Below are 72089 nucleotides of genomic sequence, written 5' to 3'. Positions count from 1 at the left end.
CCAGGACTCCCTAGGGCTGCATCCAACTTCTTCAGCCACTGATATTCAAATGCCGAACAATCCGACTTGAGCGTGCTGGAGTTACACTCATCTCTCTAGTGCTGATTTCACATGACAAAACTGCCCCATATTCCAGTGGAGAAAATCCTTCCAAGATAAATTGCATCTATAAGAGAGGATCTTCCTTATACAGTTCCATCCATATAGCTTTACAATGTGGAGCTGTAGGGACTTCTGTCTTCATATAAGCCCCAAGTGTACTGGTTTTATCACATAATATTTTATCATTGAAATTTAGATGTTCAGAGTTATTTCCCATGAGTATAAGGATATGTTCACACAACTGTGAAATGATGGACGAGTTTTGGGCAGACGTAATTTAACAGCAAAAGATGCATTTTTTTTTCTGTCATTATCAAAAGATGTCTGTCCAGAAAAACGGATGTCATTTTGATATTGTGTGAATTTAACCTTAAAATGTAACTGTCATTTCAGGGTCATTTTTCTGAAAACATTAAATATCAACAGTACAAGCGATTTTAAGAAACTCTGTAATAGGTTTTATAAACCAAAAGAGTTTCCTTCTGTACTGAAAAAGCAATCTCCCAGCCTCCCCCCTCACTTCAGAAGCAGCAGGATTTCTGTCTCCATTATGTGGCTATGGAGAGGGGAGGGGCTGTTAGGAGTGACTGAGCACGGAGCAGTCTTGCACAGCACAACACCCTGCAATCTTCTCTCAGTAAGTTCATAGATAAGCACTGACCTTTCTGACACCTGAATTTAGCGTTTTAGCAGCCCAGAGAGTCTACAAACAGCTGACCTTCATGTCACCTCTTCCTGCTCCCTCATCTCCCTCAGCCCCTCCCCCCCTTCATAGGCTTACAATGGAGAGAGCAGAGCCCATCTTCACTGGCTTCTCTGTAATGAAGACGTGTTTGCCTGATAATACACAGATAAGAAGTCAGGGGGGGAGGCTGGGAGATTGCTTCTTGAGTACAGAAGGAGGCTTTTTTGGCTGATGAAACCTATTACAGAGTTTCTTAAAATCGCTTATACTACTGATTTCTGCAATAAAAAAAAACATGACAGTTACGCTTTAAGCCATGTTCCCACACTATCTTTTTTTTAAGGCTGTTTGACGGATGACTTTTTGGACAGCCATCATTGAGGCCATTAATGGCCAAACTAAAAGATGGTCTAAGGGACACTGGCATCCTTTTCAATAACCAATTACAGATACCAGAAGAAGGTTGGGTAAGCTACATGATAAAGTCAGTTATTTAAGGACTGGAGTCTGGACCCTTGGAGTTTGGGCCGCTTGCATGATGCCAGGATGCCCCATTTGATCATGCAGACAGACCAGTACATATGGCCTACAGACCAGGAGCAGCATGGAGGTGTGGATAAGAGTGGAGCTTACTTATGGAGCGCTCACTTATGCACATATAGGACTCTATATAGCACTGTTTATCTGGACTCTATGTACATTATTCATCTGGACTCTGTAAACATTGCCTATCTGGCCACTATATGATGTGATATGTATCTGGACACTGTATACACTACTTATTTTTTCACTAGTTTTACAGATAATATGGCCAGCTACATAGTTCCTCATCCAATTCCAAAGGTCATCATGATCCTATTAACAAACAGTGTCTGTACACAGGGTCACTTCACACTGTCTGTCTTGCACAGGCCAGGAGTTCCCCATGCATAACTCTGACCTAAGCCAGACATTGTACAAACATATACTATCCAGTGTATAGACATACAGTTGCTTCTGTCACCCATAGACAAGAGTGTACATACTATAGTCTCTACCAGAGCATGCAACTGCCATGAGCCCCTTGGAGAGAAATGCCCTGTGGTTAATATTTTTCTCTATGCTTTTTTATTTTACTCAAATCCTTTGTATGCAATAGTGCAGCAGACTGAATAAATAATGAAATAAGATATCAGCTTAATACCCTCAACACACCACACGAAAGCTGAAGCTTAGGCTATGTTCACATCAGCGTTTGACCATCCGGCACCATTCCGTCTACCTTTTCCGTTTTGGACTAAGCAAAACGGAAACTGGCGGACCCGTTAAAATCCCCATAGATTCCCATGATATTTTAGTGTGCTCCATTTGCCTTAATTGTGCTCCGTTTGCATGCCATTCGTTCAAGATTCATTTTTTTGAACAGAAAAAAAAACAGTGTTTGCAGTATTTTTCTTTCCGTTTAAAAAAACGGATCACGAACGGAAAGTGCACTTTCGTTTTTTTTTGTTTTTTTTTACATTGTAGTCAATGAGGACGGATCTAACGGGAAGGTATTTCTGTTCACATCCGTTTGTTTTCATCCGTTTTTGCACTGAGTATGCGCAGAAGCAGCAAGAAACCAAAGAAGAAAAATAAACTGATAGAAAAACAGATGCTGACTGATGCAAACGGATGCAAACTGATGTACAAAAGTCAGGTTTTTTAAGCCAAAATACAAACGGACTCTTAAAAACATTGAACATTTTGCAATCAGTTTGCATCAATCTGCTCATCAGTTTATGCTCATCCGTTAAATTAATATGGACGGATCCGTTAGAAAAAAAGAAAAACGCTAGTGTGGCCGAACCCTTGAAGTAGTGGAACATATTGCACTGCGTCCTATAAAAATATTTCCTAATGCAAGTCGTTGTCTGGCCTTTCTTGTCATTTTTTGAATAATCATACTGTCCTGTCTGTTGTGTGTATTAAACGTGTTTCCCCTCTTTGTAAAAGTGAAAAAATATAACTTGCGTGTATGTTCAGACACAGTAAAACAAAAGCTAACTACGACCATAAGTTTTACTAAAAATAAAACAGTCGTATTTTGCAAAAGCAGCAGGCCATTAATAATGAGAATGTTATATGGACTGTGATAATCAGTCATATCCGTTATTCTGTAACGTGTGCACTTCTGCTCAATTTCCCATTGACTTCAATAGAGCACAATAAAATATTGAAAATACAACCGTCTATTTACCTCAAAATTATGGATGTATTTTGCCTTTATTTTATGGTGTGTGAACATAGCCTGAAACTACATGATATTGGAAACATTTTATTTTATCATTTTTACAATCTAATTTTAACACCTTCTATGAAACATCTGTTGGCGTCAAAAGCTCACTACTCCCCTATATACATTTCCTATATAGTTTCCAGAACGAGGTGGGATTTGTTATGGTTTGGCACTTCAACTCTTTTTCAATCCCAATATGTTGCATGAAAAGCACCTTAAAGGGTATATGCAGCGCTACAAAAACATGGCCACTTTCTTCCAGAAACAGCACCACTATTGCCTACAGTTTAGGTGTGGTTTGCAATTAAGCTCCATTCACTTTAATGGAACTGAGTTACCAACCCCACCCAATCTGGAGACAAGAGTGTTGCTGTCTCTGGAAGAAACTGGCCATGTATTTATAGCGCTGGATCACCCTTTTAATACAAGAAGGCCTCAAAATCCACAGGGTGGTTCTTTATTTCTGAGGCCTGTGTACACATTAAGCAGCACACCAGGGCCACACATGGGATATTTCTTAAATAAATATAGATTTCTGATTTTTTTCTGCTAATACTTGCTGTGTTATAGAAAAAAAAGGATTAAAACTGAAAATTAAATTTCACCTCTACTTCATTCCTGAACCACCTACAAAAGTTACCAAAGTTCGTATATCCTGTTGTGAATTCTTTGAGAGATGCTAGTTGAATAGGGTGCTTTATGGGTTTAGTTTTTTTTCAGCAAAGAAGCCTCCCAAATCCACCTCAGAAATGCTCTTTGACTTCTTGTACATGTATGTACATCCTTTAAGCACAGCTAGATATATGAAAGGTAACACGTCTTCCTGATCTAACAACTATCAAAGAGTGCCCCCAAAGAATAAGAATTGTGGGTTTTTTTTCAATTTCACCGCGCATATAATTTTTTTCTGATTTCCCATCATATTTTATGCAAAAATTCAGCCTGTCATTGCAAAGTACAATTAGTGACGCAAAAAATAAGGGCTCATGTGGGTCTCTAGGTGTAAAAATGCAAGTGCTATGGCCTTTTAAGCACAAGGAGGAAAAAACAAAAACGCAAAAACGAAAATTAGCCTGGTCCTGAAGGGGTTAAGCAATCAGTATATTGTCCTTTAAGTGTATAAAAATAAATGTGTTTTCATTAATAAAAACCTTACCATAATAAAAGTTTAAATCACCCCATTTTTTCTATTTTATAAATAATCTAAATGTTAATAAATACAAATAGCACAAAAAAAAACATATTTGATATCGCCAAATGCGGAAAAATTATTACATTATCAAGTTCCTGATCTTGCACAGTAAACTGTGTAAGGACACAAAAAAAGCAAAACTGCAAAATCATATCTCCTCCCTCCCCAAAAAATTGATTAAAAAGTGATCAAAAAGTCGCATACATGCAAGCAAGATACCGATAAAAAGTAAAGATCATGTTGCAAAAAGTGATTGTTCAAATAGCAACATAGACCAAAAATTACAAGCATTTAAAGATCATAATAGAGCCATTTTTAACACATTTTTTGTTGAAGTTGAAATTCATTAAAAAAGCAGACAAATAAAATAAGTTATATACATTGCCTACCACTGTAATCGACAGATAATATGTCATGTTTGCCACAGAGTAAACACCCCCCAAATGAGAAGCATATTTTATTGAATAATTAAGTGTGTCATTGCAAAGTAAGATTGGCGTCACAAAAAAAGACCCCATTTGGGTTACTAATGATGTCCGTGCAGCCCTTGCTTCATGATCGCCGAGCTGTGTAATAGATTCTGTGAGCGTGCAATCTAGCAAAACAGAACTCGCTTATATTAAATAAGGCGCATACAAATTTATAGAAAACAGACAGCTTCTGTTGGTTCTCTGTGCACTGGGCCACATATTTACACAGGAAGATCTGCTTATCAGATTCTGCACAATAAAGATAAAAACTACTCGATAAATTTGGTAAACTGAGTAAATAGACCTATCAGTCCGCATTCTCAGGTAATGGTAAATACCTGTCTTATCTTATTTTCACGTCTTTCTCAATCATTTCCTTACAAGGTTTGTCTAATCTTCAACTGCCTGTCTTGCCTAATCTTTTTTGTTTATTTGGCAATTAGTTTTTTCTTAAAGGAGACTTACTAGAAAATATGCTCTTTAGTGTTTATTAGAAAGTTACAGGTTCAAGGCCTTATGCCCCTATTCCACGAGTCGTTTGGAGGAGCAAACGAGCGCTATTAGCGCTCGTTTGCTCCTCGTTCCCCGCTCGCTGCCGCCGCTATTCAACGCGACGTCAGCGAGCGGGTGAGTGCGGGAGGGGCGGCGGGGAGCTGCTGGGGGGGCTGCCCGGGGGATCGCTGATCGTCCGGGCAGCCCATAGGATATAGCAGCGCCTGCTGCCGATGCTCCTATTCAATGGAGCGACGGCAGCAGATCGCTGCTATATCAGTCGCTTGTTTTTCAACATGTTGAAAAACAAGCAACTGCAACGATCAGCCGACATGAACGATGTCGGCTGATCGTTGCACTCTATTCCACGGGACGAATATCGTTCGTAGGGGCCGATATCGGCCGAATACGAACGATATTGCTCCTCTAAACGACCCGTGGAATAGGGCCTTTAGGCTGCACTAGTAAGAGATCAGATGTATTATTCTTATAGAAACCTTATAACTGCAAGTATTGGGCCCAAGTCCTCAGAACCTTTTTAAGGGCCATTAAGATACAGAAGCATAGATTGTTTTTTTTCTGTTTGATGTGAAAGAGGCCTTGTTGTCAGATGCACACCCCTGACATACAGTACATGGGGTTCCCAGCATTCCCCCACCTTATTCCTGTTTCCTCTACGTCTTATTCCTGGTCCCCGGCATCTCATACTTAGTCCCCTTCCTTTCTCTTTCCCGTTCCCCATCATGGATTGCCATCTCATTCCTAGACCCCAGCATAGTTCCTTATTTCATTTTACTTTCACTGCATGGCTTTCCATCTCATTTCTGTTCCACAGCATGACTTGCCGTGTCATTGCTGGCCCCTAGCAGAATTTCCATCTTATTTCTGGTTATCTACATTGCTGCTCTCTGGCTCCCAGCCTGGCTCCTGTTTCATTCCTGATCCCCAGTTTGAGTTCTATCTCATTTCTGGTCCTCAGTTTGGCTCCATATCTCATTCCTGATGCTCAGTTTGGCTTCTATCTCTCATTCCTGGTCCCCAGCTTGGCTCCCTGTCTCATTCCTGGCCTCAGCTTGGCTCTCTATCTCATTCCTGGTCCTCAGTTTGGCTCCATATCTCATTCCTGATGCTCAGTTTGGCTTCTATCTCTCATTCCTGGTCCCCAGCTTGGCTCCCTGTCTCATTCCTGGCCTCAGCTTGGCTCTCTATCTCATTCCTGGTCCCCAGTTTGGCTCCCTGTCTCATTCCTGGCCCCAGTTTGGCTCCATATCTCATTCCTGTTCTCCAGCTTGGCTCCCTATCTCATTCCTGGTCCCTAGTTTGGCTCCCTGTCTCATTCCTGGCCCCAGTTTGGCTCCATATCTCATTCCTGTTCTCCAGCTTGGCTTCCTATCTCATTCCTGGTCCCTAGTTTGGCTCCCTGTCTCATTCCTGGCCCCAGTTTGGCTCCATATCTCATTCCTGTTCTCCAGCTTGGCTCCCTATCTCATTCCTGGTCCCCAGTTTGGCTCGCCATCTCATTCCTGGTCCCCAGTTTGGCTCCATATCTCATTCCTAGTCCCCAGTCTGGCTCCCTATCTCATTCCTGGCCCCAGTTTGGCTCCCTGTCTCATTCCTGTTCTCCAGCTTGGCTCCATATCTCATTCCTGGTCCCCAGTTTGGCTCCCTGTCTCATTCCTGGCCCCAGTTTGGCTTGGCTCTTTATCTCTATCCTGGTCCCCAGAATGGCTCCTCTCCCCAGTGCACATGACATGGGCTGCACGCTCTCCTTCTCTGACAACCTTACCTCTTTTGCCTCCTCTTCTCTTACAATCACTGGTGCTGGAAATGTTCCTCCTCCTGTTCTTTAATCTCAAATGATGGTAACAACTATCCCCTGATGTCTCCTTTCCCTGCTTCCATGCAAGTCCAATGTGTGGTTTATTCAACCTCTGATTGGTTTAAGGGATTTGCCTTCTTACAAGGGGGAAGAATCCACAGGAATGAAAATCAGTCAAGAAAACAATTGGTCTTATTAGGAGATTTCACTATATTTATTGTTAGAGGGAGGGAAACGAAGAATGGATAAAATGAACATACAGTAGCTGAAGATAAAACTGTTAAATGGCCACAGAGCAGTAAAAAAAGTCAACCAAGGAGATGTGTTTGTATAGTAAATTATCGTTATTTAAAATTATTCAATATAGTTATGGTCACTGATGGATTTCATTTTTATAAAATAATGAGCCCAATGAGGTTGTACAATAGATGCAAGTGGTTGGGGTCTGTAATGTGGAGTAATCACTACATCATTAAAGAAATTACAACACATCTGACCGTTTTGCACAAGTTTCGCAACTTTTTCTGTGTTGTTAAATAAGAAAAATGTTGCAATATTTTCTAAATGTTGCATTTAGTTGTATATATGTACGTATATATGTATTATTGTGTATTATTGTATATATGTATACGAAACTGCTGATAGGTGCCTGCAGCTACAGAGTTGCTGATTCCCACACCATTCTCTTTATTTTCCTCTGCAGTGCCATTTTTACATTTTTACCAAATTTGCCTATTTGGTGCACTAGTGGTGTTCCTGCCCCCCCTTCCCAAATGTATTACTCATATTACAGCTCATATGTGGCCGCCTACTTATGCATATTAATATATGCATAAATAGCCATGTATCTCTTCTCTCACTAGATCTCGTGCATGCGCAGTAACAGCCCCATGTACAGCAACAGGCGGCTGTGTGAGATCTGCTGAGAGAGCATAGAGATGTGACTACTTACTTATGCATATATAATAAGTAGGAGGCCACATATGAGCCGGGGGGGGGGGGGGGGGGTCCTATGAAGGGCCAAAGGGGCTATATTGCATATTTGCTTATTTTGCATATTTTGCTTTTTAAAGTGAAAAATCTGCAACTCTGCAGGTACAGGTACTTATCAACAGGTGCCTATGTAGGAAACCGTCTGATAGTTTCTGTTTTAACTGTGACATTACAAATGAATATCAGACCTGAAAACAGTCAATTCATCTTAATTATCCTGTTAACAAAAAGAACAATGGCGTCGCAAAACAGTGTTCTATGTGTTGATAATCCTAAAGTCTTGCTAACTGGTGACAAAATGGGTTCTGAAAAAAAATATTCAGCTGGTTTGTGTGAATAGATTTTATAATTTGCACTAATGTTATGTAAGAATGTTATTAAACCTTATTAAACCACATGTAACTCCAGTCTTGACATAAAATATCCCATACATATTCCACACTGACCACCCTACAGAATAGAAAAGAAATTAAAAGCTTTTATTATTAGCTCACCGCATAGGCTATTGTTCCCACAAGATCTTTTTAGGTAAAAAGTGGCCATTTTTTGATAATGACAGCGGTCATTAAGGATCATGAGCATTAATAATTACCGTCATTATCATAATCAATTCATTATCATTATGGATTCTTATCATGTAACCATATCTTTTACCTTTTAAGACTGTGTTCACATAAAATTTTATCATGTGGATTTTGCTGTTGGGGAATCTAGATGATAAATGCTAAAAAAAAAATGATTTTTCACAGATTTTCAATGAGAAAAACACATCACTATTGAAACAATTACATGTGAGTACTAGATGGGATGTGGTGCAAGATACTTACACCACAGTCTATTCTCTTTATATGTCTTACATATGTTTTCCAGTTTTTTCAAGTAACATCCTCCTGTCCTTATTTCACCTTTTTATAAGACAAACTCTTGACTGGTCCACAGAGGCAGGCTGGTCCACTACAGTACTGGAGATCCTCTGTTGGGCCTACACTCTACTACAATAATGGGCTAACACAGCCAGGGGCGGATTAACTTTACCATAGGCCCCGGGCTGTTCACCAAGCCTGGGCCCCCCCCCCACCCCACTGTAACTATGGCAGCACTAGCCTGGCGTTCATAGTACAGGACAGATAATGTCATCATGTCCCGATTTGTGCAAAATTGCCATAAAAAAACAGGGATTTTTTGCAAATCATGGTGGAAGTATAGCCAGGAGACAGTACACCACTGAAAGTATAAGTCTTTTTGGGTGGTCATGGGCCCCCCAGGAGCTCAGGGCCCCGGGCTGCCGCCCGAAACGCCCCTATTATAATCCACTACTGAACACAGCTAGTGGATATGCTGCTATGCAGCCCAGTTAGCTTAGACTCTGCTGTAGAGGATTCCCACTGATTTGGTGAACTGTGGTGAAGAGGACTTTTACAGTTAGATTGCAGCATGGTCCCTTGTGAAGGGCATATGTAGAAATGAAACGTTTGTGACACGTAGCCTCTAAGCACTAACTCTGATTTAAGCTGACAAAAAAGTGCTGCAAGAGAGTCCTGGATAACCGATCTCCTGACTTTGCAAATTTTTCTGTCTGGATTAGAAAGAGGGTACTTGTGGTAGAACATTCTTCTCAGTGTGGACTGTAGGCGAAACCACCTAACTTTATACATTGCTGTAATTCACTGTGTATCGGCCCAGATCTGCCCTTAATCAAAGGTAGCAACTAGAACTGGCAGTGGGGTAACACTGCAGTGTACAACTAAGTAGCTATTTGCTTTAACAGGTTGCAGGGAACTGGAAACTGGCTAGGCTTGAGAGGCCTGTGAGGCCTAGCAGTTAAAGTGACTCTGTACCCACAATCTGTTCCCCCCAAACCACTTGTACCTTCAGATAGCTGCTTTTAATCCAAGATCTGTCCTGGGGTCCGTTCGGCAGGTGATGCAGTTATTGTCCTAAAAAACAACTTTTAAACTTGCAGCCCTGTGCCAAACTGCAGTGGCCTAGAGTGTGTGTGCCCTAACCTTGCACCGTCCCTCCTCCCCACTGTCTTCATCATTAGGAATGACACTGACAGGATTTTTCCTATTCCTCTGCTGTGAAAACTACATAGGTGCCTTAACAATCCAGCCCATGTGCCGTGCTGACACAGGTAATGAATAGTAGAATATCTGCCTGGAGCATTCCTACTGATAAGGAGGGACAGAGAGGTTGTGCCAGCCTAATGCACAGACACTCTAGGCCATGGCAGTTTGGCACAGGGCTGCAAGATTAAAAGTTGTTTTTTAGGACAATAACTGCATCATCTGCCGAACGGACCCCAGGACAGATCTTGGATTAAAAACAGCTATCCGAAGGTACAAGTGGTTTGGAGGGGTCAGATTGTGGGTACAGAGTCACTTTAAGTCTGCTCAGCTCCTTACATTTCTCTGGCCTGAGCAAGAATGACTAGAAAATTCCAGCCCTCTTCGGAATGGAATTGCAGGAATTGGTTGGACCTGGGATTCTGTTTCCTTTAAAAGTATATACATAATACACATAATAAACATTTTAAATCCTTGCACTTTCTATTTACCTCAGAATATGCTAAAAATGCAAAAATACACCACTTCCTGCAGGACATACTGCAGCTGATAAGTACTGGAAGACTTTAGATTGTTTTAATAGAAGTAAATTACAAATGCACTTTCTGGCACCAGTTGATTTGAAAGAATGCTTGTTTGTTTTTTGCTGGAGTACCCCTTTACTCTTTTTATGTGTGTTTGATAGAGTGTGTGCCCAGCTAAGGACAAGGAGCAATGACAATGCAATGTGACAAATGCACAAAATGTCAGAGAGGAGGCTGCTTATTCCAGATTTTCTAGCCTTTCCTGGGGCTAATAAACTAAGGTCTTGAATGGGACGTCCATATATCCTAAAAGAACTGTGCTGCTATGTGTCTTTCTCTTATATCACCTTGCTCACATGTCTGTGCCCAGCAAGTCATGTAAATTATTCTTATAACATTTTTTTTTCTTTTTAATGGTTTACTCTATATATTTGCAATTAGCAAATTTTGGTAAAATACTTGCAAATATTTGAAATTTGTATACATATTCTTTTATTATGAAAACAGTTATTTACAGCAGTGGTTTTTAATTTATGGATAAAATTCCCCAAGCCTTTAACATCAATTTTTTACTGAATAAATCAATGGCGATTATCACAAAAGGGAACCTGTCACCCCCCGTGCCGGGGTGACAGGCTCCCGACCCCCCGCTAGAGCACCTTATACGTACCTGAAGCCTGGTGCGGGCGCTCCTGAGATTAGTCCAAGTCTCATAGAGAATGACGGAGCGTCGGACTCACCAGTCATTCTCTATGAGAGTTGGACTCATCTCAGGAGCGCGCGCGCCGGGCTTTGGGCGCTAAAATCTCAGTCACCGGACCGTCTCAAGGAGCGGGACCTGGCGCGATCAGGTAAGTATAAGGTGCTCTAATAGGGGGTCGGGAGCCTGTCACCTCGGCACGGGGGGTGACAGGTCCTCTTTAAGTAAGCTGAAAATATATGACAGAACAGTGAAAAACTAAAAAAAAAACTCAACCATTAACAACATTCTCAGAGCACAGGGTTCGCGTACAGAATAGATGCAGATTATCATATTGTGAGTCACATATTCATATTCACCCCCCCCCCATGGTGTCATCCGCCTTTCCCCACCATAATGATATTTCCCCCTCCACCCCCTCCAACAGGATGATGAACTAACTTCTTTGTGGTCACCATTAGCTGCAAACATATGTTGTAATAGGAAGATCTCCTTCAGACTTTCAGAGAAAAGTAGAGAATAGGGAGAGGTAATGTGGAGAGAAAGAGAACACATGAGAGGTGGGGGAAATAGATGAAGCAGGAAGAGTTGGAAGGTGGGATTACCATAAGGTGGAAGCAGGTATGATGGGATATGGCTTTGGTCATATACCACAAAGCAGCTCGTAGGCTGGTGAGAATATAACCTGCAAAGATGGAAGTAGCTATAGAGAGAGGAGCATTGACACATATAGTCATTAATGTGTTTCACTTCTTCTTGTGTTTGTTTCCTTTTGTATATTTAGTTATATCTTTCTATATTTACATGTGAGGGTACCCTTATTTATAGACTGATGCTATGCTTACCGCAAAAGAACAATCTGGTGTGTAATAGCAACTATAGAGACCTAGAGACCTAGAGACCCTAAGGGCCAGTTCACACTGAGCAAGATCGTCGGAAATCTCCACCGCGGAATCCCGCCGCGCTCAGTGTGCTGCTTTGAGCGAATGGGAGAGCATGCGCTCGTCGCTCAATGAATGTTAGTTCTTTGAGCGGAGAGGAAGCGGACGAGCGCACGCTCTCCCATTCGCTCAAAGCAGCACACTGAGCGCCGCGGAATTCCGACGATCTTGCTCAGTGTGAACTGGCCCTAAAACTAGAGATGTAAAAGCAGTTAGCCATGTTGGAGTATTAGTCCCAGACTAAAGGCCCTATTACATAAAACAGTTATCGACGGTATTCTGCTGCCGTCGCTCCGTGGCATAGGAACGCCAGCAGCAGACCACTGCTATCTTCTATGGGTCGATCTAGTAATCACCCAGGCAAACAAATCCCCCACCACCGCAGCTCCCCCCTCCGCTCTTACCCGCTCGCGGACAATGCGTGTAATAGCGCCGCCATCGAGCGGGGAACATCGCCCCGTGTAATAGGGGCTTTACACATATACATGTATGTAAATGTCCATAATAGTAAAATATAATCGCATTCTCTGTGCCGGAATATTCCCTGAATCTTTAAGTCTTTGAGTAGAGTGTAAGTTCAGCCATCCCATAGGTCATCCTTTTTTTATTTTTAGCTGCATGCCCCGGATGACTTGGCCAATGCAGCGGCTTCTGGGATTTGCCTGAACACCCCTCTCAAAGCTTCAAGCTCTTGAGTCAGCTGTTGGATACGGTTGCGTAGCTTCTCATTCTCTGCCATGAATTCTAGAGCTCGCTGTTGAGTTTCCAGGTTCCTACGTTTGGCTTTATCGCGGCTTTTACGGACAGCAATGTTATTTCGTTCGCGACGCATGCGATACTCCATGCTGTCCTTACTCAGCGACTTCTTACCCTTGTGGCTTTGTTCTTTTAATGGAGGGGCAGACAGCATTCCAGAGAGAGAACCCTGCAAATGCGGTTAGGATAAGTTAGAAATTTAGGGATGTGGGTTGTTCAGTTTATACAATGAATAACATGGTGTCATCCTGAATATGCCTAGAAGTTAGATTTCTTTGTATATGCTTGTTATTTAGAATTTGTACTATTGGTTACTTTTTATTAGTACAATGCACCAAGCACATTCATTCAGATCACACAAATAGGCAGCCCTGGTTTTAGATAGAATGTTTAAAGGGGGAGCTTTATCAAACATGGTGCAAAGTGAAACTGGATTAGTTGCCCCTAGCAACCAATCAGATTTCACCTTTCATTCCTCACAGACTTTTTGGAAAATGAAAGGTGGAATCTGATTGGTTGCTAGGGGCAACTCAGCCAGTTTCACTTTACACCAGGTTTGATAAATCTCCCCCTTTTGTCTCCGGTATTTTAGGCTCAAAATGACGGCTGTCCAAAAATAGGGCAGAGAAAATAAAGTGGGGGAGATTTATCAAGCTGAAGTAGAATTGAAAGTAGAATTGTCTTAGTTGCCCCTAGCAACCAATCAGATTCTACTTTTATTTCTTCACAGATTCGTTGGAAAATGAAAGGTGGAATCTGATTGGTTGCTAGGGGCAACTAAGACAATTCTACTTTACACCAGTTTGATAAATCTCCCCCATTGTGTCAACATAGCCTATATCTCAAAACTGGAGCAACAGATTGACATAAGAGTGATATATATACTGATTCAGGGTAAGAAGCTCTATTGGATACTTTGCCCCTGACAGGTCCATTTTAATTGAAACATCTTACAGACATGAGATGAAGCTATGGGTTAGCTGGGGTATGGTTCATGCTTTAAACAAACGTGCACAGTCTCTTATATTTGGTTAGTAAAGACCATCAGATGGAGATACCTATATTAGTGCTAGACATCAGTCCAGATGTTTGCATATAGTCATTTCTTTTTAGTATTCATTTCGCTTTAGTATCAGCCATAGGTGTGAGGTACAGCTGCACTTTTCTCTCCATTTCTCATTTCTTTTTAGGCTGCATTCACACGTTCAATGTTTTCCCTGGTCCGTGATTGTGGTCTGCTAGTTACCTCCGTGATCCTTGTAAAACAGACCATTTGGTCATCCGTTTTGCATCCGTGTCCATTTTTTTCACAGATCTGTTTTAAAGCATTTTAAATTACATTGATTACATTACATCCGTGTTTTTCACGGACGAACACGGATGTTACATCCGTGTACATCCGTGAAAAACACGGATCTCATTGATTTCTATGTAGAATCAGATCCGTGCTTCCGTTTCGAGTCATGACATGTCCTATTTTTAAACGGAACGGATTAGAGATCCGTGAAAATACTGAACATGTGAATAGCCCAATACAAAGCAATAGGCTATAAATTTGTCCCTGTGCAAGGATCAACTTTGCGGAACGTGTGAATGCAGCCTTAGTGTTCCCCTAAAATGACTTGCATGAGCTATACACCTGTATTCAGTCATAGAAGACTTTACTTGTCTTCAGCTATATTTTATATTTCAATCATTTAGATTAATTTTGCCTTGTACAGTTTTCTAGTGGATTAAACTCAAACTCCCCTATCTCCTACACTACATTTATCCCCTGTATTTACCGATATACTGTATTCATATTTCTCGCTTTATAAGAAGGATTTTATAGCATGAAAATATCTTGCTAAAAAATGACTGCATTGTATATTCTGCAGACAGGGCGGCCCGACACTGTCAGATCACCCTGACTGCTTCCCTAATGGTCGGGCAGGTTCCGCTCTGTGCCCGACTGCTGAGTGATCTGTGCAGCTACTGATAAGTACACAATCATCTCCCTTCTCCTGCGGGACGACGATCAGTGAGATCAGTGCTGGGCAGGAGAGGAATCTGGAGGTGATGTGAATCACATTCAGATTTGTACAGCCCCATAGAAAGGTGTGTCTGTCTGTGTGTATGTATGCAGAAGAGCTGTTTGTGTCTGGTGATGTAGCAGAGGTGTGTGTCTGTAGCAGAGCTGTTTGTGTCTGGTGATGTAGCAGAGGTGTGTGTCTGTAGCAGAGCTGTTTGTGTCTGGTGATGTAGCAGAGGTGTGTGTCTGTAGCAGAGCTGTTTGTGTCTGGTGATGTAGCGGAGGTGTGTCTGTCTGTGTGTGTATATAGTAGAGCTGTTTGTGTCTGGTGATGTAGCAGAGCTGTGTCTGTCTGTGTGTGTATATAGTAGAGCTGTTTGTGTCTGGTGATGTAGCAGAGGTGTGTGTCTGTAGCAGAGCTGTTTGTGTCTGGTGATGTAGCAGAGGTGTGTCTGTCTGTGTGTATATAGCAGAGCTGTTTGTGTATGGTAATGCAGCAATGAGTTGTGTGTGTGTCTGTACATTGTATGTGTTTGTCTGTGGGTATGTTTATGTAGCCGAGGAGTGTGTGTATTTTGATATAGCAGAGCTGGGTGTGTATGATGCAGCAGAGCTGGGTGTGTATGGTGCATGCTGCAGAGCTGTGTATGTGTGGTCTAAAATGTACTGTCATGGAGAGTATTAAAGTGTCCCTATCATTTAAATAAACTTTAACCCTTTCACTACATTAACCCTTTCACTGCTTTAGACCACCACAGAAGTTTATTAACATATGTTTTTTTTAATGCTCAGCTGTCTAAACCAGGGGTGCATCTTATAAAGCGAAAAATATGGTAAATAGTTATGCTCATATGATATCACTAGAAAACATGTGAAATTGCACATAGTGGACATATTTAACAATTACCATGTGTGTCTTCCTAGATCTGAATATAACCGGTCCTATACATAGCAGTATTACACATAATGTTACAGGAAGTTTGAAAAACATGAATGATACAGTAATTGCACCATTCCTAGAAGTTAAGAGATTTCAAAGCAGCAGGTATATGTGGCAATTATTATCACATTGGTTTGAAAAAGAATTTATTATTTTCTATTCCAGCTATGCTCAGAAGCACCAATAATTCTATGCTAGGAAATCTACTCATCCTTGAGTGATCCTTTAATTTTCTCATATAAAAGGAAATAGCGCCTACAGAAATGCAGATGTCAGTTCACCGTTTTTATTGGATGGCAATCATTTAATGGCCAATAACGGGCCGTTGTTATGAAATAATAGCAGGTAGTAAATCATGAGCATGTTCATTAATTGGACGGTTGTAATTCATTTTGGCCATTATTCTATATGGCGTGTGCACTGCTGTCTAATTTCCCATTGACTTTAATGGAGCACATTAATACATTGAAAATACAGTATTTTAACCACAAAATTAGATCCATATATTTCTTACATGGTCACTGTTGTTTCAAACAGCTTCCCTTCATGTGATAGACTTTGTAAATCCTAACATTTTTGTCAATCACTTACTTTATCAAAGATGACTCTTATGTCAGACAAACAGTCTTGAACACTAGGTGTGACATGTCCCAGCTCTCTGCTGTCCACTACCTGTTGTCAGGGCAAATCCATCTCTAGTAACAGCCTCATCAAGATCAATTACAGAAAACCAGAGGGGGTGGGGGGCTTAGCATGTGCTCTGTACTGTGTGAAAATCCAGAGGATTTGTCCATGCAAGGTAAATCAAGGCTTCCCTCTCTCTCTCTCTCTGCAGAAGTTTGCTTTCCTTGCTTTGTTGTTTCTGTTTATTTCCTTTCTGCCCATAGTATCTTGCATCAGTACTCTCTGTATAAATTATCCCAAAGCAGTGATTGGAATTAAGTGTGTGTACTACTGCCAAACTGCCTTGCCCTACCACTTGAAATGGAGTGAATGAGAAACATCTGTGCACCATGTAGGGGGTTCACCACTCTTAAGGATTAATCTAATAAAACCATGTATGATTTAAATCCACAGCATGTCAATTAATGCACACTACATATTACTTCTTCTTCAAAGTCAAGAAAAGTTGACCATACACAAGAAACATGTTCTTACACATTGTAACATTGTCCAGTTAGGAATAGCACCCCACATTTGTCAATGTATTCATATACATTTCCAGGAAAAATGGCACAATATAAAATTCTAAGTGAAACTACTTCAGAATGGTTAATCTTTAGGAAAAGTATTTAATAAACTAAGGGTATGTGCACACTGAGCAGTCCTCGTGGATTCCGGCATAATAGACAGAATAGGAGCAGAATAGGAGCGGAATTAGAGCAGAATGCAAGCGGAATTCAAGCAGAATTTCTAGCAGAATTTAAACCCCATTGACTTCTATAGGATTCCTTTAGCAGAATCCACCCAAAGCATTGACATGTCAATTCTTTGGGCGGAACGCGGAAATCGAAATTTCCGCCGCGTGCACTAATGCACGGAAATACAATAGAAAACAATGGGAGGCAAGACTGCTCATTTTTTAAGGGTGGAATTCTGAACGGATTCCGTGTGCATCTTCACGCGGAATCCGCTTGAAATTCTCAGGAATTCCTCGGTGTGCACATACCCTTAAATGACAGATTTTCTTCAGGCTATGTTCACACAACATCTTTTTTGGTCATTTTCTAGCCGTTTTTTTTTTTTTTTTTTTAAAGGCTTTAATTTTAGTGTTAAAAAAGTGCAAAAAAAGACATGAACATAGCCTAGATGAATAAAAACTGAAATTAGGTTACATATAGCATCCTTAGTAGGATTGTGATTTCTTACCTTCAGCACGCGGAGTGCAGGGTGTACTCCCTCCATCTGAGGAGGGAGATGCATTGCTGTCTGTGCACATTGTGCAGCCTGGTACTGTAGAGTGTTGCACACAGTCCGGTGCGATCCTCGTGTCTCTTCCTTCACAATAACTCCTCCAGACTCATATCCTCCCATTCTGCGCTCTGGCATCATGCCATGTGGGTATGCATACAAAGCAGATAGGCCTTCCGAGGGCAGATATTGATAGGATTTAAGTCGTTCCTGCTTCATAGGAAACAGATCCGACAAAAGTTCCTCTCCTGACTCAATATATGTTGCTAGATCCACAGAGGTCTCAGGGTCACAGAGATTGCCACCTACAATCTCGGCTTGAGATGTTCCCATTCGGGAAGGGTAGCCTGAACCTTGACCTCGTTTTTCACACTCATAGTAGCTGTTGTGAGACATTCTCTGCACAGGAGTCCTCTTCTATCCACACTCTTTATAATGCTTCTTCTGTTGAAAATGTCTTCTCTACAGCCTAACCCAGCTACGGAGACAAAAGAATTTGGACAGTGATCTCATTAATAGATACATTCTACTATATTCTAACCATACATGCAGGGCCGGATTAAAGGGAGGGCACCAGGGGCACATGCCCAGGGGCCTCCACCACTAGGGGGCCTCCACCAGCCTCAACCCGGAAGTGTGGTGTCTGGAAGCCAGTCCCACGTGCAAAAAGCATGTGGAAACCCGACCTGGACACAGCACTGGCCACACTGCATGCTGTCCAGGGAGGAAGGGAGGTGTAGGATTAATCCTGTGTAAGCATCTCCTTTGAATGGATTCTTCCTGACAAGCTTCCGGGTGCTGGGACCTCAGCAAGGAAACCTGATCTCTCCAGTAGGGATGTGACATCATGGAGCCTGCTGGAGGATCTGTCAAAGTGGCTGACAGGCCGAAGGAAGAGAGAAGAGCCAGAAAAGTACAGTGCTTTTCCTTAAAAAATAAGGACATTTCAATGTGACCCCAAACTTTTGAACGGTAGTGTATATATATATATATATATATATATATATATATATATGCAAAGAATTGGGTTTATGGAGCCTCAGTTACGAGTCTCAAAACACAGGAATAGCCAGATATCCCTCTCTCCACATATATATATGAGACAGACTTTTAGAGCACAGTGGTGGTTTGTAACCTAGACAATGAGCTGTCACCAATGGATGGGAGAGAGCAGCATGTCAGGAGAAGATAAGAAAGCAAGTTTGGTGAATTATGATGTAAGTACCCCTTTAAGTGGGTGGCACTTAAAGGGGTTTCCAAGATTAAGGAAAGGGGATCTGCATTTTTCTACCAAAAATAGTGCCAATCTTGCCAATGAACTCTTTCTTGTGTTGCAGTTAAACTGATTTACTTTAGAAGCTGCAATACCAGACACAGCCAACAAACAGGACTGGCAGTATTGCAGGACCAAAAAAGAATCACAAATGTTCTAATCATGGAATATCTCTTTAATATGGAAGAAGAATTTGTCTCCTGTCTTCTTTAACGACAGCTGCTCGTGTGACATCACTCTCTACTGTTCCCATTACTGCTCTCTTTACCTAGGCTGCCAGTCATTTATGAATGTGTGCCTGTTGGCATGCAGGGTAAGCACAGGCAGTGGGTGTGCGGTAACTGCAGAGCTACTGTATGTCTGCAGAATATTCAGAGCTCAGGGAAGCTGTCACTAGAAGTAATATATGTCACACACATTTGCTTGCTGGCTGTGATGTATAATGCTATAGCCCAGTGGTGTGGCAATGCCTGTGCCCCATAAGGAACAGTCTACACTATTGCTTCACAATTAATAATACAAAAATTAAATACACTGTAATATGTAAGTGTTACTGAACTAAACCTATATCTGAGAATGGAGTAAAAAAAACAATGCAACATAATAAGTGACATAAAGATGGAATAATACTATAAATAACAGCAAGATAGTGTCTTAAACCAATGAACCACATCGATATTCACAAAAGACCACAATCATAATGTGGAGATTAAAAATAGAGATATGTTATCTTTAAATTCTGTTCTTATGCTCATTCTTGGAAGGCTCAAACCTTAAAGAGGATGTGTCAGAAAGAAAAATTGTCTAAATTAAAGGGGTAGTTCACAAAAAAATTTCTTTCAAATCAAGAAATTAAATTAACTTCTTTTAAAATGTTTCAAGTCTTCCAGTAACTATCAGCTGCTGTATGTCCTGCAGGAAGTGGTATTCTTTCAAGTCTGGAGAGCAGAAGCGATTTTTCGGTGGGGATTTGCTGCTGCGCTGGACAGTTCCTTACATGAACAGAGGTGGCAGCAGAAAGCACTGTGTCTGGAAAGATTACACCACTTCCTGCACGACATACAGCAGCTGATAAGTACTGGAGGACTTGAGATTTTTTAATAGAAGTAAATCACAAATCTCTGACACTTGCTGGGACCAGTTGGTTTGAAAGGTTTTTTTTTGTGAACTACCTCTTTAGGTTTGTATATTAAACAAAATGTTTAAGATCTTTTAAAAATGTTTCTTCAATGTGATTGAGTATATAGAAAAAAGACACATATAGGCATATCATTCTTTTCTTTTTCTTGCTGTTTAGTTACGTTTCAGCAGATATATATATAATAGTATTCCAGCAGTCAGCAAAACCAATAATATACTTCAATCACAAGCAACGTTTCAAGGGTCAACGTCCTCCTTTTTCAAGTCTATAACTGTTTTGCTGACAACTGAAATACTATTATGTATATCTGCTGAAAAGTTACTAAGAAGCAACAAAAAAAGAAAAGAAATGATATGCATATATGTGTCTTTTTTCTATATACTGGATGTTGGGTATTGAGCTGCCCAAGAGTTTGACACATTATACGCCCAGTCATAAAGTTGTGTCTATACTTTGCGTTTGTGTTGAAGTTGTGTCATCAGTGTGATTGTCCATATTATACCATAGGTATAAGTGAAATAAATAAGCGAGCTTACAGTAAGGGCCCAATTACATGGAGCGATAATCAGCCAAATCAGGCTGTTTTCGCTCTGTGTGATAAAGACAATGGTCAGTCGATCATTGTCTGATCATTGTCTTTTGGCAAGTTTAAGGCTATGTTCACACATGGTATTTCTGTCAGTCTATTCTCAACCAAAACCAGGAGTGGGTTGAAAGCACAAAAACTGCAAATCTTTTCATTATAATTTTGCCGTCAGCTCCACTCCTGATTTTGGTTGAAAAAAGACTGACCGAAAGACTGATGAAAATACTATGTGTGAACATAGCCTAAAGGAAGCCACGCCTCCTTCTCACCTTGCCACACCCCCATCCCCCTCCTGCCCGCCCATCACTTGATCTGGGGATACGATTGGCATACGCCAGGGAAAAGGGGCGAATATGCACCTTTTCCATGGCGTACCCCAGTGGCGCAGCCTGCATAAATATCCCTTTTTGTCTAATACCCTTAAAAAGTTCATGGCATAGTTGTCCCCTGACAGGAGTACAAGGAGCTCAGCTATCTAAAGACAAGAAAATCTTAAAAGAAAATAAAAATTAAGGGGCACATTTATCAAAATCTGCACCTAGGGCAAACTTGAGAAAAAAGTGCACATTTTTGCCCAAGGATCGATACTTTATACGAACCCCAAAATAATATAAAAGAAAACTACAGGTCATCCTGCAAAAAATAGGCCCTTATGGCTCCTGGAATGCATCAAAGCACAAGTTAGTATTAGCCCCTTATGGACTGCACCAGTTTTTGTTTATACGTCTTGCAAGAGGCATTATTTACTTATCAAGAGATCAAGATTATGAGGATAAATAACATTACTATGCAGGATAAGGCCATGTTCCCACATCACGGAACGGCCGGTGTCAGAGAAGATCATCCCGGCTGGTACTGCAGTACTGGCCAGATGATCATCACTGACGCTGAATCCGGATGTGGGCGCATCCGCGCACACATGCATTCGAATTCCCCACTGCACACAGTGGAGCGTGCAGCTGGAGCCGCACGCTCCATTGTGTGCACTGACAGTTTTTTGTAGCCTGTATTCTATGTCAGTTTCTTGCGGCGCCGCTAGGGGTCCTGGCCGGATTGTATACTATGTGTATACGCTCCAGCTGGGATTCCTTAGAAGGCAGCACTACGTAAGTTCCGTAGTAACAACGGCCATGATTATTTTGAAACGTGCGTAATGTGAACATATCCTAAATAACATTATATTATTAATACTTTGGACATTGCTACATGACATGATATTTACATGTATAAAATTTTTATATTTAAAAAATAGAAAAGGGGAGGTAATTAGAGTTTTTATAAGGAATTTTTTCACATTTTAAAAAACATTTGATTTTTCTTTTAAATTGCACTTTTACACACCTTTAGGGAATTTCAGCATGTAATCACTTGATCAGTTTACTGCAGTACGTGTAATATACATGAAATGCTCTGGCGGCCACAGACCCCTTTAGAAGGCCCTTGGTATCCATAAATTGTGCCACACAACTGGGGGGGGGGGCATTGAACCCCAGAAGTGCCAGGTATGTTGGCTAATGTTACAGAAGCTCCTGCCTCCATCTAATGCTGGTTACTGAGTTACTGACCAAGGCTGCAGAAAGCTACCAGCATATAGGCAGCCGTAGCCATATAGAGAGGATTCAGCTCTTAAAGAGGACCTGTCACCCCCTGTGCCGGGGTGACAGGCTCCCGACCCCCAGTTAGATCCCCTTATACGTACCTCACCCCGACGAGTCCTGCTGTGGGAGCCGGTCCCGGGACGGAGATATCCCGGTTAGAAGCTCCATTCATTCTCTATGGGCGCCGGACCTCTCCCCACAGCGCGCAGCCTTCTGACTGGGATATCTCCGTCCCTGGACCGGCTCCGGCAGGGGGACTCAGCGGGATGAGGTGCGTATAAGGGGATCTAGCTGGGGATCGGGAGCCTGTCACCCCGGCACAGGGGGTGACAGGTCTCCTTTAAACTCTCAAGTTAAAATAAAAACTTCACAATTTTTAACATTAAAGTCCATCAGTCATGTTCTTGCCATTGCTGACAGCAGATTTCAGTCTTTCTGTAATATTTACAATCAAGATGAGTTTTAAGTATCCTACACGGTTTTGTATCTCATCTAAAAAGTCATTTCTAGAAGATTAAACAGTTGGGCACGGATAGCATTTACATAATTTTCCATCTCTTAACACCTTTTTAGCTGTGTGCATACTAGAGATGAGAGAACTTTGAGTACAGCCATAGGCTATGTTCACACAACGTATATTTTCGTAAAAAGTATGGCCGTTGTTGCCGAAGATATATGTTGCTTTGCCTTCTATGGAATCTCTCCCTGAGCGTATACACATAGTATACGCTCCGGCCAGGATCTCTCGCAGCGCCATAAAAAACTGACATGTCAATTCAGTGAATAGCGGCCGCAGAAAACCCTGTCAGTACACGTTATAGAGCGAACAGCTCTGGTTGCTCGCTCTACTGTGTGCAGTGGGGAATTCTGATGCGGGCGCGCTCGGATGCACCAGATGCATCAGAACTCTGCAAACTGCCCACAGCAACCAATCACAGCTCAGCTTCCAACTCTGGTGAAAGAAAAGCTAAGCTGTGATTGGTTTCTGTGGGCAGTTTGCACCAGTCTAAATTTTACACCCTTTGATAAATCTCCCCCTATAACTTTTATTTCCAAGCGTCAACATTGCAGTTTGTTTGTAATTTCATTAAGATGTATATTTCCTAGTGTTATTGTTTTGTGAATATATTTATCATAAACTGAAGCATTCAGTCTTTGTAGGAACATTCAATCATTTATTTGTTTTACTTAATTTACTTACTTCAATTTGCATTGTTATTATTTAGTGCAACATTAATAGGCGATCTATTCATTTTCCTTTCTATTAAAATAAATAATATATATATATATATATATATATATATATATATATATATATATATATATATATATATATAGTTTCAGTAAATGAGTGGCACTACAGGTCTCAAAGAGGCGGGTGCCAGCAGACTTAGTTCCTACCACGAGTAAATGATGATCTGCAGCACACCGGTAGAGTGAAGAAACATAATGATTTATTTCCAAACTTCAAAACAATCAAAACATGCAACACAGCAAAGCACAAAGCACACATGTGCTTTGCTGTGTTGCATATTTTGAATGTTTTGAAGCTTAAAAATAAATCATCACGTTTCTTTACTCTACCGGTGTGCTGCAGATCATCGTTTACTCTCTCTCTCTGTCTCTCTCTCTCTCTATATGTATATATATCTATATATATGTGTGTGTGTGTGTGTGTGTGAATATATATACATTTTATGAAAGCAACCTGTAGAAAATGATTCTTTATGGCTACTTTATGTATACATAGCCTTATGTGTTGCAGTATTATTTTTACATAGATGATCAGGAAACCTTAGGCTATGTTCACACACCGTTTTCTCAGCTCCGTTTAAATCGATGTCTGTTATTTTCAGACTAAAATGACGGATGTGCAATAACAGCTGCTGGTACATTATTCTAGTTTGGGTGGACTAGTTGCCTTTTGGTTGTTTCTTAATTGAAAAGTCTATTGAATTTAATAGTACAAACGGTGAAAGGACGTTGAAAAGAGAAAAACTGTGTGTGAACAACTAAAAAATAACATCCGCTGTTTGCAAGAGACGTCAGAAAATAATTGTCACGATCGTTATTTTGATGTCCGCGCAGACAACGACCGTTATTTGATTCATTAAGTGCATTGGACGTCCTTATCCCATTGACTTCAATGCATCGCATTGAAAACGGTTAAATCGCGGCAAAAACGGACGTCTTTTTAAAAAGGAAAAGTGGGGATGCATTTTCTCTTTTTTTGATGTTGTGTGAACATAGCCTTAGATACATTTATAGATAAACAGACGTTCCCTAACACTGAGGTATTTGTTGGTTGTAAGAGCCTGAAGCCTTGGTATATTTCTGTGCAATGTTATTAGCATTTCTATAGGGAAACAACTACACACATACACAAATGTCAATGTAGACACTTATGATTGAATATTTTTCTTGATAAAATCCTCTAATATGTCACTGTACAGACATCATCTTGATTCCCTCCATCTACTGCATATCTATCTAAAGTTTATAAATTAACCACAAATATTACTGACCACATTTTTACCACCTTAGTTAATAAATAATGTAGTAGTTAAAACATTATCTGAAATGAGTATATAAATAGTTTGAACAAGTCAGATTTACATTCAGGTTTGTGAATATTTGATAAATGGGAATTTAAGTAGTTGGCAAAGGTTCTGATTCCAGGGGGTAGAATACAGCGCAACAATCTTTTCAAATTTCTGTTTATAGAAGCACCATAGAGGAGAAGGGGTATTCTCTTTTTGGAAAGGTATCCTCTATCCAAAGGTTAAGGGATAACTAGCTGACTGATGGGGGTCTGACTCCAAGGTCCCCCACCCATCACAACAATGCCCAAAAAATTGTGATCTTAAATGAACGGAGAGCAACACACGTGTGTAGCTATAGTCATTCTTTGTGGGTCTTCCGAACATTGCTGTGGGCAGTCAATTCATAAAATCCACAGAGAAAGGAGCTCTGACCACCCCTTTCCTTTTGAAGTGTTTTGTCGTTCATTCTCAGGATCGGCAGGGGTCCCAGCAGTCAGACCCCCAACAATTTACTAGTTATCTCCTATGCTGTACATAGGGAAAAACATTTCCATAATAAAAATAACTCTTTAAGGCTATGTTCACACACTATAAAATTAAGGTAAAATACAGTCGTGCTATTTTAGAGGTTCAAATACAGTTGTATTTTCAATGCAGTAATGTACTCTATTGAAGTCAACAGGAAATTGTCCGGCAGTGGACACACCATATAGAATAATAGCCGTAATTGACTACGACCATCCGAATAATGAACATTCTCATTATTTCCAACATGCTTTTGCAAAATACAGCTGTTTTTTCACCTGTTTTCACCTTGTTTTATTTTCACTCAAAATTACCGTCGAATTTTGTACATTACTGTTTATGAAGGTAGCCTAAGGCTTTTACAAGTGTAACTTCAAGTCACATTGAGTTACATTCCATTGCAACATTAATGTAGTCAGTCTGTTCTCCCTGGATGGTATCTGATTGCTCCACTTTGTAACAGACATATCTTGATGCTATTTGTCATTATTAAAAGATCTTTCAATGTACTAGAAATTATTTTGATAAAAGAAAAAACTATGAAATTAATTAAATCTCTAACATTGTCATAAGCACATAATAATCCCTTATAATCATCATCATCATCATAATGGTAATAATTGTCCTTTCGTAATAGACCTTATAAAAACATAAAACACCATAAAATGAATGTGCGGGTGTACTTACTTAGCTAACCCCGCACTGGCAACATATACTAATGATAGTGTAATCTTATCAATTATCTCCTATCTATCTATCTATCTATCTATCTATCTATCTATCTATCTATCTATCCGTCTCTATCTATTTATATAATGCTGCATACAAAGCAGATAGGATGTGATTGCTAGTCGCTTTTACCTGTGTCCAAATCAATCTTTCCTTTTGGTACACCTCTCTCTGATACCTTTGGAATAAAGGTTTTCTGTCTCAGTCCCTGGGGACGTCTATTACACCTGATGCTGAGAGCACATCAGATGCGAAGAAGATCAGTATGGTGGGGTGGGGGGGGGTCATTATCTATATTACTATCTGTCCCCTCCCTGTGGCTGACTGATTCCGCCCCCCATGATCTACTCATCAGGAAGACAACTGATTTCCCAATGGGGCTGGTGCAATCCAGACACTGCTCTGAGTTTATCAGTTCTCACCACATGGCCCCACAGCACCCAGTAACGGCTACCTTACATTGCATCTTACCATGGATGGTATATTAACCCATTGCCAACTAATCTTATGTAAAAAGACACTGACAAGGAAGTGTATTTGTTCTTGTCATTATTGAAATCATGGGCTGGTTTGTACATCTATACAGATATTGTATTTATATTGCTGCATTTAACAACTTTTTGTTCCAAAGACATTACTAAGGACCCTTTTACATGGGGTGATGGGGTGGGCCAAACAAGCCCATATGAGCTGATAAACTAGCCAACAGCCAACAAATGAGAAGCTTAGGGCCGCACAAATAATACAGGGATTGTTCGTGCGGTTTTGCCTGAACAAATGTCCAGACTTGTAATAGGATCTGTAAACAAACACTCATCCAGCAGACTATGGCTGATTTACTGCTCATGTTGGGCCATCTAACAGGACTCCCAACAGTACTGTATATTAAAGCAAGACCATTACAGGATCTGTCTCACAAAGACAACCTCTTTGCAGGTCACAGCCACTCTGGGTCCTCTTTGCAAGTGTGTCTCCACCCTGACTCCTAAAGTGGGGCTCCAAGCCCCAATATGACATACTGAAATGCATGACAACCCCTTTGATCATCCTCTCTGGTGATCCTATGCTTGTATATAAGGGAACTAAATTATGAGCAATTATTCAAAAACATACATTAGTCACCAGATATCTTCTGCTTACAAGGAAAAGTGATTTGGGGACAGATGTCACAATGTCTCAGGATACCTTTTTACAGCCCTTCTACTCCTCACACTCATAGGACATTCTTAGCTTTTTTATAGGTCCAAAAAGAAGAAGAAAATCATCAGCTCACCGTATTCCAGTTGACTTGAAGTCTCCACATGAAGGTTATAGGTGCGAGGAAACTGGATCAGGCCCCAGCTAGGTAGTCAAAAGAACCCAAACAGTTTTTGGGTCTTTAGGTCCACAATTCTAGTGGTTTTACTATGTGTCCAAGCTGCAGCCTAACCCCAAGCAATGAACTTAAAAGCATTAGCAGTTTAGAGTCAATTTATACAGAAAGGGCAAAGCTTATGTTTATTTCAATATTTCCATAGAATTTGGTTTGAGGAACTGCCTGTGTGAAGGTTGCAGCCCTCCCCTGAAAAGAAGATGGTTGTGACCTGAGAAACATTGCTTACTTTGTAATGTTGCATTACTATTAGGGCCAGTTCACACAGAGTAAAACTGGTGGAATCTCACGCGCCTCCTCTTTTCGTGCCTCTCCGTTCGGAAGAATTGACATGTCGTGGAGAGAGGCGCACAAGCCCTCCTATAGACTGCCTCTATGACATGGAGGCTGGCGAGATTCCGCCAGTATTATTCTGTGTGGCCCTTATTGTGGTACCTGCAATTGTAAATATATATATATATATATATATATATGACCAACTCAGACCCAATACTATTTAATTCACATAAATAGTTAAATAGGTTTAATTTATTAAATTATTTTAAATGTTTCTGTTGTCCATACCACCTCATATTGCATTTGTATATAGTCCAAATGCATACAATACATCGATTTAATGGTGAACATTTCCTTCATAATCGAGTCTCCAAAGATTAAAAACATACAGCAACCCTAGTGCCCATTGTGTATACCAATGGCAATCATAGACTTTCCACATTACTGGATGAAGAAGGAGATATAAGAATACTTCTATTCTACAAACATATGTGGACACTTTCCTAATGTCCTGGAACATAACCTACGGTTTACAGTTCACTCATCCTTCTAGAGGAACCAAAAGGTTTCTTATGTACTCATTATTAGTCTTTTTTTTCCAAAACATGTCACTTCTCAGTTCTCTTTTTCCTATGAATACTGAGAAAGCTGTAAAATAACGATCATTCTTTCAGTTTTGGTTTGTATAGAACATTTCAAAAGGTTAAAATAAAACTGTGATCATTCTATAAAAGTTGTACATTGTTTTGTAGACTTTTTTGTTGGCTTACGTCATATTCCAGTGTGTGGTATTATGCTGGTAAAGCAGTGCAAAATGCAAGAGGCAGATGTGTCGTCATGCAAAAACTAAGGTCTTCAAGGGGTTTCAAAGGTCTTACAAAACAGGTAACCAGGGACAGGATTTTGGCAGGCAATGAACAGAACTAGTGTCACCTATAGGCTACGTTTGCCATTTTGCTGTTTGTCCGCCAATCAGTGCAATGACGGCTGATGGTACATTATTCTAGTTTAGGTGGACTAATAGGCCTTTGGGTGTGTCTTTAATTGAAAAGTCCAATAAATTTAGTAGTTAAGATGCTGAAAAAAGAAAAACCGTGTACGAACTACTAAAAAACAACGTCCACTGTTTGCAAAAGATGTCTGAAAAATAATTGTCATGATCATTATTTTGACGTCCGCGGAGACAACGTCCGTCATTTTATACACTGTGTGCATATGTTGTCCGTCATCCCATTGACTTAGAGGGAAAATCTGCTAACCGCTTCTGAGTCTCGCCTTCTGCCTGCTAAGTCCCCAGATTTGGGCCCAATCTGCGAATAGATTAGCTCATATCTAACTGCTACTGGGGGCAGTGGCGTAGCGACCGCGGTCACAGCGGTCGCTACTGCGACCGGGCCGCTACCAAGGGGGGGGGCGCAAAGGCCCCCCATTGCCACTGCACTGCCCGCCTCCCACTCCCTCTTGTGGCCGCAAGCAATGTTTTGCTTGCGATCACAAGAGGCAGGCTGGGATGGCCCCCCGGCTGTCTTGCGGCTCCCCAGGGAGCTCTGTGTGCGTGGGGGAGAAGTACTTCCGGCACAGGGAGCATCGTTTAAAAAAAAACCAGGTCCCGCGAAGCTCCGCCCCCTCTGCACCAGCGCGTGTGACTAGGGGACTAGAGAATTCAGGTGAGTATAGATTTTTTTTTTTAAAGGGGATGATGAGGGGTGTAGTGGTATGATGATGGAATAAGAGGATGATGGGGGGTGTAGTGGTATGATGATGGAACAAGAGGATGATGAGGGGTGTAGTGGTATGATGATGGAACAAGAGGATGATGGGGGTGTAGTGGTATGATGATGGAACAAGAGGATGATGGGGGTGTAGTGGTATGATGATGGAACGAGAGGATGATGGGGGGTGTAGTGGTATGATGATGAAGGAATAAGAGGATGATGGGGGGTGTAGTGGTATGATGATGAAGGAACAAGAGGATGATGAAGGGTGTAATGATATGATGAAGAAACAAGAGGAGGATGAGGGGTGTAGTGTTATGATGATGAAGGAACAAGAGGATGATGAGGGGTGTAGTGGTATGATGATGAAGGAACAAGAGGATGATGAGGGGTGTAGTGGTATGATGATGAAAGGGCAGGAGGATGAAAGGGTAGTAGTATTATGATGGAGGTGGTTGCAGTATGATGATGGAGGGGCAGGAGGATGAAAGAGGTAGTAGTATGATGATGGAGGGGCAGGAGGATGAAAGGGGTAGCAGTATGATGATGGAGGGGCAGGAGGAGGGGACAACATGGGGGGCATCTGTAAGGGGGATAAAATGGGGGGGGCCATCTATATGGGGGATAACATGGGGGGCATCTATAATAGGGACAACACAGGGGGCCATCTATAAGGGGGAAACATTGGGGGGCCATCTATAAGGTGGACTACACGGGGGGTGTATACAATAGGGGATATGTACTATAAGGGTGATCACATAGTGTCAGGGCTACCTACTAAATGAGGGTGTAAAGGGGTCAATACAGATGTGCAGTTTGTAGAAAGATGAGGATGGTGCCAGAGTGAGAAGCCTAATATGTTTGTCTGGCAGATTCTGTGGATTCGTGGTTCGGAGAAGTTCTCATAATGGCCCAGGGATGATGGAGAAGATGAAAAGGGAAGAACTCCGATCAGACAAGACGTCCCCTGTGAGTCACTTGATATAACTACACTGTAATGTATATGGTGTATAGAGCCTGTGTACAGTGCGTCCACCTCTATATGACTGTATGAAGTGATATTGGTCTATGTACAGAGGATTTTATTCAGTAGCAGCGGTGGTGTTAGTCAATATGTGGTAGTGTTAATCAGTAGCAGCGGTGGTGTTAGTCAGTATGTGGTGTTATTAGTCAGTATGTGGTAAGGGGGGGCCCAAGTTGACATTAGCTAGGCCCTTTGCACCAGGGCCCAAGAGACATTAGCTACGCCCCTGACTGGGGGCCTATATACTTCTAACGGGAAACTACCTACTGGGGCACTTGTATACTTCGGAAACTACATACATGAGGGGCCTGTCTACTGGAGCAACCTACCTACATTAGGGATGCATTATAATAGCATGGAGGGGACATTAAAGAGCCTAAAATGTTTGCCCAGTAGATGCTGCAGGGAAAAGTCATGGACAAAAGAAAAAGGAAAGTGAGCGAGAAGATGCTCCTTATGAGTCACTGGATGTAATTGTACAATAATCACAGTATTGTCACTGCATTGAGGTAATGTTGGTTTTTATTCAGTAGCAGTACCGGTGGTGTTTTCTAGTCATTAAGCAGTGGTAACATGGTCAGGATGTGGCGGTGTGGCGGTTATTTGTTCCTTTGTGCAGTGGTAATATTAGTCGCCTTTTCAGCAGTGGTCTCATCTTAGAGCCCCCATGTCAATTCCTGACATGAACAAAGGTGGCAGCAGAGAGAACTGTATAAAACTAGAAAGAATAAACAACTTCCTACAGGACATACAGCAGCTGATATGTACTGGAAAACTTTAGATTTTTAAATATAAGTTATTTACAAATCTATATAACGTTCTGACATCAGTAAATTTCAAACTATTTTTTTTTTCTGGAGTGATTGTTTAAGGGCTTTTTACACATATAAAAAACAAAAAGTGCAGCAGCAACCTACAGACGACATGGTACACTCTGTTCGATCAAATAGTTTGCTAAGATCCTCACTTTTTAATATCTACAGAGCAGGTGTTTATCGTGTATACGCTGGGAGGAGTATATACGGTAGGCCCTTGCACCTGTAGGTTGCTGCTGCCCTTATTGTTTTTTGTCTGTACTTAAGCGTGCAACCTGCAGTGTGAACAGTCATAGATGTGCTGCTAAATTTTCCCCTTTTTTTTTTTTTTTTTACACATATCACTTATCAGACAAACAGACCAGTTATTGCCCTGTGTCAAAGACCCAACAAGAACAGCATAAACTATATAAAGGTTGCGGTTGAGATTGCCTGTCACGGTGCTGTGGAACCCAGGAGCATCAGCCATCTAGATCTCCAAGTGTCTGCCACCCTCAACTGTATCTGTGTCCTCAAGCCAAAGATGCAGTAGAAATAAATGATGGAGCAGAGAGTTATCTCCTCTTCCCTGCTTATGGAACACCTTTAATAAGGAAAACCACTATACTGCTCAAGCACCATATGATCGGAGGAGCAGTCTGGGGGTAGTGGTACTGATGGCGGATAGGTAAGGCAGCAGCATGACACGGGGCAGAATTACTGCACTGTCCCACTGTAGCCAGTGATTGGCTGAGTAGGCTGTGGCGTACAGGTGGGGGGTTACCCAGAGATAGCACATGAGGGCATTGGAGAACGTGGACAGGTAATAATGGCTGCTTCATTGTATTTTACTATAACAGCAGCACATTATCTTAAAGTGTCACTTAGTGTGCTTAATTTTGTTTTTGCAGAAATCAATAGTACAGGCGATTTTAAGAAACGTTGTAATTGGGTTTATTAGCCAAAAAATGCATTTTTATAATGAAAAAGCAGTTTGAAGCTTTCCCCCCTGTCTTCATAGTTGTCTATAGAGAGGGGAGGGGTGGAGGGAGATGAGGCACCAAAACAGGACAACAAAGAGTTAATTTACCGCTACATCACAGGGCTATCTCCTCTGAAGTCAGCACTGACCTCTCTTACCTCTGAATACCGGCTTTCACATAGGTCCCACTGTGTAATCCTTTGTTCTCTGCTGGCGACTAATGGTGCATTTACAAATAGAGATTTAACTGAAAGCTCTCTTTGAAGCCAAAGCCAGGGACAGACTATAAAACGGATCATAAAGGAAAGACTGGGATCTATCCTCTTTTCAAATCCATTTCTGGCTTTGGCTTAAAAAATCTGACAGATAAATCTCTCTGTGTAAACGCACCATTATCTCCCTCCTTCTCCCCTCCCCTCTCCATAGAACAGACAGGGGCACGACTGATGTAAAAGAGTTGAGATTTCCTGATAATGAGCAGTGGATGAGAGAGAGGAGAGGAGGGGGGGACCTGGGGAAAGTCTTTTTGAATGCAGATAATGGCATATTTGTCCAATAAACCCAATTACAAAGCTTTCTGCAAAAAACAAAAAACTGACAGTGACTGTTAAACTTTTACAACACTACGGCACTCCTTTCTCCGTCATTTTTTACGCCTTTTAGCATTAGCCTTGTTGTTCACATTGTTTTTACTGTGTTCAGAAACAGCCTAACAATGGCAGCTAGTAAAATAGTTTCCCTTTAATTCTATTAGCTGCTTAGAAGCATCTAACCTGCTGCTATGTCCCTAAAGCCCATGATCAAGGTAATGAAGATAAGGATGATCATCTGATCATTAGCGCTGTTTTGTAGTAAATAAAATGAGTAAATTAAATGAGGCAGTTTGGTGCACTGGGGGCGGGACTATCACCCTTCTAATGAATATTCATCTGTCACACTGCAGTGATGAGCCTATATTCATTAGAAGGGGCAGGAAGGCTGGATCGGAGTGGTGCACTAAGGGTGCTAGACCAACCCCCAGTTACTTTAATCCTCAGCACCCCGTGCGCGATAGGGACATATTAGCAGGTTAGATGCTGTTTCCCTTTCATACTAATTTATAAGTTGAGGGAATGACAAACTCTTATTACCACTTCCAGACCAGGTATATGTTTGATAGTATTTTTTTTTTTTTTTTACTCCGTGTGGATTTGAAAGCTATAAAGCTCCTCCTTGTTCAGGTATTGAAAAATGTTTATGTCATTTTTCTGTACATTTGTCTTTATTTTTATTTTGTTTTTTTCACTTTACGAGACAATAAAGCAAAAATATCTTGCTAAAAAGTGCCTGTGTCTTATATTTGGACAGTGTCAGACCGCCCCTGACTGCTATGGTAAGGATTGGGCGAAGGGCTGATTCAGTGCTGTGCCGACTACTGGGTAGACTGTGCAGCTCCTGATAGCAGCACAGCCCTTGCCTTCTCCTGCCGGGCAATGATTAGTGAGTTTCCTGCATTTAGAAGCCCCATAGGAACAGAGCTGAAGAACCTGAAGGAATAACAGGTGACGTCTTCGCTGATCATAGTTCACTTTTCCTTTTCTTCTCCATCAATCACAGACTATAATAAAGAAGTCTTCTGGACTGATTAGGTTTGACAGAATCTATCCCACATAGTAATAGACCCACCACTGCACATTAATATAGTAACAGGTCCCACTATGTCCCCATATGGCAGCTACTGTATAGTATTAGGTCCCTATATGCAGCCCCCTTATAATATTAGTCTCACTGTGTAAAATCCAATCTTTACTGATTTATCCACCACCCCAAGTTTAAATCCTGCGGAGCTGAACATGAGCCACCTATCAATCATTCTGGGGGAGGCTGGGGGCAGCCTGAAGAAAGAGTGGTGACCAGAGAGCAGGTGGGAGCAGGCAATGTCACAGACCCACCTCTGTGACGCTGTGTGCAAAATAAAGATAATTTTTTCCAAACTCTCTGGATCACATAGCAAAGAGGAAAGTAACTACAGGATAGCCGCTAAGTGGGTCACTGGAAACTGGCAGCACAGATATACTGTATGCATACATGCATTCCCTTTATCCTGAAACCAGTCATACTTTCTTCAGTCTTACAAGCTGATTCTACAGACACACACTCATGTCATTCCCCACCTCAAAAATATAAATCTTGGATCTGTATTTCTCAACATTGAGTGTGCTACAACATGCCCTACTATAACATTCTACTTGCAAATCCACTGACCAGTTAATCTACTTTTAGGCTATGTTCACACTATGTAACTGTGCGGCTGTATTTTTTACGCGGCTGGAAATGTGCGGCTGAAACTACGGCCATGGGAAAAAATAGACATGCGGCTGAAAACATACGGTCATTTACTTGGAGATCTGGTTCAACTAAAAATAACAAATAAAATCTTAAGAAAGTGATGCAAACACCTCTGGATGCATCTGGGAAAGCAGGGAAACAGTTTACAGGAATCGCTATTACCGGGGTTAGCGATCCTCTGCAGTATGCCGATGCCGATGCCTCTCATATATTTAATTAATAAAACACATTTTCGTTGTAATAAAGTGCCTTTCGTTGTTCAATAATTAAATTTAAACAAATCCATCATTTTGCAATTAAATATACTGTTAAAATAAATATATATATATATAAATAAATGTATATTTATATATATATATATTTATTTTTTTGACAGTATATTTAATTGCACAATGATGGATTTGTTAGAATTAAATTATTGAACAACGAAAGGGACTTTATTACAAAGAAAATGTGTTTTATTAATTTAATATATTAACTACTAGAAAATGTACCCGGCGCTGCCCGGGTATAAAGTGTCAGTGTGTTAATTAGATTTGTTCTAAGGTGCCCAGGAGGCCAAGCTAAAGGTATTATTTTATCTGAGTTAATCAGTGAAATTAGTGTATACTTGTAGAGCATAGTTGGAGGGGTTCTGTATACCCACAATGTATAGTTTTTAGGGGTCTCGCATATCTGTAGTGCATAGTTGGGGGGGCTGTATACCTATAGTGTATAGTTGGGGGGGTCCTGTATACCTGCAGTGTACAGTTGGTGAAGGTCCTGTATACCTGTACTGTATAGTTCGGGAGTCCTGTATACCTGTACTGTATAGTTCGGGGGTCCTTTATACCTGTAGTATATAGTTGGTGCTGTATACCTGTAATGTATAGTTGGTGGAGGTCTTGTATACCTGTAGTTTATAGTTTGAGGGTCCTGGATACCTGTAGTGTATAATTGGTGGAGGTCTTGTATACCTGTAGTATATAGTTCGGGGGTCCTGTATACCTGTAGTGCAAAGTTTGAAGGTCCTGTATAACTGTAGTATAGAGTTGGTGGAGGTTCTGTATACCTGTAGTGTATAGTTTGGGGTCCTATATACCTGTAGTATATAGTTGGTGGAGTTCCTGTATACCTGTAGTATATAGCTTTGGGGTCCTGTATACCTGTAGTATAGAGTTGGTGAAGGTGCTGTATACCTGTAGTATATATTTGGTGGAGTTCCTGTATACCTGTAGGGTATAGTTTTGGGGTCCTGTATACCTGTAGTGTATAGTTTGGGGTCCTGTGTACCTGTAGTATATAGTTGGTGGAGGTCCTGTATACCTGAAGTATATAGTTAGTGGAGGTCCTGTATACCTGTAGTGTATAGTTTTGGGGTCCTGTATACCTGTAGTATAAAGTTCGGGGTCCTGTATACCTGTAGTATATAGTTGGTGGAGGTCCCGTGCACCTGTAGTGTATAGTTTTGGGGTCCTGTATACCTGTAGTGTCCTGTATACCTGCAGGGTCGTATTTACCATTAAGCACCCATCGTCTGGTGCGTAGGGTAGCACCTTGCAGAGGGGCAGTACCCTCCCGTTCAGACTCGCCAGAAAATCTGGTGTCTTTTCAAGGAGGGTATGGCGGTATTGGTCAGGTCTGGTATAGCGGTGTAATCCAGTCACAGTATGGCGGTATTGGTCAGGTCTGGTATGGCAGTGTTATCCAGTCACAGTGTGTCGGTATTGGTCATGTCTGGTATGGTGGTGTTATCCAGTCACAGTATGGCGGTATTGGTCAGGTCTGGTGTGGCGGTGTTCTCCAGTCACAATGTGGCGGTATTGGTCAGGTCAGGTATAGTGGTGTTATCCAGTCACAGTATGGCGGCACTGGTCAGGTGTGGTATGGCAGTGTTATCCAGTCACAGTATGGCAGTATTGGTCAGGTCTGGTATGGCAGTGTTATCCAGTCACAGTACGGCGGTATTGGTCAGGTGTGGTATGACAGTGTTATCCAGTAACAGTATGGCGGTATTGGTCAGGTCTGGTATAGCAGTTTTTTCCAGTCATAGTATGGTGGTATTGGTCAGGTGTGTTATGACAGTGTTATCCAGTCACAGTATAGTAGTATTGGTCAGGTCTGGTGTGGCAGTGTTACCCAGTCACAGTGTGGTATACCTGTAGTGCCCTGTATATACATGTACTGTATAGATGGAGTAGGGGGTCCTCTATACATGTACTGTATAGATGGAGTAGGGGGCCCTGTATAAACATCTACTGTATAGATGGAGTAGGGGGCCCTGTATATACATGTACTGTATAGATGGAGTAGGGGGTCCTGTATACATGTACTGTATAGATGGAGTAGGGGGCCCTGTATAAACATCTACTGTATAGATGAAGTAGGGGGCCCTGTATATACATGTACTGTATAGATGGAGTAGGGGGTCCTGTATATACATGTACTGTATAGATGGAGTAGGGGGTCTACCAGTTATTACTGTGGATGTTGTGAGGCAGCTTCCCTAGCAACCACAACTCCCTGTGAAAATGAGAGCAATAATCCTATTGGTTGCTAAGGCTCCAACTGCTGTTTTCTCTGGGCAAAGCTGCAGCTAATTATATCACCTGTGTTTGCAGTGAGATTTTCCCATTCATCTCTATGGGGCGCTCTTCCCCCTCCCCCTCCCCCTCCCCCTCCCCTCCTGTACATCTGGCGGGGACGGGACCTTCGCTAAAACCTTCCCGGGTACCCTATGTATCTGTGTGCCAAATTTGGGGTCAAACGGTTCAGGCGTTTGGAAGTCTATTTGGGACAGACAGACAGACTTTCATTTTTATTATATAGATTAGAGGCATCGGCATTATTTAAAAATCTCGTCTTACCATACTTATCAGCTGCTGTATGTCCTGCAGGAAGTGGTGTATTCTTTTCAGTCTGACACAGTGCTCTTTGCTGACATCTCTGGCCGAGACAGGAACTGTCCAGAGCAGCAGCAAATACACATAGAAAACCTCTTCTGCTCTGGACAGTTCCTGTCTCGGAAAGAGATGTCAGCAGAAAGCATGGTGAACATAACATTTCCTGCAGGACATACAGCAGCTGACAAGTATGGGAAGACTTGAGATTTTTAAATAGAAGTAAATTGCAAATCTATATATTTTTCTGAAACCTGTTATTTGAAAGAAATATATTTTCACTGGATAACCCCTTTAAGGCTGTCCACTCAACCTCATACATCTCTACCCTCTGATATTTCCCCAACATACTCTAATGTCCTTACAAAACCTTCTTTACACCTCAAATCATCTTTTCCAAGATTTCTCCTATGCATCCCTCATACTCTGGAACTCTTAAACCATCCAATTTTCCCAAGCAACCTGAAATCCCATCACTTCAGTAATGCTTACAACATACTATACCCCAGTTATCACTAAACCCCCATATAGACAGCTTCTACCCTCAGCTTCGGTCTTCTTTGCCTTAAAGATCATAAGGGCCCTCTTACACGCACTGTGCTGATCTCAAATAGTTTACTGAACCTACTAGAAGGCTTGACTATATTACACATAGGGCCACACGAACAATAGCTGGATTATTTGTGCAGCCCTCTGCTCCCATCATTTCTCAGCCACACATCCTCTATTACATAGGTACTGTATATGGATAGGGGTTTCTGAATAGATTCACTCTATGAAATGTATCTGAATTGCCAATTGTATGCTACAAGTGTTTTCCTACATGATGCTATAGCTCTAGAGGTTTGGCTCACATATATTTGCTACTGCCCCTAGTGGTGTGTTTGGTAGAAGACTGATAATAATTTTAATAATAACTTTGTTTCTTTGTTATTAATGTGTTGTTTTATGTCCACATAACTTCTTAGCAATGCTGGAAATGTATCCAAAGCCTGAAGTAATTTTACCATATGTTGCCGAATCCATGGGGTAAACCCAGCTTCATACTCTGTATGTCATAATCCCTGAGCACAGACGTATTTACTGACCAAAACAGGAATATTCATGTGTGTCCTTACGTTTAATAACATTTACCAACGTGATCTCACATTATATCACACAAAGTAGGCCAATCACCTAAAAGGCACAAAATCCATTTTATTACATTCAGAAACAATAGATCCTAAATAAAAAATATATATATATAAAACATGTAGAGTATTCTGGAAAATTAAACCACTTGGCAAGTCAATACCCAGAGCTCCTGGAGTGTAAATAGAACATTTGCGCAGTAAGAGACTGGAGTGCCCTCTAGGCGATAACCGCACTTTTAGGTTGAAATTGGGACCGGTGTGTACTGGAACAGTCAGGAAATAAAACCCCTGAGACCACATTGAAGAACACTGACTTCCTTTGTAGCAGGTTGCACCTTTGAAGAGGCATGTGTTGTAAAGTTCACATGTGGGCTGCAGAAAGTTCAAGGAGTCATCGCTGGACAGGTCTCGTGATTGTCAGGTGGAAACCTTCATTTTGCACTGAATGATAAATTTGGTAATGCCATATGAAATGGAGCAGAGTCATGGAAAGAGAGTGCAGGCGGTTGGACAACACGCTGTTCAGGTACCTCAATCTGGCATACATAAAGTCCATTGTGCTCCATAATGAGGTACAACCTATCACTTTAAACCTTAGATATAGGTTCACTGGGAATCATGACAGGCACACTCACTTAGAGCCTAGATGTCCTCTAACATAAGGTGCATAGACATTAGGTTACCAGACAGAGCAGTGTTGCACTTCCTTCTGCTGCCCATCAGGGACATTAGTATAGCTATTAAGGGCACTGTATGTAGTGGTGATAAAGAACAGTTGCACTGTACAGCAGAGACAGAGTTACAGAGAAACAATGCACGACTGACTGTATGTGTAACAAAAACAGACAATTACGTAGCACTGACTCCAAACAGAGTGATTTTACCCTGGGATACCACTATTACCTGAGGGCAACAGAGACAGGAAATATACTAACCAACATAGTCTATGTGCACGCACACATACACGGTTACATTTACACACAAATTCCATCTCTCTCTGCCGGGCTGTACAGTGACGTCCTGACAGCATAGGTTTGTAGGGGCAGTGGGATTGGAGGAAATACTCAGTGGAGAAGTAAAGGAACTCATGCCTGAGTACTATCTCCAGCTTCAGACCCTGGCTTATATATTGGAGCTCTCTGCTCTTTTGTTTCCTCACTGACATCTTCATCTTTGCTGTCCATCTGAGGATAAACCACCACACATAGCTTCTGGCCAGCACGTGTCATTGCGTCTGAAGACAAAACAGAAGTGTTGTCAATAAAAATAATAATAATAATAAAAAAAGTCGAGTAAGGCTGGGTTCACAGTACGTTTTTGCAATCCGTTTTTTGCAAAAAAAAAAAACGGATGAAAAACGGATGCACATGTGTGCATCCGTTTTGATCTGTTTTTCCTTTAACTTCCATTATAAAAAAAAAAAAAACAGATCCTTTTTTTTTTAGCGGACACAAAAATGAGGTTGACCATGTTTTTGTGTCCGCTACAATAAATTGATCAGTTTTGATCCTTTTTATAATAGAAGTCAATGGAAAAACAGATCAAAACGGATGTACACACTTGCATCCGTTTTTCATCCTTTTTTTTAGTGTGAACCCAGCCCAATTGTAATCTATGTAAAAAAAATTAGAAAAAGGGGAAACTGTGCCAATTGAGTGAAGGTACAATGCATTTGGAAAGTCTTTAGACCCTTTCACTTTAACATTATGTTGACTCCTTTTGCTAAAATAAAATAAAAAAAGTTCCCTTTCCAATAAGGGCCAGTTCACACTGCGCAAAAAATAGCAGAATTCTGCAGGTGAGAGCTCTCACAGTGCTTAGTGCCCTGCAGTGTCTGAATAGGAGGGTGCGCGCACCTCAGCTTTCTCCCCTCTCCACTCAAAGAATTGACATGTCAATTCTTTGAGTGGAGAGTGTCGGGAGCGGAGGCGCACGCACCCTCCCATTCAGACACTGCAGGACACTGAGCATGGTGGGATTCTGCCGGTTTTGCTCAGTGTGAACTGGGCCTAACACATAATAAGAATGTGTAAAATGTGAAAAATTTTACAAATGTTTGCAAATTCAAATAAAAACCTGAACTGGAGACAAGAGTGGGGCAAAAGTGGCCATGTATTTGTAGTGCTGGATAACCCCTTTAAGTCAATGCAATGTTTTATTCTTACCTTTATCATAAATTAGCAAAGATGTCTAACATTCTGTTTTAACTTGGTCATGGGGTATTGAGTGCAGAAGGATGAGGGAATTTTTTTTTTTCCATTTTATTTTAGCACAAGGGCAGAACATAACAAAATGTGAAAATGTCTGAAGATTTTCCAAGTGTGTTGTATATTTGTAACACTAAGGACTAGCATGCCATCAAGTACTCACCAACAAAATTATTGAAGCATTGGGGCTTATTTTGCCAATGGACCCCAAGGAAGTACACAGGAACTCCAGTAAGCATGATGGCCAGACCTATTCCACAGACAACAGGTTCTGACCACAAGCTGAAGACAAGCAGAAAAGCCCAGAAGAGGAGGTAGATCACTGGAAATATGAGGTTAACCTGTGGTAAAATAAGAGGATATTACTGCACATTTAGCCCCTGCTTCTCTTCCTTTTTTTCTGCTTCTCTAAATGTCACTGCTGCTTCTCACGACATTCTTAGGCTAGGTTCACACTTTACAACATATGCTCCTAATGGAGTCTGACAGAATCAAATATTAAATTACAGGACATTTTGCCCCATTACACTTCTGGAAAATAATGGACAAGAGTGGTAAACCTGACTAACCCCATTAAAATCAATGGGGTGTATCAGGCTCAATTTGTATCCAATGGTGCAGTCAATTAGACTCCATTTACAGTGTTGGATGAAAAGTGTGACAGAAACCCGAACACAGTGTGAACCTAGCCTTACCATGCATGAAACGTTAAATGGGTACTCCGGCCTGGGGGCTTTTTTCACAATCTGGCCGGGGGGAAGGGGGGAGGTCACTGACTGGCTGAGCGGACTTGAAATGTCACGTCTCGAGCCCACGTCAGAGACCAGGAAGCAGCCGGGCAGCGGGGACTAGAGCGCCGCGATACAGGACCTGCCACTGGAACTGGGGAGGTGAGTGGACGTTGTTGCCCTCAGCCACCTCCTCCCCGACCAGATCGGAAAAAAGCCCCCCCCACCGGAGTACCCCTTTAACGTTTGAAAGTGTTCTGGGCGGAAAGTGTTCTTGTTGAATCTTTGCGTGAAGTGTTCTGCCCAGAATCACCTCCGGTGGAATTCTGTGAAAATTCATTCAATTCTTTCAGCGGAATGCAGAATCAGCCGGCCCATAGAATGGTGTCTATGGAGCTTTCGGAATGGAGCTGGCGGAAAGGCGCGCGGCCGTGCGCTCATACAGGCGACGGAATTCAGCAGAATTTATCTGCGAGAATTCCGTAGTCTGAACCCACCCTTATACTGAATTTATCTTTCTCTGGTAACAGATGGCATAACATATGAGTTATCCGATCACTGTGGATTCCAAGTACACCAAATACAAAAGTCTTTTTCTAACTTCATAAGAACTTTGATTACCAGTCCTGCTAACCTTAATTGGCCGAGGGATGTCTGGCTTCTTCCATCTTAATACAATCTGCCCGGCTACGGTAACACCATAGAACAGGTAGTTGATGAAGCCAACGTAATTGATCAGAGTATACATGTCACTAGTCACCAACATCAGTAGAGTGGAGAGGCACTGTTGGGCGATAAACCAGGAATAATGTCATATTATAGCAAGTGTATATTTTGCTCATTTGAAAAATGAAAAAGTGGGAATTAACAAAGCAAACCAAGAATGAACTTGTGTAAAAGTAGGGACCTACCGTGAAAAGTAGTGCTGGGATTGGGGTGCATCGATTGATGTGGATCATGGCCAAGACACTTGGTAAATGACCTTCTCTTGCCCCAGCAAAAAACAACCTGTCAAAGCAACAAATCATACCTTTACTCCAATATGCTTCATTAATACCGAGGTCAGACCATTAATATGTAGAAGATTACAGGTCTTAATCTAGAACTAAATCTTACCTGGAAGAAGTAAATAAAGATCCATTGACTCCTCCAAAAGTGGAGAGAGCGACGGATATTGGCATTATCCAGGCCATGACACCTAGCAATTTTTCACCAAATGTCTGAGTAGGAAAAAAAACAAAATACAAGAATAAATAGAGAGCTACGAGAGTTACGAGTTTAACTTGGAATCACGTAACATACATGTAACACCACACCGTATACTCAGTTTATGACAAAATTAAGCCGACATATTCGTACTCACCACAGCCACGGCATTGGAAGCCAGTAGCTCTTGAGGGGACATGGCTGTCACATAGGCAATGTTTGCAAAAACATAAACAAAGGTGACAAGTGGAATAGAGATGAAGATGGCACGTGGGAGATTCCTGGTGAAAGACACAACAATTAGCCAGGTCCTGGCACTAATTATTCATGAATATGACCAAGTCCATAATGTTCATGGATCTGCACGTCATTCTGACTCTTAGAACTAATGATATGAACTGGTTACTGTCATCAGTAGTGGATGCAGAGAGATGACATGTAACACATACAGGCTCCGTTATTTAGTACAGTAGCCTGGGACACATGTGACATGTTTGGAAATCACATGTACATGTGGATTTACTGCAGCAAAGATAATGAAATGTGCTTACTTCCATATTACACTGTACTTTAGATGAGCCAGATGTATGTATGTTATAGAAGTAAACATTGCAGATATAGAGGTTATTTCAATGGGAAATGAATCACCTATCCAATCCTTCTGTTCTCTTTTTACGTAGTTAAATCAGTCAATATGTTATTTATTACAGTTCTGAATAAGTCTAAATATGCATGGCCTTCTCTTCTATCACGGCAATACTAGGTTGACATTGTAAAAACTCTGAAGACTCACACAATTTTGCTGTAATAATAGTAAGTCCCATATGACAAATCCTGATCCAGGAATGTGATATTACCTGCAGATGAACAGAGTTGTCATATCTAATCTAAAAAGGACAAGCCTGTAACCCTGTACTGTTGGTGGGCAAAGGGTTGGCTAAGTATTGGAGTCAGCAAACTTTATTATGCCTTCCCTAAAACAGTGGAGACGTAATTCCTGAATGCAGCCAGCAGGTGGCAGCATCACACAGTGATGCAGGGTCATATTGAGAAGACTGAAGCCAGGGTAGCGTTAAAGAGGTTGTCTGGGGAAAACTTTAAGTTTGCTTACAGCCTGTAACTGTAGCACAATACACCAGCCATACTTTCACCTATAATTAATCTGCACCCGCCCCCCAATGATTTAAGTCTGCATAGATTTTGCTGTGGATTATTTGTGGATCCTCAGCACTACATTTTACTGCAGAATTTAATTACCATGGATAAAAATTGCAGAAACTGACATGGAAAAGGTTGCCAATATGTGTGACTTCTGGTTATGGGGTTTCTTGAAGGACTGTACCAGTCGTATAGGCTTGAAAACATACCTGTCACAGTTCAGTCTTCCAAAACATGGCTGCTAATGGAAGTGTAGGTTGCAGTGGAAACATCCTGAGCATCTGCAATCTGTGCATGAATAGGGCTCCTGCACGGAACTCACTGGTGCGTAGAACATTTTCATGGCAACCTGAACTTCTGTTGGCAGCTGAGTCTGCACATAGAAGGCTGAACCATGACTGCTACGCTTAAAGGAACTGACTGGTTAAAGCTGCATTCAGTGAAGGAAAACCTGGTTTGGCAAATGGAGAGTATTGCTGAAAACCAAGCAGGACATTTATAGTGTGATTTGCATAACTACAGTGCCACCTATTGGCAACTGTGGTGAGAGCATCATCTTCAGTGCCCATTCTCTGACTTTTGTCTCATTTGAGGCAGCAAAATGCTCCCTCTATCTGAGCTGGGGAAGTTTAATTTCACTAACTATATATATACATATATATACACACACACACACATACACACACTAAACCATGAACACTTGCCATTCGATAGACATACATGATATGTTTCACCAATTTAGTAACATATCTTTCAAATGACATAAAATTCTAACTTCCACCATTGTAAGAACAATGGTTGGCACTGCTTGTTATTCTTACTTGTAGGGATCCACCAACTCTTCAGTGACATAGTTAAGGAAGTTCCAGCCACCATATGCAAAAGACCCTTGAAGGAATGCCAGTGCAATGAGACCAATGTCTGGCTCCTGGAAATTCTCAAAAGCATTCTTTGGTTCCAGCCAAAAATATTCTCCTAATGTAAAACAGGCACCAAGGAAGTATTAGGAACATTGCAAACCGAAATCAAACAAGCAACTAAATTCTTCAATCTTATAGCAAGTGAACCAGTATTTCTACCTCCAGCATTACCTATCATGTTTGTGCATATAGGCACTATGTGATTTCTATGGCACCATGCACCTGGCAGAGCCATAGGTACTCCCTGTGCTGCCATATGTGCTGCCTGGCCATAGGTACTCTCTGTGCTGCCATATGGTACCTACATACAGCATCATATAATGAAGATATTTTTCTATAGAATCCAACAGTATAGCTTCTGACCGGGAATGTTGGATTCACATAAAATCAGATTTTAGGGCTCCTCTATACAACATGAACTAAAGAGTTCTATTTTACCTGAATTAAAATATTTTTAAAATGGGAACTATCAGCAGGTTAACCAAATCTAACCTGCTGATACCCACCTATAGCACCGGGGACGCGGAGGAGGAAGGTCTGTGTCTCACCTTCCTCCTCAGCACTGTTAGGCTATGTTCACACAACGTGTAAGACCGGCCGTTCAGTGACCCGGCCGGGTCACGGAATGGCTGGTCTCTGCAAAGATCATCCCGGTCGGTACTGCAGTACCGGCCAGATGATTTTTATAGCCGTAGTGTTCTGATGCGGGAGCATCAGCGCGCGCCCGCATCAGAACTTCCCATAGCGCACAATAAAGCAAGCGGCCAGAGCCGCTCGCTTCATTGTGTGAACTGACAGGGTTTCCTAGGGCCGCAATTCACTGAATTGCGGCCGCAGAAAACAGACATGTCAGTTCTTTGCGACGCAGCACGGGTTCCCGGCCGGAGCGTATACAATGTGTATATGCTCCGGCCGGGATCCCATAGAGGAACAGGCAATGTTCCACGCTGCATAAAGTCCGATGGCAACAACGGCCGTACTTTTACGTAGTATAAACATAGCCTTAACTGGGGTAAACTCCGCTCCGGAGCACCATTAGGAGCACTGCCAGCAGTGCTAATGGTGCTCCTAACCAGAATTTACCCCGACTAACAGCGTAGGGCCGGCGCCGAAGAGGAACATACACCATACATAATCTATTACACTGGTGAAGAATAGCCCCCTTTACCTTTGCAGATCTGGACAATTCCCATAATTATAATCAGTCCCAAGGCCAGCAGCTTCCCAGCCGTGAATATGTCTTGTACTCGAGTGGCCCATCGTACACTGGCACAGTTCACCCAGGTAAGCAGCACTGTAAAAGAACATATAAAGAGTTGGAAACTATTCCATGTACATGTTAGTTGTTACTGAAACCATTTTACTGCCTATTCCTGCTGCCACCTCTCCATAACAAACAGGCTCATTTAGTTCCATTGCATTTAGGTGCAACGTTTATACAGACCCAGAACAATAAAGCTAAAACCAGCCTTTACCTGGTGAAGCCTGAGTGCAGGCAGATGTGGGACAATCGCTTCCACTTTACTGCACATTTTGCACCTACATGCAAGGTTTTGGAATGAGCCGCAGTATATAACACTGGCGTAGTAAATCTTTACCACATCCAGATAGTAATGGCTGAGAAGTGAGAGCGGTAATGTCCGCATGAACCTACGGTGCTAAAAGCAGCGTGTTTATACACGGATGTCACATAAGTATCTGCTGTTAGTATCTGTTAGCCATCAGCCACTCTCTCTCATGGGCATATTATACTAAACTAGGAGGTGTAATGGAGAAAAGTAGAAAATTGCTATCATAGCATTGAGTAGGCCTTTCTTATGTTTGCAGAATCAAGCTTTAAAAGGTTAGTTCAGACAAAAAAAAAATTCTTTCAAACTAACTGGTGCCAGAGATTTGTAATTTACTTCTATTAAAAAAAATCTCCAGTCTTCCAGTACTTATCAGCTACTGTATGTCCTGCACAAAGTGGTGTATTCTTTCCAATCTGACACAGTGCTCTCTGCTGCCACCTCTGTCCATGTCAAGAACTGTTCAGAACAAATCCCTATAGAAAACCTCTCCTGCTCTCCAGACTGGAAAGAAAAACCACTTCCTGCAGGACATATAGCAGCTCATAAGTACTGGAAGGCTTGAGATTTTTTAATTGAAGTAAATTACAAATCTTTGGCACTTTCTGGCACTAGCTGATTTAAAAGAATTGTTTTTGCTGAACTACCCCTTTAATGCCAATATTAATACTTGTATAAACGCGCAGACAACCACAATTTTGAGTATCACAAAAAAAGAAAGAAAAAAAAAACAAAAACACACTACAGTATATGCATACAAATACTGGTATATTAAATGTAGTTCCTTTCGACTAGGCGACCTGCAGCCTGAGTGGCAGCATTCAAGCAGGGCTACTATGGCACAATGCATCTCACTTACAGCAGACAGATGAGCTGCAGTATTGCTATGACAGGTTACAACTTCGCCAAGTGGGGAAAAAAAATGTAAAGCCAGGAAAGAAGGTTTTTGGGGTAAATAACACTCAGGTAACCTAACAGAATGTGCTCAGAAGCAAATATTGCCTAACACTCCAATAGCCTGGTTACTGTACTGCGGCAAAATACACAATGATATATACTCCTTGGCTGCATATAAAGGTATTCAGTAATAAAGCGCATAGCCCCAAAGGAATTGGATCAGATACACATATTGATCTGAACACATGAATTACTCTGCTACCCGAGAGCTTGGCTCTCACACATAATATATAGCTGTATATAAAGCGCTACTTATACATTCCTACTTCTTTCTGATCATCTGCAGAGACAAGGTGGCAGCTCGCCATCCTCCTAATCAGCCATGGCCGCTTTCCAGTGCCCATGCCGAGGCAGGTCAAACACGCCACCACTGACGCAAGGGGAATTCTATTGAAATTTTACAAGGACACTTCCTTGGTGTCAAGTCTGTGCATGATGTCGAAGGGCAGAAAGGAGACAAAGCTAAAACCTACTTTAGCCGACACCCAAAACCGTGTTCCTGTGCCACCGAGATAATGGATCAGGAACCATGGCAGAATGCACAGATAATGATTACTATATGTATTGGAAGAACTCCGTTACAATGCGATAACATGTATGAAGGGTGTGTATAGAATATTTTGGCTGATAAACAGAACAGTGTCGTGGGTGGCTACAGCACAACCCTTCCCCCATCACCATTTCACACACATCCTCTGTTGTAACACACAGAGCTTCTATATGGGATCATTATCCCCCTACACACCTATTCTAAGCACCCTACATCTGCTTTCCTCTATAATATCTATGTACTTAGTATTCACATTTATTACCATATTTGCTCATGTTTCTTCAAACACATTATAGTATATATGTGCACAACCTATTGTATCCTAAAAGCACTGCATAATAGAACAACTCGGTCTAAGTGAGTATACAGCATTATAACTGAAGGGTAAGCCTTTGCTGAATATATTTCTATATACAAGGTACTGTAGTGTGGGTATACAGGTATACATGTTATCACTACACTAGGAGAACTTGAAGCAACGACACAGGAAACTATCCAAAGACTACAATCTACAGGAAAACATTGAGCATTTGCAAAAAAAAAAAAAAGTTTCCAACAAACTAACTGAATCCTGAATTTCAGCAAGAATGGAGCATATTATGGTCATTGCAAAGGCTTGTTTTCCCTCTGCTCCCCAGTATGGTTACTGGGTGGGAAGCTGTGATGTCTCCTGCTATAAGCACACTGTTCAGATGTCTAGCCTATACTTTCCTGTACTCAAATGCTCAGGAAAAAACAAATTGCCCATTGTCCTGCAGTATTCACAATGTAGAGAAATAGGTGTAGCGAGTGAACAAATCTGCTAAACTGGCTTTCCCGTCATCAGTAAATCCTCCCCACAACAATGTACACAAACCTGAAGTGAACTCTGTATGTATACATGCACAACAACAAGCACCAGCTTCTAGGGCTCTGTCCACACTACCATCTGTTAGGAGACTGTCATCAATTTTGTCAGATTTGGCAGGACACCACACCAGAACATCAGACAGGAGAAAATGGTCTAGGGGCATTTCTAATGATGAAGAGGGTGGGGAGGAGGGACGGAGGGGTGGTGCAAAATTAGGGCACAGATACTGTAAGCCATGGCCGTTTGACATGGGGCTGCCAGTTTAAAAGTTGTTATTTAGAACAATAACTGCATCACCTGCCGAACAGACCCCAGGACAGATCTTGGATTAAAAGCAGCTATCCGAAGGTACAAGTGGTTTTGGGGGGGAGATTGTGGGTACAGAGTCGCTTTAATGAAGAAGTTAGGGGTCAGACATTTTTTTCAAAAGAGCCGGGGAGGAGGTGGCTGAACGTAACATGAACCTACCTCCCTGGCTCCAGGACAGGGGTCTGCTGTCCCCCTCTCTAGTTCCCAGTCCCCATCCATTTCTTGGTCTGAGTGGGGACCCGGGTCATGACCTGTCAAACCTGCTCAGCCACTCAGCAGCCGAGGTGGGACCCCGCTACGGACACTTGGCAAAAAAAAAAAAAAAGTCTGACCCCGGACTTCTCCTTTAAAGGGAACCAATGATGATGAGTTAGGGCACGGAGTTCCAATAAGGATGTTTTGAAGAATGCTGCAACGTTTCCTACCATGGAAAAGCTTCTTTGACTCTTTGCAATAAAAGAATATTTTTTTACATTTTGGAAGCACAGATGGACATATGAAAGGTACAATGGACCTAACAGTTATCTAACAGTGTCAGCAGTTTGAAACGTGAAATGCAGCTGATAGATTCACTTTAAAGTGGAAATTAACTTTCAATAGTTATTAGCCAGCTATCTCCCAATCTCCCCATATGGTACTTTTACATGGAGCGATAATTCGCCCGATCGCACGATTAACGATTTTGAATGAACAATGTTTTTTTTATAACGATTAGCGTTTAGATGGAACGATACATTGTACGGAAAAATCGTCATGCGATCGTTTTGCGATCACTTAAGCCTACCTCACACATAGGTGAAATTGTTGAAAGAATGTTTACACGGAACGATCTGCAAATTTTTTGCGAACGATCAACGACTATTTGAGAACATGTTGAAAGATCAAAATGAACGATTTCTCGCTCGTCGTTTGATCGTTCGCTATGTTTTCATGGAACGATTATTGCTCAAATGCGATCGTTATCGCGATAATCGTTCCGTGTAAAACCACCAATACACATAGATGTTTGTCATGGCTGAATGTTCATGTGTTCTAAATGAAAAGAGTAGAGTAAGCTGCTGCCAGACAACTCTGCCAGCAGCTTCTCTCTCTGAGAGCAAAAGGGTCGAACAGCTGAAATCCAATGGGGGTGGGCCCGTAGCAGCTGCTACGGCCGCTACAGTAGTTACGCCCTTGGTAAGAGTAGTGTTATGATGGATATTATCCATTGGTTATTTGACTTTTAGGGTAGCTTCACACGTAGCGGATTGCAGCAGATTTCACGCTGCGAGTTTTGCCGCGAAATCCGCTGTGGTTCCTGGGACTGTCATTTCTACTATGTATGGATGATGTGGTGTCTTTAGCTAACCAAACAAATAATTGTATTATCTTATTGACATGTGATTTTTATATGAGGTGAGGGACTGACTGATATCTGCATGCTATCTATTACTTTTGATCATCCTCCATGGTGTGACGGTAAGCTGAATTGTCCAGCCACGTCATTTATAGATGTGCTTGTAAACCAGCTTCTTGGATTGTTTAGCTCAGGTAGGTTTGTTGGCACCATACTAACACATAACGCTGCCTGCTACAGTACAATCAAAATAGGTTCACAAGGCCACATTTATTATATAAATGCTCCCTAACAAGTATTGTTCTCACACGTACCGGCTTATGACCTCAAGCAGTGATTTGTTTATCCTGCTCAGGTTTAAGAACATGTTGATACACAGAGTTCTAAGTCAGGTCCTTCTGCAGGAATAGCTGCTGGCTGCAATGATGTCACAGGGTTTTAGTTTGTCCTACCCGTACGCAGATACTTGGAAATCTCTCATGTACGTATACAATGTCCCACGGATCCCGGAACTCTGCCAGGCCAGACAACTTGTTTTCAAGCTCAGAAAGAAATAGGAAGACAGATGGGAGGGAAGAGAATATTAACCAGAAATAACCTGTGGGTGGAAAGGGGAGGAGGAGAGCAGAAAGCTGTACAAAACACGCGCTAGAAAATAACAAAGCAGAGCGGTGAAACTGAGGGCAAAGGAGGAGACGAATCATGTCACTAATATTACCGACTATAGATACATATGGATTTGTGAGCTTTGGGGAATAGTCGGAATAGGGGCCCCTTGTTAGTCAACAGGATCAGAGTATTCTATTATGTGATGGATCTGGCACAGCGCTCTGGTCCCTGGTATACATGAAAACTATAACGCTTACAAAGTTTAGTGTACGTTTTATCGTAACAATCTGTATAATCACTGCAGGTTACTTATGACTACCCCTAACACTAGCCTATACACAAGTGTTATCTTGTACACGCATGTCTATTTCAAAAGAGATGGCAACAGACGCTACCAGACACCTCATCCAGCATACCTGCCAGTGCACTTCTTTCTAGATCTACCTACCCAAGACGAAAACAATATCAACACCGTATGGTTTTCAAGATAATAAAATCAACAAAAACATGCCATCCCCTTAACGTCACATTACACAACACTAAGAGTATGTTCACACTGAGTAATATAGGCGGAATTACTCCTGCCTTAGTGTCCCTATGGGAGGGCTCGCGCGCCTCCTCTTTCATCGTTCTCCGCTCAATCGACATGTCAATTCTTTGAGCGGCAGCGCGCAAGCCATCCCATAGAGACACTGAGGCAGCCGGGATCTCTGTGTTGCGGAATTCCGCCTATATTACTCAGTGTGAACATTCCCTAAGGGGATGAACACTGCTCTGATTATGAATGCCGAACCGCAACTCCTACGCGGTCACCAATAGCTGCTCGATTTTGCCAAGTTTATTGCCATCATTCAGGGAAATGGGGGACTGGTCTGTGCCGCATTCTTGATTACAAATATGGGAATGTAGCCTTAGAAAGGGTGATGTGCAGCTGATAAAAAGTTTATAGGATACACAGCACACAAAAAAAAATCCAAATCGGGCATTGAACAACCTTTGATCCTTTGTCGGCCCTTCACTGGCCCTTTTACATAGGCCTAGTATTGGCAATGAGTGTTCCTGTGAACGCTCATTTGCACAATAATTGGCTTTTGCAAAAGGGTCTCAGACTTGGTTAACTGTACATAAGGCCACTGTCTATAAAGAAACCTTACAGATTTTACATTTAATGGCGCATAAGCGAGAAATGCATACATGTGATTATATAGTGTCTAAGCTTTCTGTCAGGTGAGTGTGTGTGTGTATATATATATATATATATATATATATATATATATACACACACACACACGTTTGTGTGGCCGTTTGCTGCCATCACTCGTTGGCCAGGCCTGTTACATAGGAAGGGGGGGGGGGGGGGAAATGTCTGGCTACCTGATGTCTGGTTTTTAGCTGGGTCAAACTAACCCGAGCAGCCAATGAACAAGTTTTTGCTTATTCATTGGTTGTTCATTGGCCTGTTTTGCCGATAATTGCCACAAGGCCCTTTAGGATGCGCTTATGTGCGAATTTTAAGCACAGCCACTAGCGCCGGTGATTCACTGATACTTGTGGGCTGCACCTAAGCTAGCCACTGCTTAAATCGGCAAGTCCGGGTCCTGCCTGCAGTTATCTTTATTGCAAGCACTAGCCACAACCAGTTGGGTTACATGTAGGAGTGTCTTCATCTTTAAATAAAACATTCAGCTGCTTTCTTTTTTTTTATTAAATATTTTTTTTATTTTAATTAAATAATTTTATTACTATAACAGTTTCCATCAAGTCTCAAGGCCCATATATTTGTGCATTGTCTGTTCAAATCCTCATGCGTTTCAGGTCTCGTGCGTCACTATTGTTATCAGTGACCCTGAGGTACAAGGAGAGCTGGAGGACAAGAAGCCACATCTGCCAGGAGAAGCAAACATGTAACACAAGCACACGTCTAGATGAGACGGTGCGGCCATATACATGGATACCTTACAGCTGATCTCACCCTAAGGCTGTACTAGAGTCTACACAAACACGCGTGACTCTCTTTTGAAATGCATACACAGACAGTCTAGGTTTTTTTTAGCCTCACAAACACTCAGTAATCTCCCCCTTACAAACAGTGGATTTGTCCTATCACTTCCCCTTCACTCTACCTTCTCGCTGACTCAGCCCTGAGTAATCAGCCTGTCTGAATAATGACATTTGAGGCCCAGCTGTGCTTGCATAATCCAGACCCCCCCCTTCCTTTATGTTGTGAGCTTCCAGGGAACCAGTTTGAGCAGGATCCTCTCCTCTCGGCAGCCAGGCACCATGTCTACAGCACAGTCCACAACAACCCATCCCCCATTTCATCAGATACGACAGCTGGGGCCAGAACCAAGGCCCAATCCTTGCTTGTTAACTGTGTCGATAAGGAGATTCTCAGAAGAGATTTTAAACTTCTTGCATCTTGACCTATTGCATATTGTTGCATTACAGCTATCAACCCTGAGGAAAGACTGGAAAGTAGCGTGCACATAGAATTTATAAGCTTTCCTTCAGACAGATAATGGCAGTTCTCATGGGTTGGAAAAAAAAATTTTCAAAAACACTCTAACGGTCAGCAACTTTTACTGCTTATTCTCGTGTCTATAGGGGAAAAAACACTATTTCTTGCCACTAAGCCAAAAAGACAGAAAACAAGCATAGTAAAATAAAAAAAAAAAAACATACAATGTGAACGGCATCTCATACTCCCAGCTAACATCTGGCTGCAGCATTTAAGCTAAGAAAGTAAAGTGGCAAATATAGTATTTTCCTTAGTGATGATATGTCTGTCATAAAAATCCAGAGTTTATAAAGAATATAAAAGGAGATATGTACTTGGATGGTAGGTCAACAGGGTGATCTTCTCTGGTGTGCTCCATGTACACTAAGGGCACATTCCCACACTCCGTAATCCACAGAAGTTACGACGTGGACTCAAAGCTCTCCTGGCGTCATGTATCAATATGATGCCGGGAGAGCTGTGTTTAAATATTCATGGGAATGTACTGATACAGCTGCGTTCCCACATTTGCAATCTCTGAATGTGTCAAAAACCAGGCCTATATTTCTTTAGGGTACAAACCCCCACACCGTATATGCAGCAGATACGCAGCAAATACGCAGCAGATTTGATGGGGCAGATTTGATGCTGTGTTCAGTTATTTAGATCTAATCTGCTGCGTATTTGCTGCGTATCGCAGCAGTAAATACGCTGCATATACGGTGTGTGGGTTTATACCCTTAACAAATAGATGTTCGGTGTTGCCTGGATTATCAAATACATCAGGCAGTGGCTATACACAGTAAGGCCATGTTCAGATGGCATAAGACACAGGCCTTTCTGTGACCTGGCCGTTTCACGGAAAGGCTGGTGTCAGTTAAGATCACCCCAGCAGGTACTGCAGTTCTGCATTTCTGTTGAATTGGGATGCGGCACGCCGGTGTGCGCCCACATCCCAATTCACCGCTGCACACAATTCTGACACGTTCTGTGTGGCCGCACAAAACTGACATGCCAGTTTTCCCGTGTGACCGGATGGAATCCCGGCCGGAGCGTATATACACTCTGGCCGGGATTCCATTCATTTAATTACAACGTAAGTTTTGCATAAATCAAGGCTGTTGTTACAAACTGCAACAATGGCCATTATTTATGTAAAACATACGCTGAGTGAACATGGCCTAATGAATGTCAACCAGACCCACTAATTTTGACAGGGCTAGCCAACCAAACAAGTGAGCAGTACGATGGTGTTCTGACTCCCTCCTGACATCTGCCAGGACGAGCCATCTAGATTTCAATACCAAAGTCAAAGGGAATTTGACAGAATGTGCAGGACAGGACCAGGACGGACGTAACTTAAAGAGATATCGCCTGTAGAAGAGAAAGTGTGACATTTTGACACCTAGGCCTGTTTTGTAGCTTCAAAGGACATGTGCTTATCCAGGCTTGGGAGTCATATTCAAGTCTACTAAATGACAATGAGCCACTTATTATTGCTGGTTTTTCCTCCTTACTCCCTCACTCCCTGGTCATTCCTCCTTACCACATTAACCTAATGAACTTATGATCACCTCTGGCCTTCACACATTCCGTGCACGGTCCATAAAGATGGGACATGTGCTACGGAACGGCATTATCATTCATTACGGTGAATTCCTGTGTTCTTACAAACAAGTTGAACTGCTTCTTTTTAATGCATGTATGTTCATACCTGCACTACGGCAATCTGTCAGGGAATGCGTCAAGTAGCATAATAAGTTAAAAGAGAAATTTTGAAACCCAACATACTTCACTATATGGCCTGCTAACCTGCTGATAGCACCCTAGTGCACGGAGTGCTGAGGATGAAGGTAAGTTCTTACCTCCATCTTGGGTGCCATTTCTGTGATATTAGGCGTTTAATCCATATGCAAATATGTTGTCTTGGTGCACTGGGGTGGGACTACTGCTCCCAAAGCACTGATCTGCCCCGGATGCACTGCCCCCCGACTGGCCTGCTCTGCCAATATTCATTAGCAGGGGCGGGGCGGTGCACTGGGAGCAGTAGCCCCAACCCAGTGCACCAAAACGGCATATTAGCATATGGATTAAACTTGTAATATTGCTGAAATAGCAAGAGGAAAGAGGTAAGAAACTTGCCTTCATCCTCAACACCCCATGCACTATAGGGAGCTATCAGCAGATTAGATACTTCTAAGCTGCTCCTAGTTTCCCTTTAACAAGGGTCTAGTAGGATGTAAAAAGTATCTAAAACACATAATAAGTCTGGCATGGAATCAATGCCAGTTTTCCTGCACAAATGCAACAATTCTGGTGCATTTTGCTTAATCAAGTTATCCCGAATATGTTGAGTTTCCTAGAAATGTGTTACTATCACAAAGCTAATTATGTATGTAGTGGAAATCAAAATCCCAATCATTTTAGTAGGGTTTTTCCATCACTTTTCACAAGTAAAAAACTTTATTTATTCCCCCCAGTAATTGGACATTATCAATATACTCACATAGACAAACAGCTGCCAAGAGACGGAGTCCAGACTCAGGTGCAAAACACGTTGGGAAGAGAGGTTGTAGAACATAGTTTGAAAAGGTTAATGCAATGACTGCTTGGTTTGTAGGATAAATTACCAGGACTGCAATCCAGAGCCGAAGGAAACTAAAAAGCAAAACACATCTGGCTTAAAACTGAACGAACATCAGAACTACAACGTATTCTCATTTTAAATTGACAACTCTTACCCAGCTAGTCCACCAAAGATGTCCTTGACATATGAATAGTCTCCCCCAGATTTTGGTATGGTCACTCCAAGCTCCGCATAACATAGAGCCCCCACTGCAGTGATTATGCCGGTGACTATCCACACGATGAGGGCCATACCCACCGAACCGGCATTTTCAAGTACTCCCTTCGGAGATACAAATATCCCAGAGCCGATAATATTTCCTACAAGACAAGATTTCATTGTACATTAGTGGGACCGACATAAACGAAAATTACGTTTACAGAAATCTGTGGAGTGGAAAAGATTAAAGGAAATCCTAATTGAATGAGAAACCATTAGAAGGTAGGAAGATATACATGGTAATGATTGCCAAGGCTGCACATTTAGTACACATCCTCCCACTTTACCCCCTGCTACGTTACCATGCAAGGCTTCTCATACAATCTTATTACGGCTGTTAGTCTTAACTTATGGGATAAGACATGTACTTGTACATTTTCACTTTGATGTACCATTATTTCCAGCCATTGCTTTCTAATACCAATTTGAGATTTGCTGACTTACGTTTTCCAAATTATATAAATGAAGTTACATTGGCATTGAAGTACCCTGTCATGGAAAAGTTCAAGAAGAAGAAAAAAAAAACTAAAAAGGATTTCTCACTGTTTCCAGAGAGCACAGAATCCTATTACAGGTTCAGCATGTTATAAGATCTAAACCCAGACGGTCTTGTGATAAGAATTAAGAGCCTACAGCTTGGGATATCATGAGACTGAATTTACCTACCTACCTGAGGATAATCCTAAAAGCTACCAGATCACACCTACAGAAACCAACGTACAATATAGGATAGGATATGGGCAACATGGGACAATCTGGGTATATAAAGTTACCAAGTGGTACTTCATGTGTTCATGATATATCAATCTATATCACCAGAAGGTGAACAATCTATAATTGACATGTAAGCACCAGAGAGGACTATGGAGTAATTGAAGAAAGTGATCTGGTCTGATGAATCACATTTTCTCATGTAGACAGGTGTCACCTACTTGGACGAGAGTTGGCATTAAAATGCGCCACCATGTAAAGGGGTTTTTTGACCCATACTACTAAACATTGCTGCTGCCCAAGTAAGCCCCCTTCATAGGAACAGCATTCCTTAATAACAGTGGCCTCTTTCAGCAATGTAATGTCAAAATGTTAAGGAATGGTTGGAAGTACATGACAGAGTTCAGGGTGTTGACTTCTTCATCTACCAATTTACCATATCACAATCCAATAGAGCATCTGGGGAGTGTGGTGGGGAAACAAGTCTGATCCATGGACTCTTCCTGAGTTTAAAGGAATTATCCAGCGCTACAAAAACATGGCCACTTTCCTCCAGGGAGAGCACCACTCTTGTCTTCAGCTTGGGCGGGGTTTTGCTGCTCCATTCCATTGAAGTGAATGGAGCCTAATTGCAAACCGCACCTGAACTGGAGACAAGAGTCATGTTGTCTCTGGAAGAAAGTGGCCATGTGTTTGTAGCGCTGGATAACCCCTTTAAGGTTTTACTGCTAATGTCTTAAGGCCCTATTACAGATGTATTTGGCCGATTATCGGCCTATACGGTCTATAATCGCTTCATATAATAAAAGGCAACGATCAGCTGACATGCACGATGTCGACTGATCGTTGTCTTTCAGCGTGTTGGAAGACAAACGACTTTGATAGCAACGATCTGCTGCCGTCGGTCCGTGGAACCGGAGCAGTGGCAGCAGACTGCTGCTATCTCCTATAGGCTCCCCCCCCCCGGGAGGCAGTGCCAAGCCACAGCATGCACACTTCCTTCCTTCCCCACTCCTCCTGTGAAACTGCCATTAGAGCACCCTTTTAAGGTATACCCCTACATACACAAGTAAAACAAGGGACTACTTTTTATTCCAAGAGTAAAAGAATCTTATGTACCCAGCAACAACCTGAGAACAGTACAACTGGCTTCCTGCTGCCGATTCCACTTACCATGAATTAGCAGATCAGGTCACTGCTGTTTCCAACATGAATGAGTGAAAGAAGACTACTATTGTCCCCATAAAGGAGTGGACTAGGGGTCTGCTCCTGTTACCAGTACATAAAGACATTCGTACTTTTCTTACATTTGAGAGGAGACAGATCATCCTATCGCCAACAGAAATAAATGGCACTAAACTGTGCTTTCCAAGCCAAAGAGACGCTAAAACACTGTCTCCATTGTTTGTTTCAGTCAAACTGTATTCTACCATAAATAGTAGCAATAATCAAAAGCGAGAATGAACACTGACATAACGTGCAAGTCGGAAACAAACACTGCTCTAAAATTGCACTTACATGCTTGGGCTATGTTCCCACTACAGTAATGTGCCGCCATTTAGTGGTGAAACGCGGCCGGCCATCTATTATAAATGACGGCCATAAATAATGATTATGATGTGTGGGATTAGGTGATATTCCTACCATCGGGAATGCATGGCCATAGTCATTCGTAGAAGGCTGAAGGTACTTTGCTCTGTCTCCCCCCCCCCCCCCCCCTTGGAGAATGTATTTTATTACTATGAAATGCAATAATACCGCCATGGATTATCGGAGGCGGCAATCACCAGAACTGATATCAGTTTAATAAATGTTCTAGGCTGCAATAACATAATAACTCTTACATTGCTGACACAGATCTGATGCAACTGACATTCAAGTGTGGTCACCGACCCCCAGTGCTCCCCAAATAGGCATGTTTAGGGACTTCTAGACAAATATCCCCTATATCACCTGTTGACTGATGCTCTGCCAGACCGCACTCTGTTGGAAGATCCCATAAAAAAAATTGTAAAAATAGATATTTTACTCACACTAGACACAGTCATGTAAGACTTAGGCCTTATCGGTCCTGAAATGGTTAAGAATTACAACCAGTGACTTTTGCCCTCAGCATTAAAATGTTGTACCTTCAAATTTGCTTGATATTGCTTTTTGTTAACCTTTGTTCTTTTCTATCTATAAAATATAATCCTGCTAGAAGACAGTAAAGAATGAGATCCATACACCTGCCAGGTGATCATGCACTATCAATGGACTTCATACCTTGGAAAGTCCACTGAAGTCCAAATGCTGCAGAAGAAATAAAACCTACGGCAGCAAGCAGAATGCAAGGCACAGCATTTGTAATGTACATAAATGGGGCGCTAGAGTGTACATTAGATCTTATTTGCATTGGCTGTACAGTCAAGGAGTAATTTATTGGACTCAGATATCAACCATCCAAGGCTGAGGAGAGGCCGACTGACTGTCAGTAAAATTAACAAGCCATGAAAAAGCATCTCTCCGTATCTCTGGACTGTCACCTCTAGCAACATTTAGATAGTCGTAGACAATCATTTCACATACACGGCCGTACACACAAGTCCGTACATGATCAACAACCCTGTGCAAAGAGAGAGCAATCTTTCTAGGAACCTTCTTAGAATATTTTTTTTCAGAAGGTTCAAACAGGGCCGACTTCTTTACAGAGGATAAGAGACTGTCATTGGTTGGCTAAAATAATAATTTAATCAAAGGGGTTATCCAGCGCTACAAAAACATGGCCATTTTTCTCCAGACACAACACCACTCTTGTCTCCAGTTTGGGTGGGATTTTGTAACTCGAATGGAGCTTAAAAGGAGAAGTCCGTCGAAAATTTTTGATAAAGTATTGTATTGCCCCCCAAAAGTTATAAAAATCCCCAATTTACACTTATTACGGGAAATGCACATAAAGTGTTTTTTCCCTGCACTTACTACTGCATCAAGGCTTCACTTCCTGGATAACATGGTGATGTCACTTCCTGGATAACATGATGATGTCACGACCCGACTCCCAGAGCTGTGCGGGCTGTGGCTGCTGGAGAGGATGATGGCAGGGGGACACTGAGGGACACCGAGCATCCCTCTGCCATCATCCAGACTTCTCCTTTAATTGCAAACCACACCTGAACTGGAGACAAGAAGAAGGCAGCAATGTTTTTGTCACACTGGATAACCCTTTCAATTTCACCTTTATGGGTACCACTAATCCATAAGTACAAAAGATATATTTGTAGCCTTTTCTAAAAACTATATGCATCCATTTTTGTGGCCCTGTTACTGGGACATACATAGCATGTACACAAGTCTATACCCAGATTTGCTAGAGGACTGAATGGTAAATCTGTTATATAGCAATACATCTATCTCTCTTAGCTGTTCCGGAACCCGGCATTTCCCAAAGGAACTATAATGGCATTTTGGTCATCAACCAGTCTTCCTAGAAACAAAGGAATTGATGATCGGGCTTGCAAACCAAGATTCTTGACTCACACATTACATGCTGCAACAATCCATACAGGGCATATCACAGCCTTTATTCTGTCACCATCAGTGTCGTTATACAGTATTACCACGTCTGCCGGCGTCACTAGTCTCTATAAATAGCCTTCACGTCACCCACTCATCTATTATTCAGAGTAAAAACAGGAATGCCGGGCTGGAGAGATACTATAATCTGAAGGCATATATAGGGGATGGGAAAGCAGAGCAGGGGGATGGGAGAGAGATAATGAAAAATGCTAAAAACTAGCTGGCATGCTTGTAAAGGAAACAAACACCAAGAGGATGTTACCCTGAGTGGGAGAGAAAAATCAGGCAATGTGTGGAGAGAAGAGATGGACGGTAGCTCTATCTAGGTCTGTCTACAATGCTACAACATACAACATCTATTGCCATACAAACTCAGATGAACAACACACAACAGATTGCACTGTGCCATTAGGTATGTAACAAAAATTATCCCACAACTAAAGGTGCCTTTTAAACAATGGATAATTTCTACGGTACTTATGTAGTGGTACCTCCTAAGGAGTCCTGGCCAGAGTGTATACACATAGTATACACTCCAGCCAGGATCCCTAGCAGCAAGAAACAGACATGTCATTGAATAGTGGCCACAGAAAACCCTGTCAGTGAACACAATGGAGCGCGTGGCTCTGGCCGCTAGCTCCATTGTGTGCAGCGGAGAATTCGGGTGTGGGTGCGCACGGATGCGTCCAAATCAAAATTCAGCGGATGTAAAGATTATCCGGCCTGCAGTACCGGCCGGGAGGATCTCTTCTGATGCTGGCCATTCCGTGAACATAGCCTAAATGTGTCAGCCAAACCTGCCAATTTTGATAGGACGGACAATTTTCTAATGCGTATGATTCTCCTATGAGCAGAGGTTAAAGCCTGATCTTTTTATTCACAGGGTGAAAAACCCTTAAAAATATATACACACTAAGGGCCCTATTACACGGAGAGATAATTGGCCAAATTAGGCTTATTCGGCCAACTATCACTCTCTGTAATAAAGACAACGAAAAGCTGAGGACAACGATCAGCTGATCGTGTCTTTTGGTCCGGACCTAAAATCATCGGCCGCCGACCGCACATGTAATATCGATGCGCAGTCAGCGGTTAATGCTTGAATAAATTGTTATACATTACCTCTCCACGCTCCCGATCTCCTCCTGCTCTTTGCTCGCTTCCCAGCGGCTGCAGCTCCAAAAAGGGCTCTGAGCTGACAGGCCGCTCAGCCAATCAATGGCCGCAGGGGTCCCGGACAGTGACTGGCTGAGCAGCCTGTCAGCTCAGACAGGCCACTCAGAAGCTGCAGCCACAGCAACGGGAATGAAAGCAGAGGGCAGGAGAAGACCAGGAGTGTGGACAGGTAACGTATAACAATTTACGGCAAGGGCTGCATGGACATCGCCCTTGCTAAACAATCATCGAGCCATGTAATAGGCCAATCTAGCAGGTTAGTGCTACTTTACATGATTGATTGGGCCAGCATCAGCCCGTCTACTAGGACCCATAGCCAAACATGCATGTGTATGCAGGAATTGAAATAGATAGCCATTTACTAAACATGCATACGGCCAACAGCTATTTTATATATATATGGCCAGCTGGGAGTCTATGCTCAAGGCCATTTTACATGGGGCAATTATCAGCAACGAGCGTTCCTAAGAACACTAATTCAGCCAGTGAAAAAGTGCCAGCGATCAGCTGCTGCCACCGATACCAGTACCAGCCACTTGGCTAACTAGAGCTTTTGTGCGGCAGTAAAACCTATCACCACTGGCTGCACATCTCTCTGTGTAAACAGATGTGCGGCCATAACAATAAATGTTAATGGGAGCACGAAAGATACGCCACATTACTAAGACAACTGTTGACCAAACAAGTGAACAGCTATATTGTCTATATGGCAAGTTAAGCAGTACATGCACGTCCACCTAGATGGTTCAACTGGTGGACATATATGCACAAGTTGTAATTTGCCAGTTTAATCTGGCAGTGTCTGAATACTCATTCCAAACATGGGGCATGTTGGGGGAAGATTTATTAGATATGCCTGTTGGTCAAAGAAATGCTGCATGCCATTCATGGTATCTAGGAAGGTGGAATTAAAGGGGTTATCCAGTGCTACAAAAACATGGCCATTCTTGTCTCCAGTTGAGGTGCGGTTTGCAATGAAGCTCCATTCACTTCAATGGAACTGAGCAGCAAAAGCCCGCCCAAGCTGGAGTCAAGAGTGGGGCTGTCTCTGGAAGAAAGTGGCCATGTTTTTGTAGCGCTGGAAAACCCTTTTAAAATTAAAAGTACACATTCATGTCATCGAGAGTCTTTGAGTAGGAGTTGTGGGTCAACCCCCTTATCTAAAAGATCAAAAATGACAATAAATGACCATCTACTCTGCAAGCTGTTTACCCTTAGCTATCTAGTGTTGTCCGCATTTCTGAGGCCCAAACTGCTGACGAGACTCTGCAATGTCCAACACAAAGTTCTTCTAGAGTATTTCTATGTTTATTTTTATTTTTTTAAATAAGGGAAAGTAGCATGATTCTATGAAACAGAAACCCCATGCAGGGGGATGCATGCTTCTATTTAACAGAAGTAGATCAATATGACCTCTGATAGAGAAGACAAAGATATTACAAAAAATAATCAGATCAGCAAAAAAAAAAAAAATTATATATATATATATTATAGATTACGGAAATAGGCAATATATGTGTTATGTTCGGACCAGATGTATCAGCTCTGGACTATCTGCAGCTGCCAATACGGATTAATGTTATCGGATCAGAGAGCACATACATTTTATGACTCATCGTCCCAATTCTTTATAGATATAAAGGATAAATCCTGGTTTCTCCATAATGCCGCAATCTGTGTCCTCTAGACAGATATATTGGGAACATTTATGCTTCAGATTATGCCGACCGGGGGGATTTGTCTCCTAGAAATAAGACTGTCGGAGATTTAGGGACATTTTTCCTATTAGACTATTAGCGTGTTTAATAAGATTACATATTTTAGACCAAAATCTTGAAACTGGTTGACACTGAGGTCAATTTGGAGGTGTTAATCTATCTCCTGGCAACCCCGCAATTTTAGTGCATTTCGTCTGGATCACGAATGCACAGTGACATCCAGCCTGTTCATGCTGACACACATTTGTCTTGACGTGCTGTTGGAGAATGGCTGCCCTAGGACATGGCAGGCTGCTAGCTTTATAACACTGCATCTCATGCAGAGTGAGATGCAATGCATGTGTAACAAGCCAGGTCAATGGAAAGAACAAACTGTCTAATGATATAAAAAGGATGCAAGGAAGCCAGGAAGACAAGTGCAGGTACAAGCCGGTAATAAAGGTCAGCCATGGTATCACATTCTGCCATCCGTTTGGTAAGATATATAAATACATATCCAGAAGAGTATCAGCTCACTAGGAGCCAATATCAGTTGCATCTAGTTGTGCATTTTTACTTTATTAAAGGAGTAGTTCGGCAAACATTTTCTTTTCTTTCAAATCAACCGGTGCCAGAGATTTGTAATTTACTTCTATTACAAAAAATCTCAAGTCTCCAAGCACTTATAAGCTGCTGTATGTCCTGCAGGAAGTGTTTTTTTTCCTAGTGAGGAGAACAGTAGAAGTTTTCTATGGGGATTTGCTGCTGCTCTGGAAAGTTCCTGACATCAACAGAGGTGTCAGCAGAGAGCACTGTGTCACACTGGAAATACACTGCTTCCTGCAGGACATAAAGCAGCTGATGAGTACTGGAAGATTAGAGATTTTTTTTTTATAGAAGTGAATGACAAATGTCTTGCACCTGTTGATTTCAAAAAAAATTTTATGTATTTTCTGAACTACCCCTTTAAGACAAATTTGCTACATAATAAAAAAGACAAGATACCACAAATGGTTCAACAAAAGGTTATAAAATAAAACTTAAAAAAAATCATATTCTTTATAGTGCTGACATACTCTTCATCCTCCCATTGCTGTAAGTCCCATATTTTTTTTTATTATTATAATAAAATTCAAATGATCCCTTTACATGCAATGTACAGCCATGCTTTATACCAAGTCTGGATTACCCAGTTTAATACAGTAAAAGTCTGCCTTGCACTGCCAAAGAGGCTTTGACCCCTTGAGACAGGCTCGGACTGGCCCACCGGGGATCAGGGGAATCCCCCGGTGGGCCCTACCTATTGATGGGCCCATGAGCAGGAGGTCTGCATCCCTGTTTAGCAGCTTTAGGATGACACATAATCCATGATGGGAATTGTAGTTTTGCAACAGTTGAAAGGCCGAAGGTTCCCCATCCCTGGTATAGAGTGTCTGACCAGTTACTAACAGTGAGCGAGCATTGCCGGTCCCATACACGGCACTGTTCAAAGACACTATAGTAATGTGAAAGGTTTGGCGCTGGGTATATCTGTTGTATGTAGGGTGGGCCCCTAGAATAGAATATTCCCTGATGGGCCCTGATGGTACCCCAGTTCGACACTGCCTTGAGGCATGCTATATACTTAGGAGGAAGAAAAAAGGGAGGAGACAAGTTGGCGCCTCGTGTTATACCGCAAATATGTAATATCCAGATGGAATCTCAACTTTTCACCTCCCGTAATGAGCTACCGTTAAGTATATTGATCTGAGGAAGGGAGGATACATTCCATTTCTATCTGAATTTTATGCAAATAACTTTTCTTAGTTCCCCATATTGCTGACTGCAGCAGAATTCTAGGGCGGTGGCGGCTTAGCGGATCATCATGTTCCTATACTCTTTATCCCTTGAGGCATGGACACCATAAGACCACAATGTTAGAAGCACACCCTCATATTAGTAAAATATGAATGCAAAGTCAACAGCTTGAACTCCTTTACATGTTCCTCCAACCATTCCTGAACAATAAATACAGTGTGACAGGATGCATTATCCTACTGAAAGGGAATACTTTTGTCTTAAAGGGACATATTTGGTCTGCAACAATGTTTAGGTGTGTGGTATGCATCAATGTAACAAACACATGAATGCCAGGACCAAAGCAGAACACCGCACCAGAGCACCACGCCGCCTCTACTATCTTCCCTCTTCCCATAGTGCATCCTGGTGGACAGGGATAAGCATTAGCACTCGGACCAGCCCAATACATAGCAGGATCTTTTTTCCCTCCAACATATCAAATTGAAAATGTGAGCGTTTAATTGCCACCTTTTATATTCTATTCTGCCATTGTTATAAATGAATTTAAGTTAGCCACGTCATCCGTCAGTGGTTTTAATGTTATGGCTGTTTGATGTATAGATTACTTTCCACTGAGCTAAGTATTTTATGTCCTTTATATATCGTACAAAAGTCCACTGACATCAAGGAAGACATGTACTTTGTACATCGCGTAACTTTGAGCAGACAGCGAGTAACCCCGACACGTGTGCTGCACAGTCACTGAAACAAGCAGAGTCAGCAAATGAATTAGCAATTTCCTAAAATTCAGAGTCATGTGACCAGCAACGTGTGACTTCCTTCCCCTCTCTCTCCCCCATCTGCATCCATTGATAAGTAGGACAAGAGACTGGGGCAGAGTTGAATGTATAGTCATTCTATTACATGTGATCAATAACTCTTTATATTTAGCAGTGCTATTCTCTGCATGTAAATGTCACTGTGTCCTTATGGTTTATACCTTTAGTGTTCTACATTTCACTCCCCTACTGTTCTGCAATGATAATAGGTAAAGGTCTACTCGCGGTATCAGTATGGGAGGTGCAGCTTGCCAAGTATCTATTGTATACATAGTTTATCACTGTCAGTTCTAAAAGGCCTTGGGATAGCGAAGAATGTAAAATTAGAAGACAATGGCTTACGGATATCGAGGTTTCTCTCTTTTTCGGGAATGCCTTCTCTAATCTCTGGGCTTGTCGGACAGTTCAAATAAACAAATCTCATCTTTTGGCTTATGAGAGTGCATAACAACTATAGCAAATACTGTGACATGTAAGGACTCATTGGAAGAACATATGAAATATGTCCTTAGAGGAACAGTTACAAAAACCACAGATTGGTATGCTTCTCATGTAATGGCCATACATGTTGTGGTATAGCTATTTATTAGGGATGACCACAGAAAGCTACCATTTTGCACTGTGGTAAATTTGGGGACAAAGTTATGTGTCCAGTAGGGTTGCATTGTTGAGGCCATGATTTGAACCCTATTAGAAATGTAAAACCAGACTAAAGATTTTGGGGACTAAATTTTATGAAGAATTGTGCTCATGCAGGTGCTAAAAAGGAAATAAGGCTAGACTTTTTCACTTCCCTGCCACCATAGGTAACCCGGAGCTTTGGTCCCACCGCACACCAATTCTGGAGAGCGAGGAATGTATGTATGGCTTATATACTTTTTAGCACCTGCCTGAGCACAATTGTTCATAAAGGTAACTCCACACAATTGACCTTTAGGCCTGGTTCATACTGCGCATGACACGCACACACGTGTCATACGCACAGAACGGTCGGTGTCAGTGAAGTATGAACATTTCTTTAGAATTGTGATGCGGGCACATTACGGTGTGCCCGCATTCCAATTACCCCTAGCTGACAAGATAAAGTTTATCCGGAGCCGCACTTTACCTTGTCTGCTCTGTCAGTCTTGGGCGGCCGCTATTCAATGAATAGCAGCCACACAATACTGACATGTCAGTTTTTTGCGGCCGCAAGGAATCCCAGCCGGAGTATATACAGAGTGTATACACTCCGACCAGGATTCCATAGACTTCAATGCACTGTAATTTTCAATTTAATAACGGATGGTGTTACAACGGCCATTATTAATGAAAAAATATGCAGTGTAAACTTAGCCTTACTATCGTTATTACCATCATTTACTCCATCTGATCACAGCAATTGAATGAAGGAAGTGGAATTACACTGAACAATTGTTGAGTGACTGTGAAATTACAGCAAATGATTAGTGAACAATTAACAATGATTTAAGGTTCAGCCCAGTCTGTGGCTCACCGCCCCGTTGACTTGAATGGACAGGACAAAGTCATTTTGTGACTACGTTCTGTCCATCTGCCAGACTTTTGTGCAGGACTTTACATCATGGTCCTGCACAAAAGAAGTATACGTCCATTAAATGAACAGAACGTAGTCACAAAATGACTCTGTCCTGCCCATTCAAGTCAATGGGGCTGTGAGCTGCACGCCAGCATCCTTTTTTCATAGATTCCCGACGTGTAGCGCCACGTAGGGCATAAAACGTGATGTGAACATAGCCTAATTGGGCCCTTAGGGAGCTGTAAAAAAGTTATCCCACATGACTAACTGTGATTGTGTACGCCCTTGCTGTGGGAACTGTTCTACACTTCACCTGCAGGAAGAATCAAACTAAAAGAAAAACTAACAGTTTTAGCTGTTCAAGAACTGAGAAACCCACTAATGTCTCGAATGAATGGGTTCCATGACCAGTATACAAAGCACCACATGCATTGCTATCTGTATACTAAAATAAAATGGTTATCCAGGATTAGACAAAGCACTGAGGACAATAAATGTGCTGTTTCTGGAAGACAGCAGCCATGTTTTTCAATAACCGCCTTCAATGGGAGATACTGACACAAGTAACAATTCATACTGAACAGATACACAATAATGTTGGACTCACCTACTATAATACCACAGGCACTCACTAGCCCAATCTCCTTCTTAAGAGCCACTCCACCACCTCCTCCTCCTCCTCCAGCACTTGATCCTGAACCCGAATCCTGTGCCTGCTCTTCGGGGATCTTTTCGGCACTTGTTCGTAGTCGGGCACCTTCTGCCATCTTCTTTGGCAAATTCACAACTGTATATCAGAAACTAGAAATTCTTTACCCACAAGACCTGTGCAGAAGAAACATTGTAAGAGTCAGACAGCAATAGATCTTATACATGTAGTTTGTTTCCAACACACAGTAATATATCTTATATACATGTAGTTATAACATGTAGCTTTTCCAACAGTTGGGAAGCTACAACACCCATGATGAGGCTTGTAGTTTTGCAACAGCTAGAAAGCGGCATGTTGGGGAACACCGTCTTATAGACTACAATGAACACTTCAGACTCTCTTCAATACTTTCACTGCCAGAGTATAAGCCTGCTGATATCTTGCTGAGTGACTGCAAGAGACCGAGAGCTGGGGCCGGGTATCTAGAGAGAAAAGTCCTACTGTCTTACAGCACAGCTGACCATGAATAGTGACTACAAGTACATGCTGCATATACAGGCCATATACAGTATACAGTACATGCTACATATACAGTACATGCCGTATATACAGGACATATACAGTATACAGTACATGCTACATATATAGTACATGCTGCATATACAGGACATATACAGTATACAGAACATGCCGTATATACAGGACATATACAGTATACAGTACATGCTGCATATACAGGACATATACAGTATACAGTACATGCTACATATACAGTACATGCCGTATATACAGGACATATACAGTATATGCTACATATACAGTACATGCTGCATATACAGGACATATACAGTATACAGAACATGCCGTATATACAGGACATATACAGTATACAGTACATGCTGCATATACAGGACATATACAGTATACAGTACATGCCGTATATACAGGACGTATACAGTACATGCTGCATATACATGACATATACAGTATACAGTATATGCCGTATATACAGGACATATACAGTATACAGTACATGCCGTATATACAGGACATATACAGTACATGCCGTATATACAGGACGTATACAGTACATGCTGCATATACAGGAAATATACAGTACATGCTGCATATACAGGACATATACAGTATACGCCGTATATATACAGGACATATACAGTATACAGTACATGCCGTATATACAGGACATATACAGTATACAGTATATGCCGTATATACAGGACATATACAGTATACAGTACATGCTGCATATACAGGACATATACAGTATACAGTACTTATACACAGTATATACAGGACGCCCCTTATACTCCAACAGCTTTCATCTAAAAGAAGAGTCCTGACTATATCCATTGCTCTACATAGGGAAGCATAACTAACATTTAGTGGTGTATAACTTTCCATATGTAGATAGAGATTTTACAGAAAATCTCTTCTATCCACCCTATATATTCTCCGTACTGAGACGTCTTCTCATACTACAGATCTCTATGGGGGAGCTCTGAACAGTTGCCCATAGCAACCAATCAGATTCTAGCTTTCATTTGTAAGAGGCATTATTAAAAATGAAAGGTAGAAATTAATTGGTTGCTATTGGCAACTGCTCCTCTGTGCAAGGTCAGATGAGTGTCCGGCTGCCACGTGCCACTTATAATACTGCTGTCTTATGTGTCTCTCTGTATCCTTAGGCACCTGATAGCCACAAACCCTCTATAGCAGGGATGGGAACCTTTAGCCCTTCAGCTGATGCAAAACTACAACTCCCATCATGCCTGGACAGCCAAGCGAAGCTGCCCCATGCCTGCTCTGTAGCTACCCCCCTGCCCCAATCATTATAAAGGCTCGCTCATAATAACACTGTAAATAATAATACCCTGGCAGGGGGCTATGCCCTATGTCCCAGCAGACAATGCCCAGGCTCTATAGCTGCTTACAATGCTGCATGGCTAATTGATAGCTTGTGAATCACTTTAAGGATCCGTCCGGCTATTGTGTTACCACTAGAAGTGCTGGGATGACTGGGACATTGTTGGTGAGGGTCCCAGTAACATAAACAGGGTTCAATGTATTCTCCTGCCCTCTGTATTCTCCCCCATCTCCTACCTGAGAGCTGATCCCTCCCTGATCCATACATGATCCATAACTGATCTCCATACATGATCCATACATGATCCATAACTGATCTCCATACATGATCCATACCTGATCCATAACTGATCTCCATACATGATCCATACCTGATCCATAACTGATCTCCATACATGATCCATACCTGATCCATAACTGATCTCCATACATGATCCCTCCCTGATCCATACATGATCCATAACTGATCCATACATGATCCATACATGATCCATACATGATCTCCATACATGATCCATACCTGATCTCCATACATGATCCATACCTGATCTCCATACATGATCCATAACTGATCTCCATACATGATCCATACATGATCCATAACTGATCTCCATACATGATCCATAACTGATCTCCATACATGATCCATAACTGATCTCCATACATGATCCATAACTGATCTCTATACATGATCCATGTGTCCTATCCCCTGTACTCACAGCACTCTCTATAGACACCATCTATAACCTGGCGCACTCTATCACCCCCTGAAGAGAGGGCATCCTGATGGGCACATCCCACTGAGGGTTACGGTCCATCTCTTGCCCCTGTGCTCCTATAGTCTCTTCTCTATGATACATACCCCGGTCCTCAGCAATCCCGGCCGCTCCCGTCAGGGCGTCCTCAGCATGTCTGTCGGTGCTCGGTCAGGTGTCATCCTAATGCCGGGCCCGTATGTGCTGACGCCGGATCTCCGTCACCATGTATGATAAGCCCGTGTGTCCTCCGCCTCCTCCTCCTCCTCCCTCCTATACACCTGCAGCTCCTGCCGCCCCGCTGTCCTCAGCTGTCTGTGTCCCCGGCCGCCTGGCAGCTCTTATATAGCCTCCCCAGGCTCCGCCCCCTGGCTTGGTCCACAGCTGAATCCTGCCAGATAAACAGCCAGATGTTGGGAAACATCCATGTCCTGCTTCCTCATCCACATGGATGGGGGTCCTGGGGCTTCTCTATTGTTATCCGGTGATCAATAACCCACAAACATCTTCCCTATAACCAGTCAGGTGATTGTATAGTGACATATAGGTTAGTGCCATCAAGGGCATCTATGCTGGCACATGGCATAAACAGCTGATGGCACTAACATTGTCAGGCTGTCTTACCATAAGAATATTCCCATAGCAACCGATGGGAGCTCAGATTAAATTTTCCGACAGTATATGGACCCATCACAGTCTATGGGCGACATCTGAAGTCAATGGATTCTCATCCACTGCGGATACATGCTTTTGTGGAACGCAAAAAAATAAAAAATACAGACTAAAATATTCTGTACTAAAGGAGAGCTTATCATATGGTTCCCACATAGGGCTATAAAGCATATTGGATATAGGAGGTATCTGCATTGGAGATATGTGAGATCATGATCTTCAATTCTTGTCAGTCATCCCATTGAAGAACACTATAAGACTCTCTTCAGCCTATTTACATGGATCTAAACATTGCTATCAAGTGCGCTGTAAACCGAGCCCTGACAATGCCCTTA

At 41.9% G+C, this 72089-nt stretch overlaps 2 protein-coding genes across 3 annotated transcripts; both read right to left on the bottom strand.

Annotated features, from left to right (window-relative positions):
* Window positions 1-12410: 12410 nt before the first annotated feature.
* CEBPE (CCAAT enhancer binding protein epsilon) lies at window positions 12411-27614 on the bottom strand. 2 transcript variants are annotated; one of them, XM_069964215.1, is made up of 3 exons: window positions 27528-27614; window positions 17818-18337; window positions 12411-13166 (listed from the first exon to the last, which is right to left on the bottom strand). In XM_069964215.1, exons 2-3 carry the CDS (start codon window positions 18253-18255, stop codon window positions 12852-12854), a joined length of 753 nt encoding a protein of 250 aa, XP_069820316.1. In that variant the 5' UTR covers window positions 18256-18337; window positions 27528-27614; the 3' UTR covers window positions 12411-12851. The 2 variants fall into 2 exon arrangements, with proteins under 2 accessions (XP_069820316.1, XP_069820315.1); XM_069964214.1 differs by lacking the exon at window positions 27528-27614 and adding an exon at window positions 26387-26493.
* Window positions 27615-38801: 11187 nt separating this feature from the next.
* Window positions 38802-71406, bottom strand: SLC7A8 (solute carrier family 7 member 8). Its single transcript, XM_069961654.1, has 12 exons — window positions 71190-71406; window positions 68399-68616; window positions 56394-56598; window positions 56159-56310; window positions 46145-46270; window positions 44878-45031; window positions 43056-43179; window positions 42809-42912; window positions 42604-42700; window positions 42327-42476; window positions 41128-41305; window positions 38802-39991 (listed from the first exon to the last, which is right to left on the bottom strand). Exons 2-12 carry the CDS (start codon window positions 68556-68558, stop codon window positions 39843-39845), a joined length of 1599 nt encoding a protein of 532 aa, XP_069817755.1. The 5' UTR covers window positions 68559-68616; window positions 71190-71406; the 3' UTR covers window positions 38802-39842.
* Window positions 71407-72089: the final 683 nt, after the last annotated feature.

Source organism: Dendropsophus ebraccatus, chromosome 3 (assembly GCF_027789765.1).
Source record: "Dendropsophus ebraccatus isolate aDenEbr1 chromosome 3, aDenEbr1.pat, whole genome shotgun sequence".
Taxonomy (NCBI): domain Eukaryota; kingdom Metazoa; phylum Chordata; class Amphibia; order Anura; family Hylidae; genus Dendropsophus; species Dendropsophus ebraccatus.
This window is presented reverse-complemented; position numbering and strand designations above follow the sequence as displayed.

Coding starts and splice junctions, on each gene's coding strand:
- CEBPE (XM_069964215.1), bottom strand. CDS start 18,255: ATGTCTCACAACAGCTACTATGAGTGTGAAAAACGAGGTCAAGGTTCA. Junction 13,167..17,817: donor CTGCACTCCGCGTGCTGAAG/GTAAGAAATCAC, acceptor CCGCATTTGCAG/GGTTCTCTCTCTGGAATGCT.
- SLC7A8 (XM_069961654.1), bottom strand. CDS start 68,558: ATGGCAGAAGGTGCCCGACTACGAACAAGTGCCGAAAAGATCCCCGAA. Junction 56,599..68,398: donor TGCCTGTGGTATTATAGTAG/GTGAGTCCAACA, acceptor CTTGTCTTGTAG/GAAATATTATCGGCTCTGGG. Junction 41,306..42,326: donor ACATCCCTCGGCCAATTAAG/GTTAGCAGGACT, acceptor ATTTTACCACAG/GTTAACCTCATATTTCCAGT.